The 70,750-nt window shown below is 43.8% G+C and overlaps 5 protein-coding genes and 1 long non-coding RNA gene across 10 annotated transcripts; 4 read left to right on the forward strand and 2 right to left on the reverse strand.

Annotated features, from left to right (window-relative positions):
- Positions 1–4,303: 4,303 nt before the first annotated feature.
- LOC139573693 (soluble guanylate cyclase 88E-like) lies at positions 4,304–22,475 on the forward strand. The gene is made up of 17 exons (XM_071397450.1): positions 4,304–4,403; positions 5,014–5,190; positions 5,497–5,629; positions 5,760–5,934; positions 6,080–6,171; positions 6,401–6,658; positions 12,586–12,733; positions 13,457–13,579; positions 13,896–14,016; positions 16,199–16,328; positions 16,667–16,813; positions 17,104–17,250; positions 17,477–17,633; positions 18,378–18,487; positions 20,389–20,478; positions 20,730–20,848; positions 21,091–22,475. The coding sequence occupies exons 2-17, from the start codon at positions 5,063–5,065 to the stop codon at positions 21,491–21,493; spliced, it is 2,481 nt and encodes an 826-aa protein (XP_071253551.1). The 5' UTR covers positions 4,304–4,403; positions 5,014–5,062; the 3' UTR covers positions 21,494–22,475.
- LOC139573694 (uncharacterized) lies at positions 6,686–12,579 on the forward strand. Its single transcript, XR_011674642.1, has 3 exons — positions 6,686–7,525; positions 7,633–7,741; positions 11,218–12,579. It is a non-coding gene; the product is annotated as an uncharacterized lncRNA (long non-coding RNA).
- Positions 22,476–32,011: 9,536 nt separating the features above from the next.
- tnfaip8l2b (tumor necrosis factor, alpha-induced protein 8-like 2b) lies at positions 32,012–38,127 on the forward strand. Its single transcript, XM_071397459.1, has 3 exons — positions 32,012–32,542; positions 36,657–36,980; positions 37,134–38,127. The coding sequence occupies exons 2-3, from the start codon at positions 36,663–36,665 to the stop codon at positions 37,374–37,376; spliced, it is 561 nt and encodes a 186-aa protein (XP_071253560.1). The 5' UTR covers positions 32,012–32,542; positions 36,657–36,662; the 3' UTR covers positions 37,377–38,127.
- A 3,248-nt stretch (positions 38,128–41,375) lies between these two features.
- Positions 41,376–43,867, reverse strand: LOC139573697 (lysM and putative peptidoglycan-binding domain-containing protein 1-like). The gene is made up of 3 exons (XM_071397457.1): positions 43,685–43,867; positions 43,171–43,487; positions 41,376–42,071 (listed from the first exon to the last, which is right to left on the reverse strand). Exons 1-3 carry the CDS (start codon positions 43,865–43,867, stop codon positions 41,885–41,887), a joined length of 687 nt encoding a protein of 228 aa, XP_071253558.1. The 3' UTR covers positions 41,376–41,884.
- On the forward strand, positions 43,765–47,583 carry scnm1 (sodium channel modifier 1). Of its 2 annotated transcripts, none has more exons than XM_071397456.1 (8): positions 43,765–43,883; positions 44,503–44,574; positions 44,698–44,786; positions 44,886–44,980; positions 45,104–45,204; positions 45,299–45,450; positions 45,549–45,681; positions 45,884–47,583. In XM_071397456.1, the coding sequence occupies exons 2-8, from the start codon at positions 44,561–44,563 to the stop codon at positions 46,005–46,007; spliced, it is 708 nt and encodes a 235-aa protein (XP_071253557.1). In that variant the 5' UTR covers positions 43,765–43,883; positions 44,503–44,560; the 3' UTR covers positions 46,008–47,583. The 2 variants fall into 2 exon arrangements, with proteins under 2 accessions (XP_071253557.1, XP_071253556.1); XM_071397455.1 differs by lacking the exon at positions 43,765–43,883 and adding an exon at positions 44,108–44,304 and having other exon boundaries at positions 44,504–44,574.
- LOC139573695 (tropomodulin-4-like) lies at positions 47,559–59,224 on the reverse strand. 4 transcript variants are annotated; one of them, XM_071397451.1, is made up of 10 exons: positions 59,097–59,224; positions 53,498–53,679; positions 52,836–52,992; positions 52,102–52,224; positions 49,432–49,524; positions 49,191–49,321; positions 48,930–49,037; positions 48,660–48,803; positions 48,283–48,427; positions 47,559–47,986 (listed from the first exon to the last, which is right to left on the reverse strand). In XM_071397451.1, the coding sequence occupies exons 2-10, from the start codon at positions 53,603–53,605 to the stop codon at positions 47,964–47,966; spliced, it is 1,032 nt and encodes a 343-aa protein (XP_071253552.1). In that variant the 5' UTR covers positions 53,606–53,679; positions 59,097–59,224; the 3' UTR covers positions 47,559–47,963. The 4 variants fall into 4 exon arrangements, with proteins under 4 accessions (XP_071253552.1, XP_071253553.1, XP_071253554.1 ...); XM_071397452.1 differs by having other exon boundaries at positions 53,498–53,675; positions 59,093–59,204; XM_071397453.1 differs by lacking the exon at positions 59,097–59,224 and adding an exon at positions 56,386–56,519.
- Positions 59,225–70,750: the final 11,526 nt, after the last annotated feature.

Genomic DNA, 70,750 nt, shown 5'->3' on the forward strand with positions numbered 1-70,750 from the left:
CTTTTTTGCTTACTACATGACTCCATGTGTTATTTCATCGTTTTATTTCATCGAATCTCAAATACTTTTCATGGTTACTATATGATTCCATATGTGTTATTTCATAGTTTTGATGTCTTCACTATTATTCTACAATGTAGAAAATAGAAAAAATAAAGAAAAACCCTGGAATGAGTAGGTATGTCAAAACTTTTGACTGGTACTGTATACTATATATAAATGAAAATAAAATGTCATTTATTAATTCAGTCATTCAGATAGCATTACGATTTCCCCATCGGCCTAACAATGCTGTGTGTGTGTGTGTGTGTGTGTGTGTGTGTGTGTGTGTGTGTGTGTGTGTGTGTGTGTGTGTGTGTGTGTGTGAGAGTGAGAGTGAACAGAATGAACAGGGAGGAGGAATCAGTATACAAAACCATGGTAGAGCTGTCACAAGCCAAGCCAAAATTGGATTAGTGTCACCCTTGATAAGGAGAAGGGCAAAAAAAGGAAGAGGGAAAAATTGGAAGAAGGAAACGGCTACTTTTTTTCTCCCCCTTGCAATAATTTAATTTCAAATTCAGGGCACTGAACGCATAAACACACTGTTATAGAGCCGGGTAAAGTTAATGGAATATTTATATGCAGACTCCAGAATATTTCTTTCTTTTTCTCAGCAGTCAGTTTTTTCCTTCGTTTTACAACTGCCTTTGTTAGGCTTTGACACCAATTCTGCACCTCCAAGAGGACTGTGGTTCCATTGGCGGCTGTTGAAAAGGCCTTGTAGAGGGCAAGGGAATGGGAGCTGTGATTTGTCAGGGACTATTAGCTTCTCACCACACCGACTCACATAGAAATCAATGCAAAGGAATAACGAACCGCCCCACACCATGCTTTCTAAACTGCCCTGGAAGATTCAATAAACTAATGCAGAGAGGGAGGGAAGATAAGAGTATTAGGTATTAGTGCGACCCATAACAATATAGCTAGCTACAGTACAGCATCTCTGCAGGGAGGAGAGAGAGAGAGAGAGAGGTGAATGTATGACAGATGAGTAAGTGAAAAAAAGAGTGTAGAAAGTGGGGACAAGGAGAGAGAAGAGCGAAAGAGGGAAAGACAGACAGACAGATGTAAGAAAGAAGAGAGCGAAAACTCAGAACTTAAAGGAGGGTGGAGAGAGGGGGAGAGAGTGATAGAGTGAGAGGAAGGGAGAATGGGAGGCCCTAGGAGGATAAAGCCACACAAGTCGCCCCATCGACATTGTTGTTAACATTCAGTTAGAGTAGCTGCTACCTCTGCCGCTGTGTATACAGTAAAACCAATAAGAGGCTGGTATCATGGGATTGAGGGAGAGAAATATGGCACATTGTTGTGCTGGGAAAGCGATGAGGGAGATTGAGAGATGGGAGCCGGATAGACTCCTATTAAGTATTCAACTACAGGGCACAAAAGTTACAGCACATACAGCACCGTTGCTGAGATTTCCATTTGCCCCATCCTGTGAATCATCCATAAAGCTTTTGCGCAGTCACGGCCCAGTTATACTACAGGATTTGCAATTTTATCAGGGGCCAGAGGCAGTGGCAGTATGGAACAGAATGTTAGGCTGTACTGTTACTGTCATGATGTGGCATCTGATAAGTTCAGGTTTAACACAGTGGAAATGTTTCAATAAGACCCCCACCTATAGCATTTGTGTTTCCATCTGCATGAAATTACAATAATGGCATCGAATGTTGATATATGGTCACTATTTCAATGGAGCAGACCATTTATGCAGCCAACTCAGGTGTGCTGAATCAGGTATGCACTATGCATGGTCTCTTCCACCTGGCACCCTTGTGATCAAATCATCCACCAGTTAAGCTGGTTGAGGCTGATAACTCCTAAGATAACAAGCAAGGAATGGGGTGGGAGGGCTGTGGAAAGTAGCACTGAGTGCAGATGACAGGATCAGCGTGTGGTGTTGCACACTACCATTTCAGATATCATTTGAATGGACTGGGCTGCTTTCAGAAACTACAGTCCCTTTACACAGGTACTACATGATGTAATATAGCTGAAATCAAAGCAAAATCACATGAGTCATTTCCCCTTTAAAATAATTGCCTTAGACATCTGTGTGGAGAGATACTTCTTGGCACCAACAGCACATTGTTATCTTCCTCCATTTCCCAGCTTAGAAGAAACAACAGACATCCTGGGTCGCTCCTGCACAGTTGTAGAGAGGCCATTAAATAAGACAGTAACACCTGGAATAAAGGGAGAGGCGGCGAGAGAGAGAAAGGGAGGAAATCCAGCTCTGGCAGGAAATGTGGTAGAGGATGCTTAATATCACACAAAATAAAATAACTACCTCTGGTTCACCACACACCTGTCGTATTGTTGTAGAGAGTGGGGGAGGAGGGGCCATTTGTGGTTGGAATAGGTGAAGTAATCTTGTTGAAGAAGTTTCACCGTGTACAGGAGTACCTGGCTGGCTAACGGCTAATTTCAGTCATTGATTCAGTAAACAATGTTAGCCTACATTTGGTTACAGTGCATGAATAATACATAAGATCCCTAATTAAAACGCGTTTGTCTTTGAGTTTCCTCTTTGTAACAACAGGTAGGCCTTGAAGAGGTGAACGTCGGGAGCCGACTCGAATCGCTTCGGAGAAAGAGCCTTTCGTTTGGCTCCCTGATTTGCATACTGCACTGCTTTTTGATTCTCTAAAGAGGGTGACTCCAGACGGCAGAAACACATAGTGGGGAGAGTGCGTCAATCTGGTCCACGCTTCGTTTGTTTGCAGGCTACATAATAATTTGGCCAAGTAAAAATGAATTTGAACGCGCATTTTACGATCTGACATTATGGTAGCCTACCTTTTGTGCTTTGTATTGGATATTTGCTATTTGTTTCATGGTTCTACGTAGATGTTAAGCATTTTAAACGAAGAGGCGTTTGGGAACCAAATGAGACGGCTCTTTTACGTGAACCAAAAATACTCACCGAAAATACTCGGAATGCCCATCACTAGTGGTAGTGTAGTTTCTCTCTCTGTTGACGTCCATTGATGTTTTCATTTGAATGGGGAGCGTTGTAACGGTGCCCCCTAGCGAATATTTAGAGAAAAGTAGATGAGCGCATGAAAACCTAATCAGTTGTCGGTCGAGCCTATTCACACAGACAGAATAAGCTCGACCGACAAGTGAGTGAGTTAGTGCGCTCATCTACTTTTCTCTAAATATTCGCAAAGGGGCAACGTCACACTGCTTTACAACGGAACTAAAGCTTCGAAAATTAAGTGTTTATATTTGTATAATTAGCTTGATTCTGCGCGCGGGATGCAGGAAGGCTGGTGGGGAGATCAGTCGGTCTTGGCCAAAAGTGGTATGGCTGGTGCACCATATTTGTGAATATTTGTAGTAGTTATTCAAACCAACCTGTTATCAATCCCAAAGGATTTGGTTTTTGGAAACTGGCTACGGGTAAATTTGGCCTACTTGGACAATAGGTATATAGCCTGCCCTACAGGCTAACAACATAGCTGATATATACTCTCCCTCCCCTTCAGAGTTTATAGAACGTGCAAAACCATTGCCTCAATAAGCACCATCAAGACAATGTTCACACTCCCAGGGCTTTCTCAATCCAACCGTACTTGCAACATGAGACACAATTTTCCCGCGGGTGCTGATAACGGGTGCGTTTAGCATAGCATTACAATAGAGCACTTCACGAGGATCTGTAGCCTAGGCTACACCAATGCTCCAACACATTATTTGTTTTTTTTTGGGGGGGGGGTTACAGGTTACACTTTAACTTCTAAAACCTGATAGATATATATTTATATCTTTAAATATCTTCCCTTTATCCGGACTGCAATTAATTTAATTTAATTTGAATGAACAAATCAAACCCCGAAAATCCATTGAAGGGCTGCTCCAGACGTTGCCCATCCCATAACCTAGGCTTAGAGAGCCTACTTATTTTTAAAATATATATATTTGTCACAATGCACTTCATAGTCCACAGCCCTATATGTACAATTATACAGTATATTGATTTATTTAAAACATTTAGACTTATATCACAGGGGGGGCATGCCCCTCTTGAGAGATTCCCCACAATAAGCCCACACACTTTTACTTTTGGCATTCATAACCAAGATCCAAACACAGACTTACAGTACACACACACATTGGCCTGATATGTCTTCAGCGAGCTAGAAAGTCACCACTATTACCTTTTCTTTGGTACCTGCCAGAAACATGCCTTGGCACTCTTATTTTAGGCCCTGCCACCCATTGACTTGATAGAGAAGTGTCTGAAGAGGGCCAGTGTCACGAGCAGGTGTTTGGCCAGTCAGATCAGGGAGCAGCATTTTGCCATTCGCTCCCGCAGTTGGACCAGCGAATTACATACCACTGAGGGACTGCAGGTAGGGGACCCATATTTTCACCCTCTTCTTCTGCTTTTTCTTTTGGAAAACTTTTGATATACTATGGGGAAACATTTGTGTTAGCGGGCTAAATGGTGTGGAACATAGATTCCGGACAATTTTAGGTCCGAGGTGCCATAGACTAAAGGCAGTACTGTGCAGTGTAGTGTCTTATTTAAAGATGAGTCTTTAAAGGATAATCTTGTGCTATTGTAAAAGTCTTCTGATCAACACTGACAAAAGAGTATTGTGTAACAGTGTGCAGAGGTAGGGAGGTGTTTGAGGAGGTTACCTGACACTCAAACCTCAGGGTAAGAGTGTAAAGTAACTCATTGTGCCTGTATATGTACACATGATTTGTGTCCATGTGAAAATGTATTTGTGATACATGTGTGAGATTGATTTTCAGTTAAATACTACATGTGAAGTGCAAGTACTGCACATGTGCTAGTACTAGAGTACCCAAAAGGGATGATTTATTGATTTTGGAAAATATTTCTGGCAATGAATAATGAGGGACTTCATAGTTTTTAACATCTAGTTCATCCTATATGCAAAATGACTCAGACTGCAGGTGTTTTACACTTCTTCTTTCCTTACCGTTCCTCAGTAAAGCAGTTAAACTTGGCAGAAATCTGGAGGTTCCCAACCCCCTTAAGATGTACGGCCTGTACTTGGAAGCAGTGAATGATTATATCAACGAGTCGTACGGAGAGGATGTATGGAGACTGATAGAGGCCCGGGCAGAGATACCACATCTCAAGTTTGTCCGCCATCAGATGTACAAGTACGGCCATATCCCATCTAACTGTCGGGGCAAACTACATCTCTGTACCCATCATATGCGTCATATTTACTTTATATTCTAACTTTACCAGGAAAGGAAGTCACCTGAGGTTTCACTTGAATCTCTTTCCTGATAACTTGTTGTGCTTTTGCTAAGTCTAACATAGACCATCAATACATAACACACACACAGCCAACAGGTCAATGAATGCACTAACTGTAAGTCGCTCTGGATAAGAGCATCTGCTAAATGACTAAAATGTCAATGTAAATGTCATATCTAGGTATCTTCCTTCTTCCCCTGCAGTGACAACCTGATCCTGCGGCTAGCCAAGGCAGCTGGCGAGGTCCTGGGGAAGACCCATGATGAGCTCATGTATGCCTTCGGGGTTTACATGGTGAAGAGGATCGGGAACTACGGCTACGAGAGGATTCTCAAGGTGACCTGGTGCCTAGTGGCCCTCCTCAAGTGTCTTAGTTAACACTTGGCATAATTGGCCCTAATCAATGATCAATACACTGGTGTGTGTGTGTGTAATGTCATTATTTATCCCTTGTCCATTCATCCAGGTGTTGGGGCGTAATGTGCGTGACTTCATCAATGAGCTGGACAACCTGCACGAGTACTTCCGCTTCTCTTTCCCCAAGGTGCAGCCTCCCAGCTTCTGTGTGGAGGAGGAGTGTGAGACCAGCCTCACCCTGCACTACCGCAGCACCCGCAAGGGCTTCACCCAGTTTGTCAAAGGTAGGTAGGGAGCACCACAGAGGACAAACATAGCAAACACTCTTTTTCTGAAAGCACTATATTACATTTGGTAATACTATACATAGGATGCATGTCACACATCTCCAAACTGTAAAAATACTTGTTCTCTCTTCCCATACTGTAGGCCAGCTGTCTCAAGTGGGAAGGCAGTTCTACAATACAGACATTGAAGTTGAGATCCTGTCCAAAGAAGAGACTGAGAAGATGACATATGTGGTATGTACTGTACTGTGGGCATCTACCTATCTGAAGCTACTTCTTTTCAACAATCTTATGTACACCCCAGCGCACGCGCAAGTAACTCCTCCGACCTTGGAGTGCATCACTTTCCAAGTGCTACTGTTTGCCCCATTGTCAAACAACTTTAGTTTCTGGCCAGATTGTCATGATACTCACAACCTTAAGATCATCACAGTTGCGTTGCCGTGATGTCTCTTTGTCGCAGATCTACAAGATGAACTTTGACAACGCTGCCTTCAAGCACCGCATGCCCCAGCAGAAGACGGCCCCGGGGTACGAGAAGCTACCCATGAAGAGGGGCATCTTTTTCGACATGTTCCCCTTTAGTGTGATCTTCCGCCGGGACATGACCATGTACCGCATTGGGGACGGCCTAAAGGAGGTCTTCTCCGACCTGCAGGGCAAGAAGGTCAACGAAGAGTTCACCCTGGTGCGACCCATGCTGGAGTTCAGCTGGGACAACGTGAGTACAGGAGGGGAGAGAGAGGGGGATGAGGGTTCTGTTACATTTGGTATGGTTTTTCCACTTACCTAGGCTATTGTTGTCAATCCAGAGAGTTTTTTAGTGGATATTTGGGTTATTTAGTAACATTCAACAACCCCCTTTAATGGTCACAAACATTGAAAATCATGTTTTTCATCACATTGGATGATATTTGGATGAAATCAGTTCAAAGTAGGGTAACCCAAGTATGAAGAATGGCTGTACCTGGCACATTGATAATGTTTGATCATAAAGTTACTGGTCCCCTCCCCTTGTCAAACACTTGGATTCAGTCAGGCTTTATCCAACGTCACATAAAGCCGGAAATGTAATACACCAGTAGCGTCTTATCATCTTAAATAATTTAAATATGTACTGCCTTAAAACCATAATTGCATGTGTTCCTATGCCTTGCTTTGGCTTTGTTTACAAACCGTAGGCAAGCTACTAGTAGCTAGCTCAAGCAGAACGTACAACCAAATAATATATATATTTTTAAATATACTGGTAGCCTTTCATCTGTGGTGTGACTGTTAGCTAGCAAGCTACTTACCAGCATACCGGGAAAAAGCACATTGTGACTGGATGCCATAGTGTAAATTTAACGTTACACTATTTTCTGAAGAAAGAAGACATCCGACAGCAGTGTCTCATTTTTATTTTGGGTGGACAGGCTGCACCGAAAATTACAATTATGTCACGGGTGTGCAGTGCACATTTTGAGCGAAGTTGCTTTATCAAATGGGGAGAATATTCGATTGGTCTTGCCAGGAAGCTAATCCTAAAGACGGATGCAATACCATCATTGACATTGGAACAGTGGGTCTTGCAAGCGCTGACCATAATGTAAGTATCATTATGATTTTCACTTTATCTACTTTTGGTATTTTCACTATCATCAAGCTGTAATGATAGACATTTTAGAAAATTCAACATCTATTTTGTCTGCACAGATTCCCAGGCCACCACCACAGCAGGAATGCTGTGATACAAAATCTGCTTTCCAAAGGCAAAGAAGGGGGGGATATGCTGTGAAACATGTGAAGTCAGACCCAACATACTGTAAGCCATTTATTCATTTCCAGTGGTGGAAAAAGTACCCAATTGTCATACTTGAGTAAAAGTAAAGATATGTTAATAGAAAATTACTCAAGTAAAAGTGAAAGTCACCCAGTAAAATACTACTTGACTAAACGTCTAAAAGTATTTCGTTATAAACATACTTAAAACCTCTCTGGGATATGTGGGACGTCACCTGGCCAACATCCAGTGAAAATGCAGAGCGCCAAATTCAAATAAATTACTATAAAAATTAAACTTTCATGAAATCACACATTCAATATACCAAATTAAAGCTACACTTGTTGTGAATCCAGCCAACGTGTCAGATTTCAAAAATGCTTTACGGCGAAAGCAAACAATGCTATTATCTGAGGATAGCAACCAAGCAAACAAACACAGACCATCGTATTTCAACCCTCCCGGCGCGACACAAATGCAGAAATAAAGATATAATTCATGCCTTACCTTTGACGAGCTTCTTCTGTTGGCACTCCAATATGTCCCATAAACATCACAAATGGTCCTTTTGTTCGATTAATTCCGTCGATATACAGTGGGGCAAAAAAGTATTTAGTCAGCCACCAATTGTGCAAGTTCTCCCACTAAAAAAGATGAGAGAGGCCTGTAATTTTCATCATAGGTACATATCAACTATGACAGACAAAATGAGGAAAAAAAATCCAGAAAATCACATTGTAGGATTTTTAATGAATTTATTTGCAAATTATGGTGGAAAATAAGTATTTGGTCAATAAAAAAAGTTTATCTCAATACTTTGTTATATACCCTTTGTTGGCAATGACAGAGGTCAAACGTTTTCTGTAAGTCTTCACAAGGTTTTCACACACTGTTGCTGGTATTTTTGCCCATTCCTCCATGCAGATCTCCTCTAGAGCAGTGATGTTTGGGGGCTGTTGCTGGGCAACACGGACTTTCAACTCCCTCCAAAGATTTTCTATGGGGTTGAGATCTGGAGACTGGCTAGGCCACTCCAGGACCTTGAAATGCTTCTTACGAAGCCACTCTTTCGTTGCCCGGGCGGTGTGTTTGGGATCATTGTCATGCTGAAAGACCCAGCCACGTTTCATCTTCAATGCCCTTGCTGATGGAAGGAGGTTTTCACTCAAAATCTCACGATACATGGCCCTATTCATTCTTTCCTTTACACGGATCAGTCGTCCTGGTCCCTTTGCAGAAAAACTGCCCCAAAGCATGATGTTTCCACCCCCATGCTTCACAGTAGGTATGGTGTTCTTTGGATGCGACTCAGCATTCTTTGTCCTCTAAACACAACGAGTTGAGTTTTTACCAAAAAGTTATATTTTGGTTTCATCTGACCATATGACATTCTCCCAATCTTCTTCTGGATCATCCAAATGCTCTCTAGCAAACTTCGGACGGGCCTGGACATGTACTGGCTTAAGCAGGGGGACACGTCTGGCACTGCAGGATTTGAGTCCCTGGCGGCGTAGTGTGTTACTGATGGTAGGCTTTGTTACTTTGGTCCCAGCTCTCTGCAGGTCATTCACTAGGTCCCCCCGTGTGGTTCTGGGATTTTTGCTCACCGTTCTTGTGATCATTTTGACCCCACGGGGTGAGATCTTGCGTGGAGCCCCAGATCGAGGGAGATTATCAGTGGTCTTGTATGTCTTCCATTTCCTAATAATTGCTCCCACAGTTGATTTCTTCAAACCAAGCTGCTTACCTATTGCAGATTCAGTCTTCCAAGCCTGGTGCAGGTCTACAATTTTGTTTCTGGTGTCCTTTGACAGCTCTTTGGTCTTGGCCATAGTGGAGTTTGGAGTGTGACTGTTTGAGGTTGTGGACAGGTGTCTTTTATACTGATAACAAGTTCAAACAGGTGCCATTAATACAGGTAACGAGTGGAGGACAGAGGAGCCTCTTAAAGAAGAAGTTACAGGTCTGTGAGAGACAGAAATCTTGCTTGTTTGTAGGTGACCAAATACTTATTTTCCACCATAATTTGCAAATAAATTCATTAAAAATCCTACAATGTGATTTTCTGGATTTTTTTTTCTCATTTTGTCTGTCATAGTTGAAGTGTACATATGATGAAAATTACAGGCCTCTCTCATCTTTTGAAGTGGGAGAACTTGCACAATTGGTGGCTGACTAAATACTTTTTTGCCCCACTGTATATCCAAAATGTCCATTTATTTGGCTCGTTTGATCCAGAAAAACACCGGTTCCAACTTGCACAACGTGACTACAAAATATCTCAAAAGTTACCTGTAAGCTTTGTCCAAATATTTCAAACTACTTTTGTAACACAACTTTAGGTATTTTTTTACGTAAATAATCGATAAAATAGAAGATGGGATGATCTGTGTTCAATACCGGAGGAAAACAATGTGTAGCATGCTTTCTGGTCACGCGCCTCTAACAAACAGTACACTTCACTGGAGCCTCATTCTGAACATGGCTACGTCTTCATTTCTCAAAGGCAAAACCTCAACCAATTTCTAAAGACTGTTGACATCCAGTGGAAGCGATAGGAACTGCAGGAAGGTCCCTTAGAAATCTGGATTCCCAATGAAAAGTCATTGAAAAGAATAAAAGTCTGAATGGTTTGTCCTCTGGGTTTTGCCTGCCAAAAAAGTTGTTATAGTCACAGACATGATTCAAACAGTTTTAGAAACTTCAGAGTGTTTTCTATCCAATACTAATAATAATATGCATATATTAGCATCTGGGACTAAGTAGGAGGCAGTTTACTCTGGGCACGCTTTTCATCCAAATGTGAAATTGCTGCCCCCTATCCACAAGAAGTTTTAAGTATCAAAAGTAAATATAATTGCTAAAACATTTAAGTATCAAAAGTAAAAGTATAAATCATTTCAAATGACTTATTAAGCAAACCAGATGGCACAGTTTTCTTTAGATTTTATTTACTGATAGCTAGGGACACACTCCAACACTTCAGACATCATTTTCAAACGAAGCATTTGTGTTTAGTGAGTCCGCCAGATCAGAGGCAGTAGAGATGACCAGGGATGTTCTCTTGATAAGTTTGTGAAAATTACCATTTTCCTGTCCTTCTAAGCATTCAAAATGTAAAGACAACTTTTGGGTGTCAGGGAAAATGTATGGAGTAAAAAGTACATTATTTTCTTTAGGAATGTAGTGAAATAAAAATGTTCACAAATATAAAAAGTGTAACTACAGATACACCAAAAAACGAATTAAGTACTACTCTTCATTTCAAATCTGCACCAATTAAGCATTTCAGGCACACAAAAATTCAAAATACAAACATTGAAACGTTTCACAAAAAAGTGCACAACCAAATATTGCATATTTCAAATTGAGTACTTCAAAAACACCAGAAAACACATTGTAAAATGAATAGATCACTACATCAACGAATCAATAGCATCATAACTCGGAACAGTAAATAAAGGAAAATAAATTCACTACCCATTTAACAAACATTTCCCTTTTCATAAACATTACAGGCTATGTAGACAGCTTCCTGGATCTCCTCTTCAACAAGGCCACGCTTGATCCAGCATGTTACAGTATGTGGGGAAGCTGGGGAAGCTGTGTGAGCTGTCCATCCCAGCACCCCTGTTTACCCAGTGTGAGAGTTCTGACAAGGAGGAGGCCATAGTGTCCCGCTTCAATCTTGGGGGTGACTGAAGCCAAGTGGGTGACTGAAGTCTGCTTGATTGAAGCGGGGTACATGGGTCCCCCTCCCCTCCCCATCAATCTCTGTGGTTGGTTGCATTACCTAAAGCCTAAGTAATTAACTTTTACATGATATGATATCACATTTTGTTCATTTCTATGTTTTTTTCTAGCATTTGGATGGGAGATTAGTGTTACAAATTGTACGACTCAATTTGACTCATGTCCAATGATGTCTCACCATTATTTCTCACCATTATTTCTCATGAGTGTTCATGTTGATCAATATTTTGGGCTGTGCTGTCCTATTGTAAATTATCAAATAAATGTCTGATCAATACATATAATTCTGAACATATTGTTATTTATAATGCAAGCATTTCACTACACCCGCAATAACATCTGCTAAATATGTGTATGTGACCAATAAAATGTTATTTGATTTAATGCAGAGGCACCAATAAATTGTCCAGTACACTTATTGTATGCTGTTTGTATATTCTCTTATGTGTAAGCTTCTAAGATCACTCAGGCTTTACTATTCTTGTGAAGAAGTGTATCAGTGAGCTGTATTCTGTAATTAGTTAAAAAATAAAACAAATGCAATTGCTGCTGTTTGTCTGATATCCAACAGTTCTGTTGACTATGAGAGCATTTTGCAGAGAAAATGGGTTGAGCCAAAAATTTAGGCTAGGAATGACATGTGGCCCATTGTTTACCTGTTCATCAATGACATGTGGCCCATTGTTTACCTTGTTACAACGACCACAAGAGCGTTTCAAAGAGCTGTCAGTCAAGGCGAGCTCATGAATATAAGCTCCCTGCCCACTCAGCCTGCTCTTTCAGGCTTCCTGATAGTTAGAAATTAGAATTTCTTCAATTCTGAGCATTTTAATAGTGTACAAATATTATGGGTGATGTTTTTGTCATTCAAAGGCATTTTTACTTGGGAAATAGGATACCTGTGCGGGACCTTTAAGCATCACTATGTCTGCATGTATCAGGGCCAGTCTCAGAATAAAGAATCTCAGAGTAAGAGTGCTGATATAGGATCAACATTGCCTTCACAATCACAATAAATAAGGTTACACGGACAGTGTGGACCTGATCCTAGATCAGCACTCCTACTCTGAGACGCTTTGTGAATACGGGCCCTGGATTTGACTGAAGTCATCTGTTTCCATGCTTCCCCTCAGATCTACACCCACCTTAACAATGTGTTTGAGCTACTGTCCAAAGCTGTGGTGGAGAGCAAGCAGAAGGTGAATGTCCCTAAACTGAGCAAGGAAAAGGAAGATGAGGGAAAAGAGGAGAGCGAGAAACCCAAGAGAGAGGAAGAGAGAGGTACAGAGAAGTCAAGGGTCCGCCCGTCGCCACAGTCAACCGACAGGAGAGGGGAGTACTTTGTCCCTAACAATCTCTAGCACATGTCTAATGTTTAAGTGATTTTGATTAATTAAGGTCCAATGCAGCTGTTTTTATCTCAATATCAAATCATTTCTGGGTAACAATTAAGTAAGTTACTGTGATTGTTTCAACTAAAATTATCAAAAAGAAAGAAAAAATTGCTTCTTAGTAAAGAGCAATTTCTTAAACAAGAATTTTGCTAGGACTGTCTGGGACTGGGGAGGGGAAAACTAGCTGTTATTTGCAGAGAGGTTTGGAACTCTCTTTCGTATTGGTCTACTCACTTAACTTACTGCCTGGTGATGTCAACAGGCAGGCTAAATCTCCATCCCACCAAAAAGGCTGACATTTCAAGCAGTCCTTTCAAACAGCTCTTACACTAAAAGGGTATTATAATAATTTTCATAATTTCACAGTATTATTCCAACCTCATAGTGTGTAAAATATATATAAAACACAGGAAAATCTAATTTTTGACTGCACTGGGCTTTGAAAGTCTTCCAATATGTGTAACAATAAAAAATCTCACTGTCAGTGCTGTTATAAGCATGAGTGAAATGCATTAAATAAATGTCACTCACTCAGCCACCCATCCTCCCTCCCTATCTCAGTCCCTCCCTCCCTCCGTCATTCATCCCCTCCTTTCCTCTGGCCCATTAGATGTGAAGTCTGTGGAGGAGATGAAGGGAGACCAGGAGTTCAGCAGTGCTCTGACTCAGTACAACAGCTCAGCCAACTCAGGGGGAGAGGACATCGAGCTGCTCGCCTTCCAGACTGTCACCGGTGAGAACCCCTTCTTCCTCGCCCTCCACACTTCTTTTTATCTATCTTCCCACCTGTTCAGCTCACCAAAATAAGCGTACATGCTACATAGCTTTGTTCTCCTAAATTTGAAAGGGGTACAGAAATCCAACACACGGCCAGAATCAAAACAGTCAGTGTTTGCCCTGTCTATTTTGAATTAAGTATTAACTATACCATTTTGAATAACGAGAGTGTAAATGGTCTTGGAATTGTTGGTGACAATTCTAAATTTCAAACCAATGTTTCCAAGTTCTATGTCTGTGGATGACCCCACCCTGCTCTTCGTCATCCCCAGGGAAGTGCAGTGAAACCATCTTCGAGGATATGAGGGAACCTCCCAAGAAGCCCCTCCACCTGAAGGGTCAAATGAAGTACGTCCCCCAGTGGGACTCGCTCATCTTCCTCAGTACGCCCATGTAAGACCACCCACAACATCCTTACAGTACCTAGTCCTTATCTGACTATAAAAAGGCAATACGTAATCCAATTCAAAACTTGCCTTGAGGCTACAGCTATGTGATGCCACGGTCAGACACGCTTACAAAGCAACCAAAAAAGGAGCATCAAAAGCTTCGATAGTATAAAAACAAACAAAAAGGTATTTTACAAACAAAGATAATTTCATGGACTATAGTCCATCCAGGCCTACCTGAGCCATAATACCAAACCACAAATTAGGTATAGGGAAGGGGAACATGGGAAGAAGGGGGTTTGCCCAGGTAAGGCTCCATTTGTCAAATCTGACCTGATCTGGCTGTAGTGGAGCGGGTCGAGAGTTTCAAGTTCCTTGGTGTCCACATCACCAACGAACTATCATGGTCCAAACACACGAAGACAGTAGTGAAGAGGGCACGACAAAACCTTTTCCCCCTCAGGAGATTTGGCATGGGTCCCCAGATCCTCAAAAAGTTCTACAGCTGCACCATCGAGAGCATCCTGACCGGTTGCTTCACCGCCTGGTGTGGCAACTGCTCGGCATCTGACCTTAAGGCGCAACAGAGGGTAGTGCGTACGGCCCAGTGCATCACTGGGACAAAGCTTCCTGCCATCCAGGACCTATATACTAGGCGGTGTCAGAGGAAAGCCCAGAAAATTGTATAAGACTCCAGTCACCCAAGTCATAGACTGTTCTCTCTTCTACCGCACGGCAAGCGGTGCCGGAGCGCCAAGTAGTTCGCTACCGCACGGCAAGCGGTGCCGGAGCGGCAAGTCTAGGACCAAAAGGCTCCTTTACAGCTTCTACCCCCAAGCCATAAGACTGCTGAACAATTAATCAAATGGCCACCCGGACTATTTACATTGACCTCCCCCACCCCATTTGATTTTACACTGCTGCTACTCGCTGTCTATTATCTATGCATATTTACTTTACCCCTATCTACATGTACAAATGACCTCAACTAACCCGGAACCCCTGCATACCGGTACCTCGTTATTGTTTCTTTATTGTGTTACTTTTTATTATTTTATACTTTAGTTTATTTGGTAAATATTTTCTTAACTCTTTCTTGAACTGCATTGTTGGTTAAGGGCTTGTAAGTAAGCATTTCACTGTAAGCATTTCACTGTTATATTCGGCGCATGTGACAAATAAAGTTTGATTTGATTGCTTTCAAATACCCATAATTACCATAATAGAAAACCCAAAACATGATTTCTGTAAGGACAGACACTGGACCCGGACCCGATGTCACCAACAAAAACAAAAAAACTCCATGATGCTTCAAATTGTGTTGTCAGCATTCTGTAAGGACAGACGCTGGGAGATGAGAAGCAAGTACAGGGACTGAATATTAAATAAATAACCGACATGAAACAAAACACAGACAACGTCTGGACAAGGGAAACATAACGACATTAATGCTGACTCGGGAAAGAAACTGAGGAAGTGACAGATATAGGGGAGGTAATTAATAATGTGATGAATCCAGGTGAGTCCAATGAAGCGCTGATGCGAGTAGCGATGGTGACATGTGTGCGTAATGATAAGCAGCCTGGCGACCTCGAGCACCAGAGAGGGGGAGCGGGAGCAGACTTGAAAGATTTCAATAAATCAATGTTTTACGATTCTAATAAGACAAACCATAAATGTTCATAATGAGACTGAACGTAAGGGAATTTGGCTCCAACACTTACCTTAGATAGTCCTTACCTTATGGTGTGTCTGTGTTTATTAGCATATGAAAATAATAAAAACAATGATAAGCTATATTTATAATATTACTATATGCCTATAAATATGTTCAGTATGCATAATATATATTTGGTCCCATGTTTCATGAGCTGAAATAAAAGATCCCATAAATGTTCTGTACGCACAAAAAACATATTTCTCTCCAAATTTGTGGAGAAATTTGTTTACATCCCTGTTAGTGAGTATTCCTCCTTTTTTGTGGGGAAAAACGAATTATGATTGGCTGGGCCTGGCTTCCAATTGGGTGGGCCTATGAACTGTAACTCAGTAAGATCGCTGAAAACGCATGCTGCGTTTATCCGCTTCCCTCTACCTTTCCAATCCCTTCTTATCTCCCTTTCTGCCACTCACCCCATCCTTGCTGTCTCTCTCATTCCTCTTCCACTGTTTTCTTCCTCTTCCAGTATAGAGACAGTGGAGGACATGATTAAAATGGGCGTCTATGTGAACGATCTGAACCTACACGACTCCAGCCGAGAGCTCATCTTAGCCGGAACACAGCAGTCGGCTGAACTTCAGCTGGCTCTTGACCAGGTAAGTCATACACGTTTCATATATACCACATACCACCCTTTAGAATAGGAATAGCACACAACCGTACTTTGGCACATTGTTAACATCATCAGATAACTCCTCTACTAACTGGGCCAAGTTTTCCTCATCTAAGAATGCAAGACATACTACTATACCCACACACAGTCCTGCTCATAGGCAGCTTCATTTTCAAAGTTACAAATAAAGACCTATGCAGTGTATAGGTCACACTGAAAGGGAGAGGCAAAGACCATCTCAAGGGCCGGGCTGGATTTGAAGAAGGATGAGGAGTTAGTTGACTGACAGCTCTCTCTCTCTGGTGGCTCCTCCCACTCCAGGAGCAGCAGAAGTATGCCCAGCTCCAGGAGATCATCAAGAAGCTGGACGAGGAGAAGAAGAGAGGAGATTCCCTCCTCTACGCCATGATCCCCAAAGCTGTGGCTGACCGGCTCAGGAAGGGTATCACGGCCCTGGAGACATGCCAGGTACTAACCCACAGCCATAAATTTACAGATACATATACAGATATACAGGGTGCATCCAAAATGGCACCCCATTCCCTATATATGGCACTATATAGGGCCCAGGCTCTGGCCAAAAGTAATGCACTATACAGGCAATAGGGTGCCATTTCAGACACAGCAATAGAATTTGTAGAGGAAACTATCCTCCATATTGGCTCAAAACATTCAATGACAATAAGGCTCAATTGTATTCCAACTAGCCACAATGTCAAGCATTTAAGTGTGCTGGTATTTCCTTTCCGTTTCCCCAGGTGTTCCCGGACGTGACCATCCTATTCAGCGACGTGGTGAAGTTCAACGAGATCTGCATCCACATCACGCCCATGCAGGTGGTGGACATGCTCAACGAGATCTACATCGTCTTCGACACGCTCAGCGAGAAGCACAACGTCTACAAGGTGAATGACTGGGACAATACAAAACAAGGGCCTCTGTGGGAACAATATGCCTGAATACTCAACCAAGGTTGGCTCAACCAAAAAGGAGAACACAGACTTATCATGCATTGAGTGGCTGTAGCAATGTTTTACAGAGTGGAATATTTAGTCTGTTTCATTGGTATGATATAATTTATACAGTAATGCTTCTAAACATACTACTTGACTCTTATTCCCATGGATTCAGGTGGAGACCATCCGAGATGCCTACATGGTGGTGGCAGGCGTGCCCAATAAGACAACCTTCCATGCCCACCACATATGTGACATGGCCCTGGACATGCTGAGCTCCATCGACCACCTCAAAGACCCCTCCACTGGAGACAACATCCAGATCAGAGTCGGTGAGCAGAGACCATTGAAATACAATCTAGTCACTCTATTTCTATGGCACAGAAAGTGTAGACAGGAGTGGGCCTTACCATAGAAGTATAATTACTACATGTTATCTGATTACAAAAAAACTGTACCTGTAATACGTTACTAGCAAAAATATTGTAATCCGATTACAGATACTTTGGAAAAACTAGATGATTACTTCTTGGATTACTTTTAAATTCATAAAGGACGATTGCGGAACAAAATACATGATGACACCTTTCTGTTTTCTCAATGACATTCAATTCAGCATTGAAAAAAAGGTGCACGTTTAAGTTTGTTCCACCTGAGCGAGTCTGACCACAAGTCAGAGACCACTATGTTTGATGGATCCTTTTTGTCTTCCTTTAATGCCTTTTAGGGGGAAAGTAATTCAAAAGTAACCAGATGACGTTACTGAGTTTGGGTAATCCAAAAGTTACATTACTGATTACAATTTTGGTCATGTAACTGTAATGGATTACATTTATATAGTAACCTACCCAACCCTGCATATGACAGACATAAAGCATACACATACTGTACTGTACGGTGTGTCTTTATAATCCGGTCAAAAGGAAGTCAAAGGCTTGATATTGTCTCGCCATGCCCTGACTGTGCTCCTCAGTTAATGCTGCCAGATTTATACTCCTTAAGGCACCCTGAATCTAGAGCCACTGATCCAGGTTCAGTAAAGCAGTTTAACGTCATTGTGTGTTGTTTCCCTTCAGGGATCCACTCAGGGATGGTGGTGGCTGGGGTGGTGGGGCTGAAGATGCCTCGCTACTGTCTGTTTGGAGACACCGTCAACACTGCCTCCCGCATGGAGAGCAATGGGGTGGTGAGTGCTGACATTACAACATAACTTCACTATAGGGTAAATCCATGTGAATTCAATCACTTTTTGACATCATTCCTTTTGATTTAAACAAAAGGTTCCATACATGTTCTATTTCTTTGATTGACACCCACTCTGTATTCAAGAGCATGTTGTGTCTCAACCAATGGCAGTCACAACTAATGTTCCCTCAAAAGAATGTAGGCACTGAGCAAATTTCAGGTCTGCTGAGTGCAAACATGAACGTTGTGAAGATTCTGTGCAACTTCCGGCGCACATTTACTGTGAACACTGATGCTGTACCCGGTCTAAGTTAGTTTTAACAGTGGTCAAGTAGGCTACTGTGGCTATTTGATCATAACGTAAGTCTACCAGAGTGGCCGACCATCAAAAACAGAGAAAATGCATCCCATAAAATGTTTACATGGAAATAGCTGTTCTATCATTGAGCCTACAGTAGGAGCCAATGTGTGGTGTTCAAAGTAGGCCTACATTCCATGAGACTTTTGAAAAAAACATGCAGGGCTTGACATGAACCTGTTAATCCACTTGTCCTTCAGACAAGGAGGTGACTGAAAATGATGTGTTGTTTGATGCAAGAAACCACTTTACAAAATAAAACCCATAATTATTCCCATGCCATTATTACAGAGAGTCAGACAAATTATGCTACCCTCTGCCTATTGACTACTTAGCTTATTCATGCCTAATCTCAAAATACAAAACTGCACCTTTAAGACAAAAAAATCTCTTTACCTGACTCGTTTTTCAAAGATGTCTTGAAATGCACACGTTTTGTGCTCTTGTAGGAAGCAATCACTCCCCCATTGCTGAATACAAAATGATCTATAATTGGTCTAATAACTTACTAACTAGCAAAGGATATGAACAAATGTACAAATGTGCACACATTGCTACATGTAGCTCTTGCTTTGATCTCAAAACAAGCACATCTACTCATGACCGCTCATGCTGTAAAAACAGTCCAGTTCAAAGTGAATGGCACAGATCCATATCTGGCAATGGCCTATTTGCATATAGGCCTACTGCAGCTCTGATTGGTTATGGTCTGTGTAGAGTAAGGGCCTGAGTTGTGCCTGTCATTGCAATAGAAACCTACTCCGATGTGTTCTGCCTACAACAAAATCTCCTGCATATTTAGTTTTGTTTCGGTGTATTGCCTTGAATGTGGCTAATATTGCGTTGATTCAATCACAATTCCCACAGTAAAGGGAAACGTTGATAGTGTTAACTAACGGGGAAATCTCTTGCTTCTCTGCGCAGGCTGGTATTTGTTCTGAGTGGCAGTCCCGGGGAGCTGCTTGCCCACGCACAGCTTAGAGGGAACATTGGTCACAACACAAAACCCTCTGATGATGTCAAATAGGGTCTAAGCTACAGTGTATGTGAATATTTTTTTTAAATCTGAGTTTACGCATTTTTTGATAATTGACATTTAAGGTTAAAACAATACATACTTAAAAAAGAAATGATCAAATAGTTTGACAACCCTGTTTGTAAGCTTTTAAATGATACTAATTATCAACCGTTTATATTTTCCAGTGATGAAGACATGGATGTCTCATGGTATGGTGGGGTATGCAAAATAGGTCAACTTTGAGCAACTTTATCTCTTGAAAGTTTTGCCATTCAGGTCCAAAGGTCACGTTCTGAGCACTTCTACAATAGACACATTTTTTATGGAAGGATTTGTTCAAATGAAAAGGGGTGCTGTCAAAAAGTGATTGAATTGAAATGGATTTACCCAATAGACGCAATCAATTAGCACTGTATAGCAAATCATTTATTTCGTAAGTAGGCCGCAAGTAGGTTAATGCGACATTGAGTGAGCTGAATAGTTAGCACCATGTCAGCCATCAGCCTCTGTGTGTCTGTCTGTACAGGGCATGCAGATCCACATCAGCCAGACCACCAAGGACCACTTGGAACATGAGCCCTACATAATTGAGGAGAGAGGAAAGATCTTTGTGAAGGTATGTGTACGATGTTCCATCATGACACTGTGATGCTCCACCTGCCAAACAGACAAAAATGTACCACACTAAATCCATTTTTTAAATCTTTTTCTATTAAAATATATTTTGATCTCTTCAGGAGTTTTATCAAAGTTCAAAAGTCCTGAAATTGTCATTTGCGGCCCATCCATTGGCTGAGTTATGACAGGTATTGAACATAAGGATCATGAACACGGTACTATTGCTGCCTAAATTCTGTCCATTCACAGGGTAAAGGCTACATGAAGACATATTGGCTGAAGGGGAAGAAGGACCTGTCGTTTAAGACTCCAGCAGAGCTCCGCTACAGCAGTGAACAGAAGGACTCGGAGGACAGGAGCTCCAATGGGTAAGTGGAGCAGGGGAGGAGGCAACACCAATCTCTTCTGTAGGGATATACTGCAAGATGCCCTATATCATATGACTGTGAACTGTTCATTGAATTGCACTTCTGTATAGTTAGTAAGGTTCCAACACCAGCCTGTTTGTGGAGCGAAGGGCTTGCATAAGAAAAACACACCTGCTACTAATTTGCTTTGCTTTTGTACATACTTTATGAGGTCTTTTTTTTTAATATGTTCCAACACACAGGTCCACCTGCACCAACACCAAGCGCTCCACCTCCAACCTGAACATTCCCAACGAGGAGCAGGCAGAGGGCAAGCCCACCCCCACAGAGCTGCCTGCAGAGCCCTTACCTTCACTAGAGGGCGCCCCCGAGGACCCCACAGACCCCACCGAGCCCCAGGAGAAGAAAGTAAAAAAGAACACTAAGAACAACAACAAAGGGGTCGTGGCCAAGCCCGAAGCTCCTCCCCAGCAGGTCAATGTAGTGCAGGAGAGTGCAGTGCTTCCTGCTGCTGCCCAGGAGACCCCCACGGCCCCCCTGGCCACCGCCGCCCCAGTGCTCAACAACAAGAAAAACAGCTTCAGGCAGCACACCAAGCTGCCCGCCCACCTTCCCATGCGCAGCACTTCCTGCTGCCTACTGTGAGAGGAGAGGCTAAAATAATGTGACTGGCCTGCATCTTATTGAGAGTCCTGTGAAGGCAACCCTGAAACTGTATCTAACCTTGAACCTCAACCAATCAGAAAATTCAACTTGGTTTCGCTGGTCAGTCACGTCCCTTTTAGTTTTTCCCTACTGTGAGATGGACCAGGCCAGAGTTCAAGACCTCTCAGATCATGGGCCAGCATTCATGTTCGATATATTGTATGATGCCCTGGTGTCTATCCTATGTTTTTCCTTAGGCAGGACCTGAGGGTCCCCACAACAATATTCAGGGCAGCCCACACCTAATGTAATGTATTAATCCATTTATTCAAGGTAGAGTAACAGAGGTAGACAGGGCGGACCACCTCACCTAAGTAATAATAGTGGAAACATTGATGCTCCTAAAATTAAACAAATGTGACATTGCTGAAAAGGGAAAAACGTTTCTCTTCCAACAAATATATACCGATACTCATGTCTTGATGACGTGTTAAACAGTGGGCCTTTTTTGGTAATACAAGCACCTGGCTAATGTCATGGATTTCTGCATGTTGTTGAAAGGAAACAGGTCAATACATGTACAGTTCATGTACTATTTATTAAGTTATTACCGTCGGTGAAAACACCTTTTCTAATTACAGGATCACAATGGATTGGTATACAGAGTAAGATGAGATGTCAAGAGATGGTTGTATTTTATTTGCAAAAAACTAGTTCTGAGAAGTCTGACACAAGTTAGAGTACTGATACTGTATTTAATGATGGAATAATATTGACTTTAATAATCATTTATATAATAGCGCTTTTCCTAATGCTGTAAGTGCTTTACTTTCTGTTTTGTATTTGTAATTTGTTGCACGTTTACTGTATGTTAGCACTTCTTTGTCCATAAGTACTGTACAGACAAACACGTCACGTGTTCATTTCCTTGTTGATATCTTTAAATGTTTTGCTTGACAATAAACACACAAAAAAATTGTGATTCGCTCACAATGTCAGAGGGACAGATGAAGGCAAAGAAAAAAGGGAAGCTATAGCTCTATAAAACTGGGGATTGTACATTTTTTTCTATAACATGCTCATCAGTCATCAGTGCACATGATGGGGAAAAGGCTAGTCGCAGTCAGCTGCAGAATTAAGATTAAATCAATGACTTTCTCTGAACTGACACTGTAACGACTCTCCTCCTCCTCTTCATCCGAAGAGGAGGAGCAGGGATTAAACCAAGGTGCAGCGGGTTGTGAATACATATAGATTTATTTGCTGACGAAGACGAACACAAAAACTTATACTTGCATAAACTACAAAACAACGTTAAACAGACCTGAACTGGTGAACATAAAAAACAATGCACTCATGAACAGGAAAGAACGAACGAGAGACGAGACAGTACCGTGTGGTGCAATAAACACAGACACAGCGACAACCACCCACGACAAACAATGTGAAACAACCTCCCTATGTATGTCTCTCAATCAGAGGAAAACGAAAACACCTGCCTCTGATTGAGAGCCATACAAGGTCAATTAAACCTGACACTTAACATAGAACAAACACAGACTGCCCACCCATCTCACGTCCTGACCCACTAAACACAACAATACAAAAGGAAAACAAGGTCAGGAACGTGACAGAACCCCCCCCTTAAGGTGCGAACTCCGGACGCACCATAAAAAAAAGTCTAGGGGAGGGTCTGGGTGGGCATCTGTCCGCGGCGGCGGCTCTGGCGCAGGACGTGGATCCCATCCCACCATAATAAATCCCCGCTTCTGTGGCCTCCTCAAGGTGGCGACCCTCGCCACCGACCTTGGACTGGGAACCCTAGACATGGGTCCCGCTGGATTTAGGGGCAGCCCCGGACTGAGGGACGGCAGCTCCGGACTGAGGGACAACACCGGACTGGCTGGCGGATCCTGGCTGGCTGGCTCTGGCGGATCCTGGCTAGCTGGCTCTGGCTGGTCCTGGCTGGACGGCTCTGGCTGGTCCTGGCTGGACGGCTCTGGCTGGTCCTGGCTGGACGGCTCTGGCTGGTCCTGGCTGGACGGCTCTGGCTGGTCCTGGCTGGCGGAAAGCTCTGGCTGGTCCTGGCTGGCGGAAGGCTCTGGCTGATCCGGTCTGGCGGAAGGCTCTGGCTGATCCGGTCTGGCGGAAGGCTCTGGCTGATCCGGTCTGGCGGAAGGCTCTGGCTGATCCGGTCTGGCGGAAGGCTCTGGCTGATCCGGTCTGGCGGAAGGCTCTGGCTGATCCGGTCTGGCGGAAGGCTCTGGCTGATCCGGTCTGGCGGAAGGCTCTGGCTGATCCGGTCTGGCGGAAGGCTCTGGCTGATCCGGTCTGGCGGAAGGCTCTGGCTGATCCGGTCTGGCGGAAGGCTCTAGCGGCTCCTGTCTGGCGGACGGCTCTGTAGGCTCTTGGCAGACGGGCGGCTTTGCAGGCTCATGGCAGACGGGCGGCTTTGCAGGCTCATGACAGACGGGCAGTTCAGGCGCCGTTGGGCAGACGGACAGTTCAGGCGCCGCTGGGCAGACGGACAGTTCAGGCGCCGCTGGGCAGACGGGCAGTTCAGGCGCCGCTGGGCAGACGGGCAGTTCAGGCGCCGCTGGGCAGACGGGCAGTTCAGGCGCCGCTGGGCAGACGGGCAGTTCAGGCGCCGCTGGGCAGACGGGCAGTTCAGGCGCCGCTGGGCAGATGGGCACACCTGTAGGGAGGAGACGGAGAGACAGCCTGGTGCGTGGGGCTGCCACAGGACCCACCAGGCTGGAGAGACCTACAGGAGGCTTGATGTTACGAGGCACCTGAAGGACCGGGCTGTGGGGGAGTACTGGAGCTCTGGTGCGCAGCCTTGGCACCACTCCCCCAGGCTGGAATACTACACCAGCCCGTACCCTCCAGAGTGCAGGCACAGGTTGAACCGGGCTGTGGATGAGCACTGGAGATCTAGTGCCTACTACGCGCACTTCTCTCTTAGGCTCCACTACCACATTTGCCCGGTACGAGCGGAGCGTAGGCATAGGACGCACTGCACCCTCCCAGCGCTCCGGAGACACAGCACGCAGAGCCGGCACAGGATACCCTGGACCGAAACTGCGTACCGGAGACCAGATGCGCTGAGCAGGCACAATACGCCCCGGCTGGATGCCCACACTCACATGACACTTTCGGGGGGCTGCTCTATAGCGCACCGGGCTATGGGCACGCACTGGCTACACCGTGCGCTTAACCGCATAACACGGTGCCTGACCAGTGACGCGATGCTTATAATAAGCACGAGGAGTGCGCTCAGGTCTGCTACCTGGCTTAGCCACACTCCTCTCTAGCCCTCCCCCCAAAAAATTTCTGGGGTTGCCTCTCGTACCTGTCCCGCTGCCGTGCTGCCTCCTCATATCGCCGCCGCTCAGCTTTCGCTTCCTCCAGCTCAGCTTTGGGGCGGCGATACTCCCCAGCCTGTGCCCAGGGTCCTTCTCCGTTCAACTCGTCCTCCCAAGTCCACAAGTCCTGGGATTTCTGCGGTTGCTGTCCTTTTCCCCGCTGCTTGGTTCTGGTAATTTGGTGGGTGGTTCTGTAACGACTCTCCTCCTCCTCTTCGGATGAAGAGGAGGAGGAGAGTCGTTACAGACACACTCTTATCTAGATATTACCTGGCACCGTATCAGATTACACAGCTAGCGGAGATTGTGTGTGCTCAGAGAACAGCTAAGCACCAGTCAGAAAATACTAAATGTCCTAAAGGTGGAATGAAAAGACAGTAAAGCGGACAAAGACTTTAGGCCTACACTGAGCTCAATTAATGTCCAAATAGAAATCCCAGCATGACAATTATTTAATATACTTATTCTAGATTAAGAATTTCTTCACTAAGGTGGGAGGCCCAATGTCCTTGATCTTTTAACTAAGGAGATAACACATTATACATAAGCTGTGCTCAAAGAAAAGGTACAGTGCCTTCAGAAAGTATTCATACCCCTTGACTTATTCCACATTTTGTAGTGGTAGCCTGAATTCGAAATGGATTCAAAAATATATAAACTCAGCAAAAAAAAGAGAGGTCCTCTCACTGTCAACTGCGTTTTTTTTCGGCAAACTTAACATGTGTAAATATTTGTATGAACATAACAAGATTCAACAACTGAGACATAAATTGAACAAGTTCCACAGACATGTGACTAACAGAAATGGAATAATGTGTCCCTGAACAAAGGGGGGGGGTAAAAATCAAAAGTAACAGTCAATGCAGCTGGTGGCCACACCAGATACTAAGTACTGCAGTGCATCTCCTCCACATGGACTGCACCAGATTTGCCAGTTGTTGCTGTGAGATGTTACCCCAGTCTTCCACTAAGGCACCTGCAAGTTCCCTGACATTTCTGGGGGGAATGGCCCTCACCCTCACGCTCCAATCCAACAGGTCTCAGACATGCTCAACGGGATTGAGATCCGGGCTCTTCGCTGGCCATGGCAGAACACTGACATTCCTGTCTTGCAGGAAATCACGCACAGAACAGGCAGTATGGCTGGTGGCATTGTTATGCTGGAGGGTCATGTCAGGATGAGCCTGCAGGAAGGGTACCACATCAGGGAGGAGGATGTCTTCCCTGTAACGCACAGCGTTGAGATTGCCTGTAATGACAACATGCTCAGTCCGATGATGCTGTGACACACCGCCCCAGACCATGACGGACCCTCCACCTCCAAATCGATCCCGCTCCAGAGTACAGGCCTCGGTGTAACGCTCATTCCTTCGACGATAAACGCAAATCCGACCATCACCCCTGGTGAGACAAAACCGTGACTCGTCAGTGAAGAGCACTTTTTGCCAACAATGTCTGGTCCAGCGACAGTTGGTTTGTGCCCATAGGCGACGGTGATGTCTGGTGAGGACCTGCCTTTACAACAGGCATACAAGCCCTCAGTCCAGCCTCTCTCAGCCTATTGCTGACCGTCTGAGCACTGATGGAGGGATTGTGCGTTCCTGGTGTAACTCGGGCAGTTGTTGTTGCCATCCCGTACTGTCCCGTAGGTGTGATGTTCGGATGTACCGATCCTGTGCAGGTGTTGCTACACGTGGTCTGCCACTGCGAGGACGATCAGCTGTCCGTCCTGTCTCCCTGTAGCGCTGTCTTAGGTGTCTCACAGTACGGACATTGCAATTTATTGCCTGGCCACATCTGCAGTCCTCATGCCTCCTTGCAGCATGCCTAAGGCACGTTCACGCAGATGAGCAGGCACCCTGGGCATCTTTCTTTTGGTGTTTTTCAGTCAGTAGAAAGGCCTCTTTAGTGTCCTAAGTTTTCATAACTGTGACGTTAATTGCCTACCATCTGTAAACTGTTAGTGTCTTAACAACTGTTCCAAAGGTGCATGTTCATTAATTGTTTATGTTTCATTGAACAAGCATGGGAAACAGTGTTTAAACCCTTTACAATGAAGATCTGTGAAGTTATTTGAATTTTTACGAATTATATTCGAAAGACAGGGTCGTGAAAAAGAAGGCCAGCATATCCTGGAGTCGCCTCTTCAATGTTGACGTTGAGACTGGTGTTGTGCGGGTTCGATTTAATGAAGCTGCCAGTTGAGGACTTGTGAGGCGTCCGTTTCTCAAACTATACACTCTAATGTACTTGTCCTCTTGTTCAGTTGTGCACCGGGGCCTCCCACTCCTCTTTCTATTCTAGTTAGAACCAGTTTGAGCTGTTCTGTGACGGGAGTAGTATACAGCGTTGAATGAGATCTTCAGTTTCTTGGCAACTTCTCGCATGGAATAGCCTTTATTTCTCAGAACAAGAATAGACTGATGAGTTTCTGAAGAAAGTTCTTTATTTCTGGCCATTTTGAGCCTGTAATCGAACCCACAAATGCTGACCATAATTATATCCTCCTGATTCCTGCTTACAAGCAAAAACTAAAGCAGGAAGTACCAGTGACTCGCTCAATATGGAAGTGGTCAGATGACACGGATGCCACACTACAGGACTGTTTTGCTAGCACAGACTGGAATAAGTTCTGGGATTCATCCAATGGCATTGAGGAATACACCACCTCAGTCATCGGCTTCATCAATAAGCGCATCGATGACGTCATCTCAACAGTGACCGTACGTACATATACCAACCAGAAGTGATGGATTACAGGCAACATCCGCATTAAGCTAAAGGCTAGAGCTGCCGCTTTCAAGGAGAGGGAGACTAATCCGGACGCTTATAAGAAATCCCGCTATGCCCTCAGACGAACCATTAAACAAGCAAAGCGTCAATAAAGGATTAAGATTGAATCCTACTACACCGGCTCTGACGCTCGTCGGATGTGGCAGGGCTTGAAAACTATTACGGACTACAAAGGGAAACCCAGACGCGAGCTGCCCAGTGACGCAAGCCTACCAGACGAGCTAAATGCCTTTTATGCTCGCTTCAAGGCAAGGAACACTGAAGCATGCACGAGAGCACCAGCTGTTCTGGACGACTGTGTGGTAACACTCTCGGTAGCCGATGTGAGCAAGACCTTTAAAACAGGTCAACATTCACATTCAAGCAGACCACCATAGTCCCTGTGCCCAAGGAAGCGAAGGTAACCTGCCTAAATGATTATCGCCCCGTGGCACTCACGTCGGTAGCCATGAAGTGCTTTGAAAGGTTGGCCATGGCTCACATCAACAGCATCCTCCCGGACACCCTAGACCCACTCCAATTCGCATACCGCCCCAACAGATCCACAGATGACGCAATCTCAATCGCACTCCACACTGCCCTTTCTCACCCAGACAAAAGGAACACCTATGTGAGAATGATGTTCAATGACTACAGCTCAGCGTTCAACACCATAGTGCCCACGAAGCTCATCACTAAGCTAAGGACTCTGGGAATAAACACCTCCCTTTGCAACTGGATCCTGGACTTCCTGACGGGTCGCCCCCAGGTGGTAAGAGTAGGCAACAACACGTCTGCCACGCTGATCCTTAACACTGGGGCCCCTCAGGGGTGTGTACTTAGTCCCCTCCTGTATTCCCTGTTCATCCACGACTGCGTGGCCAAACACGACTCCAACACCATCATTAAGTTTGCTGACGACACAACAGTGGTAGGCCTGATCACCAACAACGACGGCCTATAGTGAGGAGGTCAGAGAACTGGCAGTGTGGTGCCAAGACAACAACCTCTCCCTCTATGTGAGCAAGACAAAGGAGCTGATCGTGGACTACAGGAAAAGGCGGGCCGAACAGGCCCCCATTAACATTGACGTGCTTGTACTGGAGTGGGTCGAGAGTTTCAAGTTCCTTGGTTTCCACTTCACCAACAAACTATCATGGTCCAAACATACCAAGATAGTCGTGAAGAGGGCACAACAAAACCTTTTCCCCCTCAGGAGACTGAAAAGACTTGGCATGGGTCCCCAGATCCTCAAAAGGTTCTACAGCTGCACCATCAAGAGCATCCTGACCGGTTGCATCATCGCCTGGTATGGCAACTGCTCGGCATCTGACCGTAAGGTGCTACAGAGGGTAGTGGGAATGGCCCAGTACATCACTGGGGCCAAGCCTCCTGCCATCCAGGACCTATATAAAAGGCGCTGTCAGATGAAAGCCCATAAAATTGTCAGGGACTCCAGTCACCCAAGTTATAGACTGTTTCTCTGCTACCGTACGGCAAGGTACCAGAGCGCCAAGTCTAGGACCAAAAGGCTCCTCAACAGCTTCTACTCCAAAGCCATAAGACTGCTGAACAATTCATAAAATCACCACCGGACAATTTACATTGACAGCCCCCCCCTCCCTCCCTTTTGTACACTGCGGCTACTCGCTGTTTGTTTGTTACCTATGCATAGTAACTTCGCCCCAACCTACATGTACAGATTACCTAAACTAGCCTGTACCCCCGCACACTGACTCAGTACTGGTGCCCCCTGTATATAGCCTCGTTATTCTTATTGTGTTACTTTTTATTTGAGTCTACTTGGTAAATATTTTCTTCTTCTTGAACTGCACTGTTGGTTAAGGGCTTGTAAGTAAGCATTTCACGGTAAAGTCTAAACTTGTTGTATTCGGTGCATGTGACAAATAAAGTTTGATTTGATTTGATACTCCAGATACTCAACTAGTCTAAAGAAGGCACGTTTTATTGCTTCTTTAATCAGAACAGCAGTTTTCTAACATAATTGCAAAATGTTTTTTTAATGATCAATTAGTCTTTTAAAATGATAATTAGGATTAGCTAACACAACGTGACATTGGAACACAGGAGTGATGGTTGCTGATAATGGGCCTCTGTACGCCTATGTAGATATTCCATAAAATAATCTGCTGTTTCCAGCTACAATAGTCATTTACAACATTAACAATGTCTACACTGTATTTCTGATCAATTTGATGTTACTTTAATAGACACATTTCTTTGCTTTTCTTTCAAAAACAATAACATTTCTCAGTGACCCCAAACTTTTGATCGGTAGTCTATGTAAATGAGATATTTCTGTATTTCATTTTCAATAAATGTGCTAACATTTCTAAAAACATGTTTTCACTTTGTCAAATTTCTAAAAACATGTTTTCGCTTTGTCAAATTTCTAAAAACATGTTTTCACTTTGTCATTATGCGGTATTGTGTGTAGAAGGGTAAAAAAATGTAATCCATTTTGAATTCAGGCTGTAACAACAAAATGTGGAACAAGTCAAGGAATATGAATACTTAAGGGTTAGTGAGTGCTACATACCTACCTACCACACACACATCTTAACTCTCCTTGTAGACATTTCTGAGGGAGATGTCATTACATGATTAAGAGGAAGCCGTCAGGAAACCGCTTAAGCCCTATTTCCTGTCTGTTGCCATGGTGACAGGCCCACTTTTGCAGTTGCAGTTCACTATCTCTAGTCAGTTAATTTCTTGCCGGAGGAAAGAGAAAATAAACACAAAGGTGCAGGTGTCTTTGAATCCCCACTGCACACTCTGTAGGCTTGTATCCGTTCAGACTCTCCCTTCAGTTCAACTGGGCCTTGGTGTGACCTCTCACCCTGACACATGAAAACAATCATTGGCTCAAAGGCCTTAGCCCCATTGGATGGAGATGTTTTTATGGGTTGAGCCTCAGCAGGCTGTTTGGTCCAGCTGGATGTCATTCACATAAACCTACAGATAAACAGAGTACTTTTGAATCAGGGAATGGCCAGGCCTGTATGAATCAGAGCATTCATGAATTGTGGTCAGTGTAAACACAAAACACACTTCCCTGAGTAGGAATTGTTGAGATTGATAAAATTCACCCCCTTTATAACTAAAGATCCAAGACTAGGATATCTGTAATATACATTTGCTAGTGGCCGGGGGGGGGCTTTACTTGGCTCATTGTGCTCTAGGGACTCCTTGTGGCGGGCCTGGGCGCCTGCAGGCTGACTTCAGTCATCAGTTGAATGGCGTTTCCTCTGAAACGAGGGTGTTAAGAAGTGCAGTTTGGCGGGTCATGTTTCGGAGGACGCATGACTCGACCTTCGCCTCCCGAGCCCGTTGGGGAGTTGCAGTGATGAAACAAGATCAATATTTGAGGAAAACCTGCCTCACTCTTATAGAAACCTAACCCTGGGATAGAGTTTTACTTTTCAGAGGAACAATTACACAAATGTTAATGACAAAATGTTGAGTGTTTCTAAGTGGTCCAATGTCAGTTCTGACTTAAATATGCTTGTCCATCAATGATTCCAAAACAAATTTACTGAGCTTGAGCAATTGTGACAAAAACAATGGATATACCTTGCCCTAAGAGTTGTGCAAGGTTGGTAGACTGCTATGATTCACAGCTGTAATGACTGCCAAAGATGCTTCCACCAAGTGTTAACTCTGGGGTGTGAAGACACACAATCAAGACATCTTTTTTTCGTCTTTAAAAAAAGAATTCATTTGGAAATATCTTATAATTTTATTTCACTTAAATCTAATTGAATGCCTTTTTAGATTGTATGTTAAGGCAGCAACATGTAAAGAATGTGCAAGGAATGTGTAGACTTTCACCATGCACTGTCTGTACTATTACCCCAGTCTACCTGTCTATGTATTTGCTTTTCACAAATTCAACATCATTTGAAACTAAGCCAACACGAGGAGAGATAAAATCTATGGCAACCAATGCAAACAAAACTGGTAAACAGGTCTTATATAGTCATCAGTTTTTACTGACTTCCCTCCATTTCAAACCAATGTGAGCTCAGTATTTTCAAATACTGTTCATTCATGCCAATGTAGTTATAATACAGTATACACTCCATACGGTATAATCCCTTAACACTCTACTATGTCACCAGGGTCAAAATTACAATGACAAAAGTAAAGCAGTGAAAATGTTAAAGGTTTAGAATTAACAGATGAACTATATGAATTTATACATTGCTGGAGAGCAGATGTGACATGGAGTCCATTGCTGACAGAAGCTGCATTCCTGTAATGGTGAACACAAAAAGGGTTAAGCCGCTCCCCTTTCAAACGCGGGATTATTGCTAAATTCTTTCTGGGGTTTTCACTTGTCAGGACAAGCAGAGGCCCACTGTCAGCAGATAGAGAGAGAGAAAGAGAGATAAAGTGAGAGAGAGAGAGACAGACAAAGACAGAGAGAGAGCGAGAGAGAAACAGAGACAGAGACAGAGAGCGAAAGAGAGAGCGAGAGAGGAACAGAGTGGATGAGAGAGAGAAACAAAAAGAAACAGGGAGACTGATAAAGTATGAAGAGGAAGGAAAGCAAGAGAGAGATACTGTAGTTTGAAGAGGAACAAAAGTTTTAATTTGAATTTCAGAGGGAAATACAAGAGAGAGAGAGAGAGAGAAGGAAAGAGAGAGAAACACACTAAGGGGTGTGTCATAGCAATTTAGTTCCTCAAGGAAGTACAACTGACATTTATCTTGAGACGGTGGCGAGCAGCACTGATAGATGAGACACAGAGGGATTTTATTTTATTTTCACCTGGTAAGATGAAGGGATTCCATTAACGAGTGCTCAATGCTGACAACCTGAGCCACGTGCCGTAGGGACTGAGACGTTTGACACGAAGGAGGGGGGGACTCTCTCAGGCACACACAGGTAAGAAGACTCTCAGGGCTTTCTCTATCTGATAACTCAACCATGTCTTTTCTATGCACAGATAGCTCTACCTTTAACAGAAATAACGTACACTCTTGCAAATATAACACTTGTGTTATTATTATAGCGAGCTTGTCGTTTTTTGTTATATCTTTCAATACAGTTTAAGCCTATGTGGATAAAGTGAGAAGGAAGGTGGTACTGAAGGACCAAATAAGATCATGTGTGAATTCCTCTTCGATACTTTTCTAACTTACACTCGACTTGGGAGACGTGTACTGTATGTACACTCAGAGTCATGCTGGAACAGGTACAAACGGAACCCAGTCCTGACAGACAGCTGTATAACTGAGGAGAGAAACCATCTGTGCCTGGTGGAGCTTGCACAATCAAACGAGTTGTGGACTTTCTTTTAGTCTACTAGCCTACACGGATTGAGGGTGCCAGAGAGTCAGTCAGAGTGAAAGACAAAGACATGGAAATGACACAGCAATGTGTTGGACAGACAGTAAGGGGTAAAAACAAAATTGGTCACCACAAACCAACTGCTGTTTCACTTCCTTAATAAGCCAGCAGAGTTGTGTGTCAGTCTTGAACAACAACTCTTCAAAGACTTTGAGAAACGTTACAATACTGACAAAACGTGCAAAAATCATACTGTATGAACACTTTTGAATGAAAAACTGCCAGCATCAAACAGCAAGCATTCAGTCCAACACCATTGTTAATGAAGCAATACTGTTGTGATGCCAGTTTTTGGGCCATTATTGTGCCACATGCTGAACCTGCACACACACGGGACATATCCTGATTTAGAAACCCATACCAACTAAATGCTGAGAGAAAAACTGGAAAGTTCCGCACTTTGTGAGGTCCTCTACTGAAAAGAAAGGCCTGGACCTGAGCTCAGGATAATGCCACCAGGAGTGTGTTCAATGAGGTGGTAGAACTGCATATATTCTCTGTTTGTATGATTAAAAGTCATGCCCATCCTATATGATATATTTCTACCTGAAATAGCCTGAACATTTTTCCCTTCTGAATAGACACTTTAAGAACTGGGAGGCCTCATTGCCCCATAATACCACTCAAGTCTGGTGACAGGCAGCGGGTGACATAAGCCTTTAGGGCTAGTGTTAGTGGAACATGTCTGCTTGACCTGGTGCTTTGTAATAGCAGCAGTAGAAGTCACATTCTGTCTAGGGAAGTCGAAGGGACTCCACAATTGCCCTGCTAAGCCCTGTGGGAGTCCAGAGGATTTACCTGGGCGTACACACACAAACACACACACACACAGCAGTCATCTACGGAATGCTAAATATTTACCTCTCCCACCCCGCCCCCCTGCGCATAATCTTCCAATCAGCGATCACTATCTCTCCAAGTCAGTCAGCACAGCTCTTCTTGATCCACACAACCTGCCCTCCTAACACTGGAGTCATGGAAGACCCACATTGCTTGGTTTTTCCCATTCCCGAAAGTGTAATAATGTCTGGTTTCATAAAATTGGTTCCTATTGTTAATGGAGAAGTTAGTGCTCTTCCATCCATAGCCTAATGGACAGCAACTCAAATTGACCTTCTTGAGTGCTCTCTAAATGTGTACATGGTCATTGTTGCTGTACTCCACATGAACTGTGTAAACATAAAAAGCATTATCAGCCCGCCCTGTGCTGTCCATTACAGGAGAGTGGTTTTTCATTGTACTCTTGGCTGTCGCATGAAGACAACCCAAAAATGATATTTCTACTTTAAACAATTGACCCTTAGCAGACTAGTCAAATAAACAGAGTGAACTTTCCTTTAAGCCCAGCCAAAAAGCCAGCTGTCTCCAGCTGCGGCTCCATATTTCTGTAGGGTGGATACATGGCTGATGGGTGCGCACGTCTCTCAATCCCCACTGGGCTTTTCTGCATTGGAATGAGACTGAGAGTGAATCTGAAATAGCTATCATGCTGTTCCACTTTCATTATCATCGTTAAGGGAAATTAATCTAATGAATGTTCCCACAGAGAGCGGAGGCTTTGTGCTGGAGCGTACCATTAGAAATGTGACACTGGATATGCATGTAATAAAAACCCAGTGGGATGTCATATGGGAGATGTGTGTTTGCTGATTATAGAACATAGGCTATTAGTATGTCAGGATCATTTGATTTATTGGCAAAAAAGTAATTTGCATTTATTGCTTACTGCATCAATTGTGAGTCAGATAGACGACTGTCATTAGGATCACGCACGCATGTACGAGTACACACACACCTGGACCCGTATTCATAAAGCCTTTCAGAATAGGAGTGCTGACGTAGGACCATTTCCTGTCAGTCAATATAATCTGTTTCATTATTATCTAAAAGCTTAAACAGATCCTAGATCAGGACTCTGAGACTCTTTGTGAATACGGGCCCTGAAGCGATTTAAAAAAGACCCATATGTGTGAAAGCCTTGTTGCCACTTAAAGGATGCCTCAATGTAAGACCTTTTGCCTAAGGGAGGATTCCAAGACAGTAAATATATACTCTTAGGGAAAAAAAGTGCTTTCTATAACCTAAAAAGGGCTCTTCGAATGTCCCTATAGGAGAACCATTTTTGTTTCCAGGTAGACCCCTTTTGGGTTCCATGTAGAATAATTTCCACAGAGGGTTCTACCAGTAACCAAAAAATCGTTTTTCCTATGGGGATAGCTGAATAACCATTTTTTTCTAAGAGTGAAGGATGGCCATTGGGTCTAGGACCATGACTTGCTCCATTCCCCCTGTTCTGATGCAATCTAGGAGCACTTGTAGAAACCTGCCTGAGCTATTCAGCCTACCTGCCTCTCTCACATACTTGTCCGCACAGGCCTTAAGTGGAGATTCAGCCCTGAAATTATCACCACAGGATGATTGTGTATGCTCTCAACATGTAACAGAAACCAATGGTAGGAATTGTGTAACCTTTTATACATAGTTCATACCCATTTTTACAATGTTGAAAATGATGTCGAAATGATGTGGCCGCAATGTAAAGATACACAAATAATTATCTATTTCATCCATGTATAAAGGCTTATACTAGAAAGTGGTACATTCTGAGCATTAGACTGTGTGTTACATTTAGGTTAGGCCCAATTCCATAGGTGTACCATGGAACCTACTGTGTTAATTTGATATTGAATACATCAAATGAACCTGCAACACAGCTGCAGGACAAAGGTGCAATGACACTAGTCCTGTTAAACGGTATGTGGTGCAACAGTTTTGTGTGTTTACGTGATGTAAGTGCACTCATGTCCTCCCATGAGGGGTAGCTCTCTGTATCTTCACTCCCCTGACAGGGACACGGTGTGGGGTGAGGCTGTAGCCTCGGTGGGTATTACCCAGTGGTGTAAAGTACTTAAGTAGTACTTCAAGTAATTTTACTTAAGTAGTTTTTTGGGGTATCTGTACTTGACTATTAATATTTGGCAACTTCTATTTTACTATATTCCTAAAGATGTACGCTTTACTCCATATATTTTCCCTGACAACCAAAAGTACTCGTTACATTTTGAATGCTTAGCAGGGCAGGAAAATTGTCTAATTCACACACTTATCAAGCGAACATCTCTGGTAATCCCTACCGCCTCCGAGTTGGCGGACTCACTAAACACATGGTTTGTTTGTAAATTATGTCTGAGTGTTGGACCATGCCCCTGGCTATCCGTAAATTTAAAAAACAAGAAAATTATGCCATCTGGTTTGCTTTATATAAGGAATTTAAAATGATTTATACTTTTACTTTTGATACTTAAGTATATTTTAGCAATTACATTTACTTTTGATACTTAAGTACATTTAAAACCAAATACTTTTAGACTTTTACTCAAGTGGTATTTTACTGGGTGACTTACACTTCTACTTGAGTAATTTTCTATTAAGGTGTCTTTACTTTTACTCAAGTATGACAATTGGGTACTTTTTCCACCACTGGTATTACCCATGGAACATCCCCTGGATGTCTCAGTTGGATTCTCTGTGATGCGAAAACAAAAAGCCCAGAAAACTGAATTGAGGGAGATCCTGTGGCACGGCTGAGCTAGGAGTTAGAAATAACATAATAAGACATCTTTGCTCACTTTTCTCTCCCAACCCCCAGGTAAGGATGGAGTCGTTCAGCTCCAAGGATATGGCCATGCAGGCCCAGAAGAAGATCCTCAGCCACATGGCCAACAAGTCTGTGGTCCATATGTTCATAGACGACACCAGCAGTGAGATCCTGGACGAGCTCTACCGTGTTTCCAAAGAGTATTCAGGCAACCGCTCAGAGGCCCAGAAGGTGGTGAAGGACCTGATCAAGATAGCAGTGAAGATTGGCGTGCTGTTCAGACACAACCGTTTCAGCCCAGAGGAGCTGAGTCTGGCCCAGGACTTCAAGAAGAAGCTGCATCAAGGAGCCATGACAGCCATCAGCTTCTATGAGGTAAACATGCCGGCACCTTGCATAACACTATGTTACAGTGAGTTAATCGATCATAGACCTGTATGCATTAACGGCTAATCATTCTGTATGAAAACAGATAAGAAAATGACAACATTATTATCCTATCTCTATTTCCCACTTCTTCTTGTTCAGGTGGAGTTCACCTTTGACAAGACAGTAATGTCGGAGATCCTGACAGGATGCAGAGATCTGCTGTTGAAGCTAGTCGACTCCCACCTCACATCCAAATCCCATGGTCGCATCAACCACGTATTCAACCATTACTCCGATCCAGAGCTTCTGACCAAGCTGTACAACCCCGATGGACCCTTTAAACCCAACCTCACCAAAATCTGCACCGGCCTCAACCGTCTGCTGGAGGAGGGAACGTTATGAGAGTGTGAGCAAGTCTATGATTGTGAGAGAGACACTGGAAGATCTGCTTGATGGGGTCTGCTTAGAACTCGAGAGAAGACTGTGTGTAAGGACAGGAAGTGTCCATGCTCTAAATGAGAACTGGCAAGATTTGTGACTCAAGTTTGACTTGATGTTGTCACTCACTGATCTGTTATTTTCCAAAAAGGGTACTGTCCAAAGTGGAAAAAATATGAGAATACGCAGGATGATGTAAAGTTAATGTCTCCTGATGAATTGTGTCTCAACGAATGGAGTTCCTGGAAAGTCAGGATTAGGTTAAGATTGTGTCAACCACCTGATTTTTATACAGTGGAATTTCCGTCCATGGTTTCACATTCTCATTTACTACTATTCTATTTTTTTCTGGGTTTTTTTCTCTCTCTTGACATATTATGTACTGTATAGGGAAAGAGAAACCTCAAGGATTGCACAATACTGACTGACAGAATGAAAACAAGGGTTAAAAGCAAGCGGTGAAATATAAGAATAGAGTACTACAATCTAGTGGTCCAGCTGGCAATGACTCAGTACTGCATGTATCGAAGAAAATATAAAAGCTTATTTACAAAAACAGTGCACATCTATTGTGGAGATACAAGACAGTCATTTTATAAGACCCAAAGAGAAACTGGATTGGAATATTTAAGAACTGGCTATAAAATAATTCAGCTTTATTTGGGCCTTGTACATCATAGGATTGGAAAAAAATAAAATGCCTTGTAAATTGGTGCCTTATTGTCTATTTGTGAATTTATTGACTTCACATCTTTAGTTAAAATGTACAATATGTGCAATTTATCAATAAATTGACAACAATGTGTATACATACAGTATCAGTCAAAAGTCTGGACACATCTACTCATTCAAGGGTTTTTCTTTATTTTTACTATTTTCTACATTGCAAAATAATATTGAAGAGATCAAAACTATGAAATAAAACATATGGAATCATGTAGTAACCAAAAAAGTGTTAAACAAATCAAAATATATCATATATTTTAGATTCTTCAAAGTAGCCACCCTTTGCCTTGATGGTATGTTTTGGCTCATTGTCCTGTTGAAAAACAAATGATAGTCCCACTAAGCACAAACCAAATGGGATGGCGTATCGCTGCAGAATGCTGTGTTTGCCATGCTGGTTAAGTATGCCTTGAATTGTAAATAATAGAGTACTACAATCTAGTGGTCCAGCTGGCAATGACTCAGTACTGTATGTATCAAATCAAAAAATAGAAGCTTATTTACCAAAACAGTGCACATCTATTGTGGAGATACAAGGCAGTCATTTTATAAGACCCAAAGAGAAACTGATTACCTGTTAGATATTACTGCATGGTCGGAACTAGAAGCACAAGCATTTCGCTACACTCGCATTAACATCTGCCAACCATGTGTATGTGACAAATAACATTTGATTTGTATTGATTTGTTATCACAACAGTGTCACCAGCAAAGCACCGTCACACCACCTCCTCTATGCTTCACGGCGGGAACCACATATGCAGAGATCATCCGTTCACATACTCTGCACATACTCTGTCTCACAAAGAATGGGGGTAGGAAGCAAATTTGGACTCATCAGACCAAAGGACAGATTTCCACCGGTCTATGTCCATTGATTGGCTCAAACGCATTAAGAAGGAAATAAATACCACAAATGAACTTTTAACGAGGCACACCTGTTAATTGAAATGCATTCTAGGTGACTACCTCATGAAGCTGGTTGAGAGAATGCCAAGTGTGCAATGCTATCATCAAGTGTAAGGGTGGCTACTTTGAAGAATATCAAATATATTTTGATTTGTTTAACACTTTTTTGGTTACTACATGTTTCCATATGTGTTATTTCATAGTTTTTATGTCAACACTATTATTCTACAATGTAAAAAATAGTAAAAAAGAAAGAAAAAAACATGGAATGAGTAGGTGTGTCCAAACGTTTGACTGGTACAGTAGGTAGTGAGCAAAATGGAAATACCTGGGTAAAAAAGGGACAAACTGGTGAATCAACGGTAACATCACATATCAAAAAGAGTAACCAGGTCAGATGCTTCTGAAATAACTAAAGGCAACATAAAATATATCTTGTACTTCTAAACTACACGTCTAGATTTACTTAAACAGCAGAAAAGCAACAAATAGCAAGGAGATCCAACAAGTTCCTCACTTTCATTGAGTATGGCCAATTCAGTGTTAACAATAGATCCGTAAATCATGGTTGCCAAAATTCAATTAAATACCAAGGCAACCTTACCACTGACTACAACCTAGTGCCAAGATTAGAAAAAGAAAGTGCAATGCTCAGTATTCTTCTAAAAATAAATATGTACATCATTGCATAATTGTAACAAACACCCAGTGAAGACTAGGCTATACCAACTCACATTGGTTTCAATTATAAATACATGTTTTAGAGTCAACTTCTATTGTTCTCCAAGACTTGCATATTTTTCACATTTCTGACATTGCATAAGACACTACGAGGTAGCATAACTCACATGATCTAGCTAGCGCCTGTGGCCAAACATAACTTGGAGAGTTACAAGATCACACTAACATACAAACACAACTCACAAAGTGCCACATTCTGACTCTCGTTTTGTGTAGTAAACGGACAACCAGACAGTGCTGTTCTGGATATGGCTAATATATAATACGTAGTCAATGTACTACAACGTGAAATAACTTGGAAATAGTTAATTGCTTAATAAGAAGTCTTTTAAAACTTTTGACCGGTAGTGTATAAGAACACCTACTCATTCAAGGGTTTCTTTACTTTTACTATTTTCTACATTGTAGAATAATAGTGAAGACATCAAAATTATGAAATAACATATATAATTTAGTAATCAAACAAATTGTGAAAGAAATCAAAATATATTTTATATTTGAGATTCTTCAAATAGCCACCCTTTGCCTTGATGACAGCTTTGCACACTCTTGGCATTCTCTCAACCAGCGTCATAAGGTAGTCACCTAGAATGCATTTCAATTAACAGGTGTCTTCTTAAAAGTTAATTTGTGGAATTTATTTCCTTCTTGATGCGTTTGAGCCAATCAGTTGTGTATTAACAAGGTAGGGGTGGTATACAGAAGATAGCCTTATTTGGTAAAATACCAAGTCTATATTATGGCAAGAACAATTCAAATAGCAAAGACAAATGTCAGTCCATCATTACTGTAAGACATTAAGGTCAGTCAATACGGAACATTTCAAGAACTTTGAAAGTTTCTTCAAGTGCAGTCGCAAAAACCATAAAGCACTATGATGAACCTGGCTCTCATGAGGACCGTCACAGGAATGAAAGACTCAGAGTTACCTCTGCTGCAGAGGATAAGTTCATTTGAGTAACCAGCCTCAGAAATTGCAGCCCAAATAAATGCTTCACAGAGTTCAAGTAACAGACACATCTCAACATCAACTGTTCAGAGGAGACTGCATGAATCAGGCCTTCATGGTTGAATTGCTACATAGAAACCACTACTAAAGTACACCAATAAGAAGAAGAGATTTGCTGGGGCCAAGAAACACGAGCAATGGACATTAGACAGGTGGAAATCTGTCCTTTGGTCTGGAGTCCAAATTGGACATTTTTGGTTCCAACCGCCGTGTCTTTGTGAGACACGGTGTGGGTGAACGGATGATCTCCGCATGTGCATTTCCACCGTAAAGAATGGAGGAGGTGCTATGGTGCTTTGCTGGTGGTACTGTGATTTATTTAGATTTCAAGGCACCCTTAACCAGCATGGCTACCACAGCATTCTGCAGCGATATGGCAACCCATCTGGATTGGGCTAAGTGGGACTATCATTTGTTTTTCAACAGAACAATGACCCAACACACCTCCAGGCTGAGTAAGGGCTATTTTACCAAGGAGTGATGGAGTGCAGATGACCTGGCCTCCACAATGCCCCGACATCAACCAAATTGAGATGGTTTGGGATGAGTCGGACTGCAGAGTGAAGGAAAAGCAGCAAACAAGTGCTCAGCGTATGTGGGAACTCCTTCAAGACTGTTGGAAAAGCATTCCTCATGAAGCTGGTTGAGAGAATGCCATGAGTGTGCAAAGCTGTCATCAAGGAAAAGGGTGGCTACTTTGAAGAATCTAAAATATATCATATATTTTGATTTGTTTTTGGTTACTACATGATTCCATATGTTTTATTTCATAGTTTTGATGTCTTCACTATTAATCTACAAATGGAGAAAACAGTAAAAATAAAGAAAACAATTGATTGAGTAGGTGTTCTAAAACTTTTGACCAGTAGTGTATTGTCAAAATGAAACTCATCCTCCCAGAAAAACAATTATATCAACAGTGCTAACGACCAACTTTCAAATACCAAGTCCATAGAGCAGCAGGTTACTCGTCAGTGAAAATAAGAACTCTCCTAAATCTGTATTGGCAGATTAGCTTGGAGGCCAATCTCTTTGATTCTTGCATTAGTACATGTGTCCCACGATCTGCCTGACAGAGGCAATGAAATCACAACTCAAAGATCTCATCCTCTCTTTCTCTCAGTTTCTTGGTGCATTTGGTGATGGTGAGGGGCACTGCACCAAGTATGGCTTGCTGATGCATTCTGGGAGAGGTGACGACCGTGGCACTGTTTGACCTTGTAAATCGACGGTCTGTTGTCTTACTGGTACAAGCTGCTTCCAAAGACGTCAATCTGTGATGGAAAACCCCAACAAGAAATAAACAGAAGCTTGACAAAATCATTATATGGAGAGCTAAGCACATCATACAGTGTTTCCCAAACCATGGGGTCGCGAGAAAAACGTAAATACATTTGTTTTAACTTGCTGTTGCCGCTAGATCCAATAAACAGAACGATTTCTATTTTCTTCCTACAAATATGTCTCCATCTTTTGAACCGTTTAAGCTTCAAAATATTATGACCCCATCACTCAAATATAAGACTTTGTTTCGTCCTACAATGACCACCAATGAATCATTAAAAGTGGACAAGACAAGGAACTAAATCACTCTTTTTTTTTTTAACACAGAAGATATATATTTTAAAAAATTGCCTGATCATCTTCTGAACTTCCCAATACCTTTCTGTTGAATGTCACTTCAAACCATACTTCCTTCAGATTGAAATACTGTCAAAAGTACTGATTTGCAATAGACTGTCTTAGCCCCAATTAAAAAATGGAAACATTGGCCGTTGATTACATACCTTTTTTACATGGTGGGGTGGCACATTTTTTTTAAATATCATAATGGGGTCACGGGCCAAAAAAGTTTGGGAACCCCTGATAATAACATGCTATTGATGTCATGACATCATCACATTGACACCCTACATGTTTAAATGGATATTAGCATTTCATCAAAGTTAAAGCTGCAAACTTTTAGGGCGACTGACCAAATTCAAATAGAAATGTGTTATAGATCTGTCATTCTCATTGAAAGCAAATCTAAGAAGCTGTAAATCTGTTCTTTGTGAAGTATTTCTATGCTTCCTTTTCTTAAATTTCGTTTTTGCATATTTTCTCTTTCGGTTTTGTACACCATATTCAAACAGCTAAATACAATATTTTTGGTTATGGAAAAGGCATTTCACAGCAGTTAAGATGGTACAATGATTCTCCACACTATATTTGCTTGTTTTGTCACAAACTGAAATTAGGCAAACTATTGGATTTTAGTGGAGCGATTTCTGCATAGTGCATCTTTAAGAACTTTAACGTAAACTCTCAGACTGACCACTAGTTTATGACAGGACAGAATAGTACGATATGAAGTTATCTGGGTGAATTTACCGTTTTTCTCCCTCTTGGCATCTTTTCACAGCTTGCTTGGACTGGCTGATCATACGATCCATCCTTTTTAAGAAATTCATTGGAGAAAGTTCTGATATGCCTTCTTGTGTCTTTTCAGAGTTGTTCACTGGCTTCCCATTTTGAGTAGAGCCTTCTTTACTTGTACTGTCCTGTACCTGGCCTGAGTCATCCTCAGTCACATCTACCCCACTATTAGCATCACTGTTGTAGTCTGACAGCACAGGTATGGAAAGAGACTTCTTTATGAATATTGAGTCATTCGTGTACAGTCTATTTGCTCTTTTGATTTGTTCCATCTGTTAAAAAGAGAAAATTGCAGAAGATGTGGGTTTATGAAGGTAAACAAAGTTATCACCATAGCAAAAGCCTACAAATTGCCAATTTTGAGTTGTCATGCAATAAAAACTCCTCATTGACAAACTGTCTGCTGCGGAAACATTTAAAATAGTCAAACAATTAGGAAGAATGTCAATGCCATTGTCTAGCTACTCACAGATACTCCATATTTCAACGCGAGTCCTTGCAACGTCTCTCCTGGTTGAACCTGGTGTTCAATTCGTCTTTGTCGTACCGGAGAAAGGTTGGATTGTACAAGACTGCCATATGACCTCGTGCGGTTACCGCGGAGTAGACCGCGTCCACTGGTTGAAAGAGGAGCCCGTTCCCCGTGGAACATGGTGGAGCTTGTAACTCTTAAGCTAACTATCAATAGTTTGCCAGCTAACTTTAGCTAAATCGCCTACCATACGAGTATACAGCTAGGAAACCCGTATAATCGTTATTGTAGGGAGGTGCTAGCTAATAACATGAGTGTTAAAGTGCATGTAGCTAGTTTACCTTATCCAGTCGACTAGTTAGCTTCTAAACAAAAACTTGCCATAAAGATTTATTCAGGCAGCTGTCAGTTTCCATGGTTGCCGTGGTATGACCAACTCCCATAATTCATCACTGAAAGCAGGAAGTAACGTTAGCTAAATTACAAACGGTTTTGAAGATGTTTGGAGTAGCTAGCTATTAGCAAATAAAGACATTCAACTACCAAATATATTTAGCTAAACCTAAATGTCGTTTAAAAGAGATGGCAATGATCAGAGTCAATTGAATATCCTCAAGGTAAGCCATCTTACTAGTTGTTGTTTACATAAATCAGTTTGGACGCATGGAGCAGCTTGTGACCATACATAACTGATTCTAACGTTACTTTAGCTAGCTACATGCTAACGTTTGTCATTTGTACTGTTTCATATTAGCTAACAACGTATTTAGCTAGTTAGATAACGTAGCTTGCTAACGTTAATTATTTATTTCCCAGAAACGGCGTGTTGCAGATCTCCTGTCCAATTTCATTCCAGAGGATGAGGCAGCCTTGATGAAAAATGGAAGGTGAAGCACCGGCATCATTGCTATCAACTGGAATGAATCCTTACCCAGATCTTACTGTTGTTTTAATTTGGCAGAGCAAGCACTTATCATGAGCATCTGCATTTTTTCCTAATTCCCTTTCAGATACACCTGCCTTGTGTGTTCATACCGCCCTGTTTTTGATACAGTTGACATACTGACAGTACACAGAAAGGGGAAAAGACATCTCGAAGGTGGTACATATGAATGATCAATTGTTTTCCCAAGCAGGAAGCTATATCAAAACCATCTGTGAAAGCTGAATGAACCTACACTAATCCTTTCTTTGCCAGGGATGAAGTGGTTTTATGGAAAGAAAACTCAACTGAAAAATGAGATATCTAAACGAAAACATGAAAACTATGTTCAAGCTGAAGATAGCCAACAGGTAAAGCTATATAACTAGCTCGGTTACTCAGTGAAATATTTTGTCTTTGTAAACCTGAGGCTTTAGACTAGTGTAAACTGGAGTGTTGACTATGCGTCATGTTGTTTTTTGTTTTCCCCATAGGAACCCTCTAGTTCTGCCCCCCTGTTGACACAGACACGTAAACTCACCCACCACGCCTTACTGAAGACTGTGCCATACAACAGTTGTCACACAAAGACCAGGTACTCTATGCTGAAAGTGATATGTTATTGTGAGCAGTACCCTACACATTATTACAATCACATGTTCATAGACCCCTTTGAAATGTATTTCCAGTACAAAGTCTGAAAAAGGATCAACTAGTTCCATTCCAGACTGTGACATCAGCCCCTCCAGCACAAGACTATCATCACCACATCAAACGTCAGTGGAGACGATAAGAGATACAGACATAATGTCCTTACCCAGTTCCAACAGTAATACAGCAGGTAAAGTCTAGATGTATTGTTAACGTTATCATATTACAAATCTATAATGATTGGTCTCCCCTCTAACCCTTTTGTTCAATGCCGTTCATCCTCACTAGTCAATCAGGGATCGTGTTCAATCGGGAGAAATAATGAAGTGTGTAAGGAGTCTCAGCCAACAGCGACCCAGGAGTCGGAACCTATGACAGCTCAAAGGAGGAGAGCGATGGAGCATTACCTTAAATTGAAAAGGTACTGTGTACCTAGAAAGTGTTGACTCATTCAGCGTCACCACTAATCTGCATTTGTCATTTCATTCAAATTTCTCACTGGCTTCAAGCATATTTTAAGTGTCGCTTTTCAAATGTGAAGGCTGCAGTTATGTAAGTTCACCACCAGAGGTCAGTATGCCATCTTAACTTTTCTACCACCTCTCTTTCACTTTCTGCCTCAGTGCGGGATGGCTGCAGGACAGGAGTGGCCAGTGGGTAAAGGATGAGAATGTGGAGTTTGATTCAGATGAAGAGGAACCCTCATTGCTCCCATCCTCTCCCCCCACTGACTCAACAGAGGGCTGACCAGATGAGCAGCAGTGACCAGACCAACACCACCACCTTCCCACAATCCTTAGCCCTTTCCTCAAACCCTGCCGCTGACACAAAGGTCCCGTTTGGACATACATCTGTTGACTCAACAGTTATGAAGTGCACTCTGTTGCGGTAATGACAACACTATAAGAGCAGTACTAGATCATCTTGAACTGCCTCCATGCCTCCCTATCTCAGGGAAGATGCATTGGTGCTTGAGACAATGCTCTGACTGATTCTCAGCACCCTTTGTCTTATTCCGTTTGCCCATTTTATTTAGGTCCAACACCTCCCCTGTTAAGGCTAAGCTTCTGTGAGTTTACCATAAATCAACAGCAGATAGGACAATATTACTGCTAATCTTGGTAGTGGAGCCACCGGTTAACATTCTTCTGAAGGTTCTCATTTGTGACTCACCCCTAGACCACTTTATATATTGGATAACCTAGAGAAAGGGAGCGTATGGACTTACCGTGGGTTAGTTTTAAATGATGACGTTGAAGTGTGGCAAAAACTGAGTACCTGATCATTATTTTTGAGCTCAGTGCGTGACTTCCACAAGACGTTTGGAATGTTTGTTGACAGTTTTTAGCTCTTGTGTCGACGCAGTCTTGTGTTCAAGACTGATGATGTTATGGAGTTAAATTGTCAATGCAATAAGTCATGTTGATTCTATCATGTTACTTGTACTTTTAGATGACTAAACAAAAGTTGTCCTCCACTGCTAACTAGCCACAATGTTCAATGTCTGTTTGAATAACCCAGATACAAGGGAGTAAAATAAAGCACCACTTAACTTAGAACTGTATACCAGGTCAGTCACTAAATACTTTGCTTGGTACCCTACATAACTATAAATACACATTCATTTTACTGTGGCTGAATGATCAAAGGGGAATAAATAACCCCAGGAATAGCATCTGGTATGGCAATACTGACCGTAAATCATTACAAGCCTGATCCCTGTGCCAAATGTCACTCTTTATGGATGTAGCCGTACCACTGCAATCAAGGTTTCTAAACCCGTCTCCCATTTATTCAAAACCTGCTAGGTGACATTTCTTAACAATAAATTATAAATGTTGCTTAAATTGAGCATGATAATCAAAACATTGCTTTTAATACAGGTATAAAATGAATGTGTACATGGAGAATGGAGCCACTCCAATGCTATGAAAATCCTCAGAGGTTAGCAGCTGTTTGGTGAAGGTTCATGAATCTCCTTGGGTGCATATGGGTGCCCCCTCCCCTTCAGACCCTTTTAAAAGTTGTTATATTCTGGGAAGGGTAACTCAAGCCCAGAGGACTAGGTTACATTCCCAATGGGGGGAGTAAAAATAGGTCAGGAGGTTTGGGGATCCGGCAGGCTCAATGAGGTATTGAATTGTTCCGATTCTCAAGATCTCGGAGCACACGGTATACTCTTGTATCTGCTTGTACCTTGTGTCAGCTCTGAAGTTTGAACCATGGAAATGATGAATGTTGAATATTATGTATGTTCACATGAGGTGATGAAATGGCAAAAATATCACATTCAGCCCATTAAAACAATTATTTAAACATTTTATTTCAAGTATTTACAGATTTTCTTTTCCTAGATATAGCACCACCACCATGTAGGAGTTCAGTTATTTTCTGAGTGTGTTTTCATGGCATAATCTAGAAGCATAAACGACACTTTACAACGCTTTTTTACAATGCTTTTATGATGAATTCAATGGTCTACAAAAAGCTGTTTGTGGTTAATGAAATGGAAAGCTTGGACACAGACATAGAAATTAACACCCGGCCTTATGAGGAGCACAGAGAGGTTGTAAGGGTTTGTTGCGCCCCATTGACAAAGCTAGCGCAAAGCTGTCAATGGCAGTTGTTTGAGTTGTTAGGTCCAAGGGGCTGAATTGATAGGCTAGCGTCTTGTGAGCGCAATCTTGTTGCTCCACTCTCGTCTCATCTTACTCTCTGTTGACGAACTGGATAGAGAAAGAAAAGGAACCATATGAATCAGCCAGAGTGCATTGTCAAGGGTCATCCGAAAGCTGAAATACCTCAATAACAGGTTAGAACACCTAGGACAACTAAACATGAACTGAAAATAGCTCATCTGTCATTATGTCAGAATTATAGCCACTTTCTGAGGGTATTATGACAGCCTCGTCACAAAAACCCTAACAGGAAGAATGTCAAGCACTTAAAAATTGACCATGTTCAACGAAGCACAACTGAAATACAATAATTGACAGTACGCATGCATTCTCAAGACACTCACTCATGTCATTGTTCTTGGTGATGGCGATGGCTGCTCTAGCCCGAGGCCCCTGCTGGGTGAAGTGGTAGCCGATCTTTACGATGCTGGAGTTGTTCTCCAACATGGTGGCAATCTCCATCTCACAGGAGTCCCCCAGTTTCTGTCTCTAGGAGTGGGGTGGGTTAAAGGATGAAAAGGACTTCAATAACTACACAAAATCACAGCATTGTCTTGTTATAAGTTTATCATTGTTTTTTCTCTACAAAGTCTTTTAATGTTTCTTGAGGAACTCAGGGAATTTGTTTTATATTCAGTTGTTTATACAGCATACAGCGTATGTAGCACTATTCAAATGTATGTATTCATACTACAGCATACTTTCTGTATGGGTGTCTGACCTGGTTGTCAATCTTGATCTCGGTCAGTGTGGTGTTGCTGGCCATGGCCTTGACGATGGCATTCATGCCCTCGCAGGTGATGAAGTTGGACTCGATGTTAAGACTCTGCAGAGTGGTGTTCTCCTGGAGCATCTCAGCAACAGCCTGATTCACACACAAACACACTTATGTTACTAGAGTCACATTCATTAGTAGCACGGGGAAAATTACAATAAAGATGTGAAAATTAAGATTCTTTGTTGCTAGTCTGGGGGAGAAAGATGTACTCACATAGGCCACGGGGTCATTGCTACGGGTAGCGGCAATGCTCAGATACTCCACGTGAGTGTTGCCCTTCATCGCCTCAAAGATCTCTTTCAGCGTTGGGATGGGAATGTCCTACAGGACGGACAGATGTCAATCACTTTATGCTGATTCAGTACGCCATAACACACGAGGCTACACGCTACCATCAAGTGATCTCATCCTCCATTGTAGAATTGGTCACTATGTACGTTCAGACCACAGGATCTAAAGCCCACTAGGCTTCACCTTGATGTTGTTGAGGTTGACATCAAACAGGCTGCTGTCGTTATTCTGGATCTGCTGAAGGGTCTCCTCCACGTTTGTGGGGTTGGGGGGCTCGTCTGGGAAGATCTTGAATGCATCTGGTTTTACTACACCTAAAAGCACAGGAGTATCACAGGTTAGTGTAAGACTTTCCTAAACATGTAATATACTGAATACCGTAGTAGGTGTGTTCTGCTCTGTTGGTCAACCTCTTCATACGTACTGTTGATGCCCTCTGTGTTGGCGATGGTACCAGTGGTGCCCAAGGCGTCGTAGTACTGCTTGTTGCTCATCAGTGTGTACATTCCCAGAATAGCTGCAAAGAAATGGGACTGATTTATATATCTGTAACTCTCATTCATCATTCAGTAATATTTCCTCAGTTCAACATAATTAATGGTAGCTGTCAGCTGAGACCTTTAGCATGTTATTGTCCCAGTAAGTAATCACAAGGCCTTCATTATAACTAAACTGAGAGTGTATGTGACTGCAATTATTTATGAGGGCATTGTTTTGATAGGCAGGTCTCCCAATCTCAATTATACTCTACATATCTTCATGTAGAGAGGTGTATCTATTTCAACAACTGAATTGTACATTTACAGTATACACCCAACACTGTGCAGTACATTGTATCATGAGGTACAGTATTTACCATGTTATGCACGTGCCTACTCTGTGTGTCTGCTTGACCAGATAAGGACATTGTAGCCTTTCCTCAGTTCTTACAGAGAGAGCTGCAGTCACTGTCTCTAATCTCAGTGCCTCCAGGCCCTAAGGACGTTATGAAACCAAACATTAATGCGAGCCATGCAGACACACCAAGCCCAATGTTATTCTAACTGAAAATGGGCCAACACATAATGAATGGTTATTTGGCCCCTAATTTAGATGCATACATAGACATAGAGGCCATTGTATTGTTCAGTTTGACACCATGCCCTGGGGACAAGTACTTTAAATTCCAAATATGTGGGTGAGTTAGCTCAGCTAAGCACTGCTAATTTTACAAGATGGGACGTAGAACAATGGGCTCCTAAAAATATTGGACTGGAGCTGCTGTTGCTTTGCTCAAATCCCCAGTAGAGGGCAGCACTTTGAATATCTCTCACAGTCTCATTACAGACGGCCCCTCGCCACCAAACTGTGTCACACACCAACTGCTGTGACAGCAATCCCCCACCGCCCCCCCGCCCACAGGCTCCGACCTGGGGCAGGCTGGGAATTATGGGAGGGAAGGCCTTGTGAGGAGACAGGGATCCAGAGACAGCTGGTCTGGTGCAAAATGTGCCAATGTCACCCGGCTTGACTCTACAGTAGCTTTACAGTACATCCCAGCCTCTCAATAATAACAACAATTCCCCAAATACCATCAGTATTATTAAGAGTGAATAAAAAGCATTAATTAAATCTCAACTGACTGAGGTCCCTCTCCCTCCCTTGCTGCTGGTGGAACCGGCCAGGCAGCTATGCTATTGTGGACTCAGATCCAGCCCCAAACAAAAGAGTGACAGAGGCTAACGAAAGTTTAATCCTCATCTGGACTCCCTCCAAGGTCAAAACTGTGTTCTCAATGAGGGGGTTAATGACAGGCTAATCTATGTGGACACACAGTTCCACTCCCCAAACTCCCCCACTGTCACTTTCCAGACGCCTTTGCTCTGTGGCGGTGGCTCTGCCGCTAAAGGAAAAGCAGTCAGGAGGCCTGCCTCCCCTGCACCGTGGCTGGATACGGAGTGGGATTTAACTATTGTGATAAACAGTATTTGTTCTGGGCCATACTCTGAATGATATGTGAATAAGGGTGTTATGGTCTCATATGGTTGTGCAGCTCAAAAGAGGCCGAGGCGTGAATTCTCATCGAATTAGATATCATTTGGAAACAGAAAATGTACTATGTGTTTTTTTGGGTGGAAATCACCTATATCAAATTGAACCATAAATAATTGAGTTGTTTTGAAACAATGTCAGAAAGCACATTTTGCAGATGCAGTAAATTATGAAGTCCTTGTTATGCGTTGATATGAAGTAAGCACAGTGTGAGTGTAAAAACAACCAACAAATCGGGTTGGCACTGTAAGTGATGACCGCATTATGAGACCAACATATCTGTTCAAGCATTTGACATCTCCATTGGGGTAAACATGAAAAAAATTAAAACATGTTGATTCAATTAATTACGTTTAAAACAAGGTTGCCTCTTGTTTGGTGTAAATTGATATAGTACCTTTACCCAACAGACAAGTCTTTGACTCCCTCCCCATCCCTCTTTCCATTCCTCCCTTCTTTTGGTGGCTCTTGGCCAGCTTATTTTCGTGTTGCTGCTGAGCGCAGGAAATTGGAGCCCCCCCCATGCCATGTCCCACATCCCATGTCTCTGCATGTCTGTATGTGTGGGATTGGGTCTGTGAAGCACTGGAACAATAATATTATGGACCAATGAGCAATGGAATAATATGGGCTTATGACAAAATAATAAAATAGGCCAGGGTCACTGTAAACAATTGGGTCACAATACACAGGACCAGCCCCAGGCATAAGATTTTGAAAAAGGTCAAGTTTTTGCTGTGAGCCAATGGGGTAACCAAGGATAACCATGGGCTGTTTTCTCCCAAAGCGGGCGGGGCCACAATGTTCTATTTAATACCAGCTGGGAGTATTGGGCAACATCACATTGAAACAATGTAAGGACAGAGAGGGATAGGGCGGCAGGTAGCCTAGCGGTTGGGCCAGGTAACCGAAAGGTCGCTGGTTTGAGTCCCCGAACCAACTCGGTGAAAAATCCTTTGATGTACCCTTGAGCAAGGAACTTAACCCTAATTGCTCCTGTAAGTCGCTCTGGATAAGAGCGTCTGCTAAATGACAAAAATGTAAAAAATTGATAGGTTCTCACCTGCGATGTCACACATCTCAGCGTCTGTGGCATTCTTCAGAGCCTCCTCCAGCTCAGGCTCCAGGGTGATCTGCTCATGGTCGGGGATCTTTCCATGGCCCTCCTTAGGAACAAACGCTCTCCCTGGAGAGGGACAGAGAGAGAGAGAGAGAGAGCGAGAGAGAGAGAAGAAGGAGAGAAGTAGAGAGAAAGACACACATACAGAGGGACTGTCAGGGCAACTAGTATCCAAGGGGTCATGAGCAGACTGTAAACAAACAGTACCTATAGCACCAGGGGAAAACCTTTGTTCTCTCAGTATGTATCTTGTATCATATAACTTTCTATTGAGATTCTAAAGAATGACATGATTGTAATATTCCCCTTACAGTGGATTTGTTTTTGTTTTAGTAAAACAATGATTTGGATTGTTTCTGAAAACACTAAGAAAGCCCTGGTTTATATGGGCTTTGTGAATAAACTCCAATAAACTACATTTTCTATTGTATAATTGTATGCATCTCATTTCCATTTCAATGTTACACAAACCGCTAAAATTACACTTTTAAGTCATCACTTATCATTACTTATTTATAAAGTTAAAAACATTGGATTGTTTTTCAGTTTAAAGCAGTGGTTCTGAAACTGTGGGTCGGGACCAAAAAGCCACTCATGTAAGAGCCCCCCCCCCCCCCCCCGGTGTAGTGTGGAGTAGTGGAGTCAATAGAGCTGTTCAGTAGTGTAGTGTACCGTACCTTTCTTCTCGCCAGTAAAGGGCACCAGGTCGTCTCTGTCCTCGTGCTCCAGAGCTGTTTTCTCTAAGTGATCCAGCAGGGCGTCACGGTCAAACGCCCCCGTTGAGCTCTTCTTGGTCTGGTCACGCTGGCGGTACCCGGCTGGCAGGATGGCATTCTGGGACAGAAACAGTAGGGGTCAGAGGCCATGTGGACATTGTACAAAGAGTTCTGAATCCTCTGGGGTTTTAGTAGCTGGTTGTGTGAGACTGTGGTTTTTGAGATGTTGGAAAATGGATTTATACGATTTGTAACTACAGTATAAAGCTGCGTAATCCCCAGGAAATTCCTAAGTAAGTCTTACAATGTCAGAGAACAAGATAACATGGGAATTATGTTATTGGCAGTGCCTCAGTTGTGTTAGTGTTCTGTGTGTATCAGTGAATCTGTTGTGTAAGGTATGCCAGGATTGTGGGTTCGGTTCGCAGGGACACCCACACGTAAAATGTATGCATATATGAATGTAAGTCGCGTTTGGATAAAAAGCGTCTGCTAAATGGCACATTATTATTATTATTATACTATGAGCCTTGTGGATACCTCAGTCTTTGAGTCCCTGGAGTTATCCTTTCTACAATTAACTCCCTTATTTGCCACAAGGGGCCCTCTGGGGCCCTCAGTACCTCGGGGTCCATCTCCAGCAGCTCACACTCCAGCGCCTCTATCTCCTCAGGGCTCATCCCTTTGAGGATGGCATCCTCGTCGATGTCCCGTGGGTCGCTTTTTGACATATCTGCAGGCTGGCTGGGCTCCTAGCTAGAGTCACAAACACACCACACACCCCTGGGGTAGAGCAGGGCACTTTCTGTGGGGAGAAGCAAGAGAAAGGAGAGGATGCACTTGTGAGACAGGGATACAGATTGGACAGATCTTGACAGATATGACCTCGCAGATAATAATAGCGAAGGATACTATGTGTTGGTGTCCTATTAGAACTAGCCAGTGTGAGAGAACCTGGGTAGCTAGGCCTTAAGCACACAAACTATTTTAATTTACTGTGTCTCGTGAGCAACTTATGTGTCACGACTTCCGCCGATGTCGATGCCTCTCCTTGTTCGGGCGGCGTTCGGTGGTCGGCGTCGCCGGTCTTCTAGCCATCATCGATCTACTTTTCATTTTCCATTTGTTTTGTTTTGTCTTCCCACACACCTGGTTTCAATTCCATCATTACATCTTGTGTATTTAACCCTCTGTTCCCCCCATGTCCTTGTCCGGAATTGTTTATTGTAAGTGCTTGTGCACGTATGCTGGTGTGTGACGGGTTTTGTTACCCATTGTTTGTTTGTTCTATTTTACGGTAGTTTTTATTATTAAACTGTTCCGTTGGAACACAGTTTTTGCTCTCCTGCGCCTGACTTCTCTGCCGCCAGTACGCACCCTTTTCATTATGATCTCTATTGAGTATTATTGTTGCCAGTCCGCAGTGTTGCCTCTGACGGTATGATGGTAATAATAACTGTATTTCCAGTGATAAACACACATTTCCCTGGAGAACCCTGCTGTCCACATTAATGCACAAATAAGCACTGCCATAACACACAAACACTGCAACATTTTAACTGAGCACACTTTTTTCTCCGGAAACTGAACTGAAATGAACACACTCCTATAGAACTGAAGCTATGGATTCAAAAGGGAGAGGGAGAGAGCGAGGGAGAAGGAAAGAAAACGTGAAAGCGAGGGAGAGAGAGTGCAGGTTCTTTGCTATTCTTAGTTCCAATGTGGTGAGCTAGGGGTTTAGAGTTACAGAGGCGAGGATAGCGGAGCAGAGGGATGCGTTCCCTTATTTATCACTGGCTGACACCCGCTAGCGGCCCCACCCATATTCCCTCTACACCCACCGGTGGACAAGCCCAGATAGAGACACAGATCTGAGGTCAGTTTCAAGCGAAAGATGAGCTCAACCATGAAACAAACACAAAGCTTAGCACTCAGTGGAGGAAATACCACAACAATATCATACTGTATATAACTCTGGCAAAACAGGTGACTCATAAGTATGAGTAATGCACCTATCAAGTGTAGGGTCAAATCCATCTACATTTTCAATTTTAAATCTGCATTCCATTTCATATTGGTCTTTTTAGGAAACACTTTCAGAATTGACCCTAATTATAGACCCTGACCACTTATATGTTATATTCACGTCACCCCGCTCCTCCGCTCTCTCCACTGGCTTCCAGTTGAAGCTCGCATCCGCTACAAGACCATGGTGCTTGCCTACGGAGCTGTGAGGGGAACGGCACCTCCGTACCTTCAGGCTCTGATCAGGCCCTACACCCAAACAAGGGCACTGCGTTCATCCACCTCTGGCCTGCTCGCCTCCCTACCTCTGAGGAAGTACAGTTCCCGCTCAGCCCAGTCAAAACTGTTCGCTGCTCTGGCACCCCAATGGTGGAACAAACTCCCTCACGACGCCAGGTCAGCGGAGTCAATCACCACCTTCCGGAGACACCTGAAACCCCACCTCTTTAAGGAATACCTAGGATAGGATAAAGTAATCCTTCTAACCCCCCCCCCCCCCCTTAAAAGAGTTAGATGCACTATTGTAAAGTGGTTGTTCCACTGGATATCATAAGGTGAATGCACCAATTTGTAAGTCGCTCTGGATAAGAGCGTCTGCTAAATGACTTAAATGTAAATGTAAATGATATGGTAAATCAAATAACAAAAGTTGAAAAAGTACGTCTACCATTGCAACCGAAACAGTTCTATGAGAGCTATTCAAGGGTTACTGAGCTCCCAAGTCAGTGATTGGCAATTAAACACCCCAAGTCAATAACAGAAAACCAAATGCATCCATCAATAGGAAATCAATGTCCTGAGTGTTGAACAAGTCCATTAGCAGCTTATTGTTGTGGTGTCTAACCTTGTTCCTTTCTGCAAAGGTAACAGTGGTGTGCTTTGTAGCCCTTGATCAAGTTACAATGTCAAATGTTATTAGAGTGGCCACGCACATCTTGTGACTTATTGCAAACAAACACCTACACACCTTGTGACTAACGAATAGACGGCTTTCACAGAATGCTTAGTCTACCTGTAAATAAGGCTCTGGTGATGACAATACACTTTGACAGAACATCTCAAATTGGTAAGTCTTCTGAGACACACTGTGATTGTGTGTGTGTGTGTGTGTGTGTGTGTGTGTGTGTGTGTGTGTGTGTGTGTGTGCGTGCGTGCGTGCGTGCGTGCGTGCGTGCGTGCGTGCGTGCGTGCGTGCGTGCGTGCGTGCGCCTGTGTCCCTGTGTGTACACGTGTGTGTTGCCATGTCGTAATTAGTGAGCTATCATAGAATTACAGTAAAACATACTCTTACCACAGAAATACTGTAAAGTGTGTGTATAATAACTTCAAGTGTGGCATGTGTCCATGTATGTTTGTGTTCAGTGGAGGGGACACCTCGTCAGCACAGTGCAGCTCTAATGTTTTAAGCCAATGACACGAACACTGGATCAAACAGCTGAGTGTGGAAAAAGATGGAGGTAATTATGGAGAAAACAACTGTATGAACCTTTTAGTTCACGTGTTTCCCTGATGAAGGCGTAGTGCCGAGAAGCATCGGCATTTTGTTTGTTCTCTTGTACATTGCAGGAACAACTTGGCCTTGACTGGATGCAAAAGCAGCACGGCTTTCTCCTTTTCTCATTTGTATGGACAGATGAGGACAAACTTACTCCTGAATGTAGCTCAATGAAGTAGTAACACAATGGGGCAACATCCAAACATGAATCTCCTGATTCAACTGCACCAAAGCCCTTGAGCCCATGAGGTTTGTTTGAATAATAGGCTGCATAAACTGTCGCTCTGAGTTTTACAACGTCCTGGCCTCAGAATACAACACTACCAAGGGCAGAGGTTTTACTGTGTATGAATGAGACTATACCGTTTCAGCACAACAAGTGTTCTATCAGAAACCTTAAAAAGCCTTCTGACAAATGTGCTTGATAAGTGTTCAAGAGGCAGAATGCCATGTTTTGATTCATTGTGTCATTTTAATGCTCTTTTAACCAATCAGAATTCAGGATTTAATGAGCATATTTAATATTCTGGGAGACGTCAGACTGGAAAGTAGTGTGCACACACCTGTCCCTAGTATTCCCATTGGGTTTATATGGGAACCAACCTAGTATCTGAGCGGAACAGTGTCACCTGTCAAAGCCAGCTGGCTCAGGACATTTCTTTCCATCCGGAACCCCAACCATTCCCTGCACCTGGGTTATGCCTGGCTAAGAGATTCTCTTGGGAAAGATAGTTATTTCATCACTACCCACTACTAAACAACATACCACTTCAAGCAGCTTTATCTTCGTTGTGGCCGCTAACCATCTGAGGAGTTGGTTAGCAAAATCCCAGCGACCTGTGCCGCTCCGTGGACCTCTGGTTTAGCCAATCAAAACTTCAGGAAATTGACACCTGGCTGCACAGATAGCCACACAGAGCACACCTGTTGAGAGGAGTGGGGACCACCAAACTGATGCATCCCCCTATATTCATCGTGGCTTTACGTTAATTTCCCATCAACTGCATGGCATGGTGGCCATGATGTCACATGCTGTTGTGTTGGAGAGGCTCTGCTTTTTCCACTGGTGGCATCTGGTTCTGACAACGCTCACTCTCACTTTGTAATCTCGGCTACTCTGTGTAGGTCCACTAAAAGCTTGTGGAGCCTTGGGACCAAATTAAGGGTCCACAAGCTGTATGGTGATGTCCATTCCAAGTTCATGATCCCACAAAGTCCAAGTCTCTGAGAGGTACAAAGTTACAACAACTCATACAAAACAACTGTCTTGTTGTACAGTCCAAAGTGACTACGTACAGACACGCCACATGACTTGGGTGAAACTGGAAAGATCATGAGAGAGAGGGCCCAAAGTGTCAAAGCAGTGAGTCACTCCTCCGGTTGACACATCAGAAGATTTCACACTATTTGCTGGTTGACTCCTCCAGGTCTTACTGCACAAGTGTAAAATTCCAAATCAACCACAACTTAATTTTAGCTTCACAGGTCAGCTACTTCCAACGGTGTAAATCTTCCCCGGCTTGTGTTGCGGCCTTCACCCCACATTGAAGCTCCACTTGGAGGACTAAAAGCAACATGTCTGAGAATATCTTCTACTGTCCAACATGGAAGGGTTGTTGTTCAAATGAATTGTGGGGGGAAAAAGAGGCAAAGTTACCTGAAAAATGTTAATGCTCATATTTTTATTTTGCTGAAGAAACTGGTATTTGCCATTCACCATAAATACACGTTTTGATGACAACACATCAATATGGAAGTTTTCATAGCCTGAAAGCAATGACATTGTTTTTCAAGTACAAACAACTGTTCAGAAAAGAGTAAGCACTATTGAATAGGTGGGAATTTATCTTTACAGCAATACAAGGACATTGTAATTCAGTTCCAATGCATCTCTAAGCTGCCGTAACTCCACATCGTTAGCCACGGTGAAGACACACATTTTGTGCCTGTTTTAAAGACTTTAGCACAAATCAGCCACAACTGGCCCCAGAGACGACTTGATCCAGCCAACACAGCTATTCAAACGCCATGTGTTGCAGTGAAGTTAGCTGGGAGTGGGGGGGGGGGGGGGGGGGGACACCCCTTTAAATCTACCATACCCTGAGACAACACCACAAAACTGTATAGTGATAGACAGCTATGAGATGACTTAACCACAGCATACAGCAAAAGATCTTCAATTGAGTGACAATACTTTAGCTTAGGGTTTCACTGGACTCCCATAGAAGAAACAGGAAAAAGTATCTGCATACTTCCAGTCAGATGAAAATGTATTTAATTGTGGCTGAGCTTTCGGTCAGTCGACCTTCATCAGGGCACTGGACTCCCATAGGAAATACCCAACTGTCAACTGTCAAAGTCGTGGCCAAAATAATCCAAGGCAATTAGAAGACCAACACACCAACTTCTACAGTCAAAGTTAAGTATCAAGCAATACCAACATAAACCCAATGTTGGATGAAACGAACCTGCTATAAAGTTGTTCAATTCTAATGCTGTCAAACTATATTCACATACTCGTCTCCCTAACTTTTCTGTCCCTGACACAGTCTCTCACACACAGACACATGCACATTGGGTTAAGCTTAGCCCCAAGCAGACACAGAGAGAGAGAAAGAGAGGGAGAGAGAGAGATTAAAGAAAGGGCCACCCTCATGCCAACGGTATCCCCACAGTTGAGAGAGAAGCAGCCTCCCACCTACCTTCACAGAGTTGCAGTGCTGGAGCCCTCTACAAGGCAAAGCCTGCTGTTGGAACCCGAGAATGGCGTTTCTCTTTTTTCTATCCCCTCCCACCGGTTTTCTTTTTTCTATACCCCCCTCCCCTCCTCTCCCCTCCACTCCCTTCTCCTATCTCCCCCTCCCCTCTCCTCTCTCGCTGTACAGCCTTCTATGCTGAGACAGGGATACTGGCAGCACTTTGAGAGGTCAGCATTTTATTATTCTGGCTTTGCAAGAGCGACTGTGAATCACTGAGTAGAGTGAGAGAGGGAGGGAGCGGGAGAGGAAGAGGGAGGGAGGGAGTTGAGCGATGCCAATGTGCTAATCAGTGCCTCAATTAATAGAGAGCGTGTGTAGTGTAGTAGGTAACAGGGACATCTACTGGTGCTTTCTGAATTTCCGACAAAAGTTGTAACTACAGCTTATCAAGTTAAGACAGTATACAGTGGTACTCTGTGGTATTCATAATTCCTATCGTACATTTACTCAACATCTCCATCCCAGACTCCACTTTAATAATACCGCTAGGCTAGGCTAGGCTAGGCTACCGCATTTAGAGACAACATGTGATTTGAGTATGAGAGGGGCCTCCTTGTCCAATAGGGTCATCAGATTAATCCATGTTACTGACCAACACTGGGGTGGCCTAAACTGTGAACTTCCAGTGACCTGAAACAAACAGAACATGACATGGAGGAGAGTTCCAAGGGGTTGGCTACCTAAGCGTTAGTGAACAGGTTACATGTTTGGGTTAATGCAAGCTTCACAAAGTAGCTCTAGGGGTCAGTGTTATGGTCAGTTGATATTTTTAGGAAGAGATTAAGGGACAGGATAAGGATTTTAGACCTGGGTTCTAATAACTGTCACTACAGTCTTTATCTCTTCCCTTATGTAGATATATTCCTTGCCATCGTTTCAAGTTCTTTGATTCGTTCTCTTTGTCGATGCATGTTTTCTTCACTGTGAAGAACTGTGGGCTAAGCACCAAGAACTGTACTGGGCCTATCTGTAAGATGTAATTGCGCCTCTATAAGCTATATTCAGTTGGTTTTGTAGTCTTGCTTGCCAGATTCATGGCGCTCCTTTGCAGCAGGTTTAATATCAGGTGCAAGGGCAGTCTAACAAATGCCCACATGGTGGCAGCACATACTCAAAGTTGAGTGTGTCCTAATTATTCATGAGTTATAAGAGTTAATATGATGCTTCCGGTAGTTTCTGGTATTTGCGGGTTGTTTCTGACAGTATGATGTTTTTTGGGGTTGAAGTTGGTTGCTAGGATCCCAACCCAGTTAAGAAAACAACAACATATATGGCATGCTTGACATATTTGTATTGTACGTGTGTATCCTACAGCGCACATATGAAAGGGAAAATGTTACCAGACTGCATTCTTCTGTTCCTTATGATTAGTTCTCATAGTTCTCTGCCTTTTTGAGTGAACAATAGATACAGTATGAAAAAGGTTGGTTTACTGTTGAATTAAATCAATCATAAATGTAGGGAAACTGCCTGCTCCAAGGTGAGGTGCCATGTCTTCAAGGTTGTTTTCCCAAGCATTTTCTTTGTTGACTTACAGCAGTTTAATCAAGAAACCTGCTACTAAGATATGTGTCTCATCAAAGTATTGGTCTGATGTTGTTTGACTTGAAGGTTGTGTTTTTCGTCCCTCTGGTTTCATTTGGACTTTTTTTTAATCACATACTGTTTTGATAATTCAAAGTAAAACTCAACTAAACCTCATGATGTGTTTTGTTTTTGTCTGCTATATGTGTAACCACCCCAACCAGAGAGAGACACCCACCCAACCCCCTGGGGTATTATCAGTCAACAGGAAAGTACACTAGAGTAGGTAGAATGGGGCTCTCCCCTGACGTTCAAGCACTCACACCGCACCCGATCCCCAGGGACAAGCAAATTAAGTGGCTTCTGAAAATCTGTTTTATTATATATATATATATATATATATATATATATATATATATATATATATATTACAGAAGAAACCCCTCCTGTTTTATAGTAACCAATGGCTGCTAACTAGAAAAGAGAACTCACATACACAGCAACGTACACACTTCCCCGTTCAAGCCTGTGAATTGAATGCAGAAACCTTTTTCGATGTCACAGAAATAGGACTGAGCTGAAAGGATGCAAACTGTAATTCACTGTGTGGCCAACAGCAGCCTCTGCCTTGCAGAATGAGGATGGAACATGATGAGCCCATAACTGACAATAGGCCTTTGTCCCAAGGGATGTTCCCACAGAGTTTGTGTAGCAGCCTACATAGAATGATCAGAGTAGTTGGTGCTGTGTTTACAGTAAACAAGCTCTGTCCTTCTTGGATTTGACTGTATGTTCCTCCGCCTTTGTTATGGTTGAAGAACACCTTCACCCATAGATTACATGGGATATAAAACCACAAGCACATACTGTACCATTCCAACACCACCTTAATATGGATCATCTGCTAGACCTACTAAGTCAATTCAAACCTGCCTGTGTGACTCCTGAAAGTATGTGCTCTGTGGTATTGGAAAATGTGTGTCTCGTAATGTTGGCTGTGGTTTGTCTAATGAATTGTGACCACAACATTCAATGTGTGTGTACTGTATAAGCTGTATCCTTGGTGATAGAGCAGGCAGCGTTTTTGATAGGTCAGTTCATGGTGGTAACTCAGTTAAAGTACCAGATCATTGACTAGGGATCACAGGTAGATTCTGAATGGCCGCTCCCTTTGACTCACCTAAATGCCTATACAAAGTCCAGTGACTATCAGGTACATTGGAACTACAGTATCACATTGTAGATCTGGGTGGTGTTCAGGGTGGAATTATTATATATAAATATTTTTATTGAACCTTTATTTAACTAGGCAAGTCAGTTAAGAACTAATTGTTATTTACAATGATGGCCTACACCGGTCAAACCCGGACGAATTGCGCGCCGCACTATGGGACTCCCAGTCACGGCCGGTTGTGATACAGCCTGGAATCGAACCAGGGTGTTTGCAGTGACACCTCTAGCACTGAGATGCAGTGCCTTAGACCACTGCGCCACATTACATTACTGGAATGCATTTGTGTTGTCTGAGTAGTCAGCATACCAGCCGAGACTACGATCGTGTGTAAATGACCTTCAAAAGATTATTGATAGCTCAAGAAATAGTTAAGTTCAGTCAAAGATTTAATTTCTGTCCTTGTCTGCATGATTATGATAAGATATCACCTGTCCATAGGGCGGGGTTATTGCATTTGTGTCTGCCATATAGCGAGGTAAGTAATCTGGGATTGATAAAGACTGCATGTTATGGTTATGAGTACGAAGTAAGGTCCCACCTTGAGTTGCATGTTTGAAACATGTAAAGAGTCAGCTTTTAGAACTGAGATTAACCAATTCATTTTAAACCTCTCCCTGTCACCTACCTTTCTCTTCTTCTGAGCACCTGAGGGACTTAAACATCAAGATGGGGTTTAATTTATGCATAGAATACAAATATTGACCTCCTAAATTAATGTACATTCCATGAATTAAGACATTTGGAAATTGGAACCTGAAATGCTCATAAAATGTAATTTGTTCATAAATAAATAAATACATGTATAAATAAATAAAAGTGAATGGGGAAAAGCTGAATGGAGACGGGTATGTGATCTATGAGTAAGGCCATAGCGTTCATGGTCACATGGCTGATCGTATATCCTTTGTCCCTGAACCTCACAGGGTGCTTTGTCTGTGAGAGGGGATCCGATTTCCCCTCTTGTTTGATGTCTCTTCCTCCCACACTGCTCCCCCTATTTCCCTTACCCCCCTCCTTCCACCCTCTGTTCAACAAATACAGAGAAACTTGATATAAAACAGCATCTGCCATGGCTCTAAATGCTACTGAATTAGCAGTATGTTTGAATTTACCACGAAACACAGAGAGAGAACCTCTTTAGGACAAAATGTCTAGGCACAAGTATTTGTGCTATTGAGTATTTGTGCTATTCCTAGAGTTTTCCTAGCAGGGTTTGGTATGTATCATGTTTATATAAAAAAAAGACATGACCTGAATTTCTATACCCACCCCAGACTATAGGATTATCCATCTTAACGATCGAGACGATCTCACCCAATTTATACTGGAAAACAACATGTGGTATGTAAAGCATCCCTTTGAATGTATTGTGAGTGGGCTCTTCTTTCAGGCTGGTGGGCTGCCTGAGAGGCTCCTGCAGACTAACAGGGTCTGCCTGGGTCAGGGGCCTCTTCCCGTAACACAGGCGTCATTGAGCGGCATAACAAGAACCCCCTCAGCGTCCTTCCTCCAGCCAGACTGATGTCAGGGCTGTGGAATGTGGAAAACAGATCGTACGGGGGCCTTGTTTTCCCTACTGAATAGTCCTTGGGCAGGAATCCAGACCACATGCCACACAGAAGGGGAGGGGGATAGGAAAGAGGCCAAGAAGGCAGAGAAAAAAGCACTTTACTGGAAACTCACAGTGTGAAAGTAGTCAGAGAGAAAGCTAAATTGTGATCAAGGGAGAAAGAGAGAATAAATTGGTACACTAAAAGAAAGAGAAAGATAGAAGGAGCGAGGACAAAGTGAAATAAGTAGTTTGTCAGTAGAAAGGATGTGGATGAGGAGTGGAGGGAGAAAAAAAGAAACACTATATCAATCAAAATGGAGAGGGGAAATCCAAAAACCCAAAATGAAATAGAGCTAGAGACATAACAGAAGAAAACGTTGAGCAAAGTAAAAACACATATGTAACACACTAGGCGTAGTGGGTTTGGAGTCAGGTGCAGGAGGCAGAAAGTTCAGAATAGCGCTTTATTACGCACAGGGAAAAGTAGTACTCTCCACGAAACTGGGCATAATCAAACAAATGCCCAAAACAGGTAACTACCGGCACAAAGACGGCACAACACGCACTACCACACGTCAACACAGTGGGAAAAATAATCAAGCCCGCACAAAGATCAGGCGGGCCTACCGGCTTAAATAGCCCAACTCAAAATCTAAACAAGAAACAGGTGAAACAAATCAGACAAAACCAACAGAAAAGGGAAAAGGGATCGATGGCAGCTAGTAGGCCGGTGACGACGACCGCCGACCGCCACCCGAACAGGAAGAGGAGCCACCTTCGGTAGAAGTCGTGACAGTACCCCCGCCTGACGCGCGGTTCCCGCAGCGCGCCGACACCGGCCTTGAGGAAGACCCGGAGGGCGAGGCGCAGGGCGATCCGGATGGAGGCGATGGAAATCCCTCAACAGTGACGGATCCAAGATGTCCCCCACCGGTACCCAGCACCTCTCCTCCGGACCGTACCCCTCCCAGTCCACGAGGTACTGCAGGCCCCTCACCCGGCGTCTCGAGTCCAGAATAGCACGTACTGTGTACGCCGGGGACCCCTCGATGTCCAGAGGGGGCGGAGGGACCTCCGGCACCTCACCTTCTTGCAGGGGACCAGCTACCACCGGCCTGAGGAGAGACACATGAAAGGAGGGGTAAATACGATAATAGGAAGGGAGTTGTAATCTATAACACACCTTGTTTATCCTCCTCAGGACTTTGAATGGCCCCACACACTGCGGCCCCAGCTTCCGGCAGGGCAAGCGGAGGGGTAGGTTTCGGGTCGAGAGCCAGACCCTGTCCCCCGGTACGAACATGGGGGCCTCACTGCGGTGGCTGTCAGCGCTCCTCTTCTGCCGTCCACCTGCTTGCTTAAGGGATTCCTGGACGGCCCTCCAGGTCTCCTTGGAGCGCTGCACCCACTCCTTCACCGCAGGAGCTTCGGTCTGACTCTGATGCCACGGTGCCAGGACCGGCTGGTAGCCCAACACGCATTGAAATGGAGACATGTTTGTGGAGGAGTGGTGGAGTGAGTTCTGGGCCAACTCCGCCCATGGTACGTACCTTGACCACTCCCCTGGCCGGTCCTGGCAATACGACCGCAGAAACCTACCCACCTCCTGGTTCACTCTCTCCACCTGCCCATTACTCTCGGGGTGATAACCAGAGGTCAAGCTGACCGAGACCCCCAGATGCTCCATAAACGCCCTCCACACTCGGGACGTGAATTGGGGACCCCGATCAGAGACGATGTCCCCCGGCACCCCGTAGTGCCGGAAGACGTGGGTAAATAGAGCCTCCGCAGTCTGTAAGGCCGTAGGGAGACCGGGCAACGGGAGGAGACGGCAGGACTTAGAAAACCGATCCACAACAACCAGAACCCTGGTGTTCCCCTGAGACGGAGGAAGATAGGTAAGGAAGTCCACCGACAGGTGAGACCACGGCCGTTGTGGAACGGTGAGGGGCTGTAACTTCCCTCTAGGAAGGTGCCTAGGAGCCTTACTCTGGGCGCACACCGAACAGGAAGAGACATAGAACCTCACGTTCCTAGCCAAGGTGGGCCAACAGTACTTCCCCCTAAGACCCTGCACTGTCCTCGCCACACCAGGATGACCCGAAGAGTCATCGGAGTTTCGGTGGCGTACCCGAACGCTGTGATAGCACGGCATCCACCCCAGCCTCGGACGCGTCCACCTCCACTATGAACGCTAAAGAGGGGTCCGGGTGCGCCAACACGGGCGCATCTGTGAACAGCGCCTTCAAGCGATTGAAGGCTCTGTCAGCCTCTGCCAACCACCGCAAACGCACCGGCCCCCCCTTCAGCAGTGAGGTAATGGGGGCCGCTACCTTACCAAAACCCCGGATAAACCTCTGGTAGTAATTGGCAAACCCTAAAAACCGCTGCACTTCCTTCACCGTGGTTGGAGTCGGCCAATTACGCACGGCCTTAACGCGGTCACACTCCATCACCACCCCCGAGGTGGAAATGCGATAACCCAGGAAGGAGACGGCTCGTTTGGAGAACACACACTTCTCAGCCTTGACGTATAGGTCATGCTCCAGCAGTCTCCCAAGCACCTAGCGCACCAGAGACACATGCGCGGCGCGCGTGGCGGAATAGATCAGGATATCATCGATATATACAACCACGCCCTGCCCGTGCAGGTCCCTGAGAATCTCGCCTACAAAGGATTGAAAGACGGCTGGAGCATTCTTTAACCCATGCGGCATGACGAGGTACTCATAATGACCCGATGTGGTACTAAACACGGTTTTCCACTCGTCTCCCTCCCGAATACGCACCAGATTATAGGCGCTCCTGAGGTCCAGTTTCGTGAAAAAACGCGCTCAGTGAAATGATTCCACCGCCGTAGCGATGAGAGGTAGCGGGTAACTAAACCCCACCGTGATGGAATTTAGACCTCTATAATCAATGCACGGACTCAGACCTCCCTCCTTTTTTTTCACAAAAAATAAACTCAAGGAGACAGGTGAAATGGAGGGCCGAATGTACCCCTGTCCCAGAGATTCCGTGACATATGTCTCCATAGCTAACGTCTCCTCCTGTGACAATGGGTACACGTGACTCCTGGGAAGCGCAGCGTTAACCTGGAGGTTTATCGCACAATCCCCCTGTCGATGAGGTGGTAATTTAGTCGCCTTCTTCTTACAGAAGACGATAGCCAAATCAGCATACTCAAGGGGGAATGCGCACAGTGGACACCTGGTCTGGACTCTCCACCGACGTGGCACCAATGGAAACTCCCAAACACCTACCTGAACACTCCTCTGACCACCCCTGGAGAACCCCCTGTCTCCATGAAATCCTGGGATTGTGACTGGCTAGCCAGGGAACCCCCAGCACCACTGGAAATGCAGGTGAATCGATAAGGAAGAGACTAATCCGCTCCCTATGACCCCCATGCGTCACCATGTCCAGTGGAACCGTGGCCTCCCTGACCAGCCCTGACCCTAATGGCCGACTATCTAAGGAGTGCACGTGACCAACAGGGGGCTCTGGGTGCGTTTGATGCTGACTCACCTGGGGTGACCGAGAAGTGTTCTGCCTGCCCTCTCGACTCCCAGAGGGACTCCTCCAGCACTGGTCGGCCGTGTGTCCTCTCCACAGCTGGTGCAGGAGGAGCCTCCTCCTCCGGTACCTCTCGAAGCAGCCCCCCCTAACTATAGGAATGGGAGCGGGAGGGCTAGGAGGTGGAACTGACAGGACCCTATCTGAACGCCCGCGGGCAGCTAGCAGATTGTCCAGCCGGATAGACATGTCTATAAGTTTGTCTAGGGAGAGAGTGGTGTTCCGACACGCTAGCTCCCTGCGGACGTCCTCCCGGAGGCTGCACCGGTAGTGGTCCATCAGGGCCCTGTCGTTCCACCCGGCCCCAGCGGCCAAGGTCCGGAACTCCAACGTGAAGTCCTGCGCACTCCACGTCTCCTGCCTAAGGTGAAATAGTCGCTCACCCGCCGCTCGGCCCTCCGGAGGGTGGTCGAATACAGCCCGGAAACGGCGGGTGAACTCCTGATAGTGATCCCTCGCCGAGTCTGGGCCATTCCAGACCGCGTTGGCCCACTCCAGAGCTCGGCCCGTCAGGCAGGAGACGAGGACGCTCACACTCTCCTCCCCCGAGGGAGTCGGCCTCACGGTAGCCAGGTATAACTCAAGCTGGAGGAGAAACCCCTGGCACCCAGCCGCCGTTCCATCGTACTCCCTCGGAGGCGCAATACGCAGTGCGCTGGAGCCGGACGCCGGGGGTGGAGTAGGTGGACTCGTCGGAGGTGCCGGAGGTGAAGTGGGGAGACCACTCCTCTCCCATCGGTCCATTCTCTCCATCATCTGGTCTATCGCAGACCCTATCCGATGGAGGATGGTGGTATGATGGAGAACGCGTTCCTCCATCAATGGAAGAGGGGTGGCCGCTGCTCCTGCTGACTCCATTAGACGGTGCGGGCTTCTGTAACACACTAGGCGTAGTGGGTGTGGAGTCAGGTGCAGGAGGCAGAAAGTTCAGAATAGCGCTTTATTACGCACAGGGAAAAGTAGTACTCTCCACGAAACTGGGAGTAATCAAACAAATGCCCAAAACAGGTAACTAAACAACAAGCACTACCACACGTCAACACAGTGGGAAAAATAATCAAGCCCGCACAAGAGCAGGCGGGCCTACCGGCTTAAATAGCCCAACTCAAAATCTAAACAAGAAACAGGTGAAACAAATCAGACAAAACCAACAGAAAAGGGAAAAGGGATCGATGGCAGCTAGTAGGCCGGTGACGACGACCGCCGAGCGCCACCCGAACAGGAAGAGGAGCCACCTTCGGTAGAAGTCGTGACAACCTAAAAGTCTAGACGAGCCTAAAGTAGCTGAAAGCAAAATATCAAAAATGTGTTGGATGGGCATCAATTTTGTTCACTTTACTTTGAATTCAATAATCTCACATTCTCAAGCACTTTAATTAAAAGACAATAGTATTTGGACAATAGTCAACAGGTGAGAGGGAGCGCGAGAGACAGGCAGAAAGATAAAAGGCAAAAAGGACAAAGAAAATATGAAGATGGAAGTCATGATGTCATACAGTTGGAGATCAGATGCGTTATCAAGGACGGTGACGCAAAGCACCAGTAGGTTATATGCACAAAAACAGATGATATCATAAAATGAAAAATAAATCAACAAAAGCAACATAACAGACAAGAGACAAGTCTATACAGAATATGATTAAAGAATGAAACACAGAAAGTGAAAGTGAAAGGGTGACATCATGATTGAGAAAACAACAACGAAACAAAACAGAAAATGCAAAAGTTGGCTAATGAATGTATGGAGTGCAATCCTCCTCAAATTCCGTCACCTAATTATCTCATCATGGTGAGCTGTTACGGCATGTTTCGAAACTAACGCACATCATCTTCTGTCTGGAACAAACTGTCCGCTTTACCACTTTACATTTAGTTCCATAATACTGTCCTCATTCTGTAACAGCATGACATATGACCCCTGAAATGGAATGAAGTAGGATTACAGTGTCTGAATAAGTACATTAAACAAGTTGATGGGTTACAAAATAATGATTTGCTCTAATAATAGCCGTGTTTGTTTTGCTTCAGTGGTATGCCATCATAGGTGACATACCACTGCCTAACGTTGGAGTCACGCCAACGTTTGACCCCTTCTCTGTGTTGTTCTGAGGATAAACTGACCATGTCATTTCAGCATTGCGTAATGTCTGTTAAAGGGGACGACGCCTCTCTGTTATGTAAGATTTCTCCTGCAAGCCGGGGCATGCTCCCCATGCAGGCACAGCCTAAAGTTGGATTCCTAACTGCTGTTCGCGACATGGTGTTCCTCCCTTGGCCAGTGATGCAAACGTTCCATTAGGCATCCATTAGTCTGAAGACAAGCTGAAACAAGTTCCTTTTCTATAATATTTGTCTATGTCACACTCACACAGCTGGTCTCGTGGTCACTCCTTGGTGCAGGACAATGCACAGTAACAGTGCTGTCATATTAAGATTTACTTTATTTATCAATTGCACACAAGGTCCAACCCAAATTTGGTTGTTTTGCAGAGGTGTGGAGGGCTGCCACACTGGGCGCCCAAGGAGCCAAAATGACAGGTTTTGGAGAGGTGTGGAGGGCTGCCACACTGGGCGCCCAAGGAGCCAAAATGACAGGTTTTGGAGAGGTGTGGAGGGCTGCCACACTGGGCGCCCAGGGAGCCAAAATTACAGGTTTTGGAGAGGTGTGGAGGGCTGCCACACTGGGCGCCCAAGGAGCCAAAATTACAGGTTTTGGAGAGGTGTGGAGGGCTGCCACACTGGGCGCCCAGGGAGCCAAAATTACAGGTTTTGGAGAGGTGTGGAGGGCTGCCACACTGGGCGCCCAGGGAGCCAAAATTACAGGTTTTGGAGAGGTGTGGAGGGCTGCCACACTGGGCGCCCAGGGAGCCAAAATTACAGGTTTTGGAGAGGTGTGGAGGGCTGCCACACTGGGCGCCCAGGGAGCTGTTGTTGTTGGGGGGTTAAGAGCCTTGCTCAAGGGCACATATGGTACAGTGACAGTGCAGGCATAGACTAGGAGGAAAGATGGATTGTGTAATAACATTGTATGTTTACTGTAGCTACATCTGATAGTCTATGTAGGTCATAGATATTAGACCCTGACCTGACCAATGAAATGACATTTTCGGCTCATGTCGTGTTCCTTTTTAGAGGGTTAATACTGGAGAATTGGGTAAACATAATTCCATGGGTTTGTGTCTGGTTTGAGGGCTGTGTGACTTGTGAATGTAGGGAGGTAGATCTTCCAAAGCAACACAATCTGTGGAACCTTGCCAAAATACCACAGAAATCTACCCATAATCCACCAGATGCACCAGATAAATCCCATGTAACTCCCAGCTGCAGCCTTGGGCACAATTGAAAAAGCATCACTAATAAAAACAATGAATCAAGTGAAGTGCTGGATGGATGGATTTCAGGCAGAGCTCGTTAGTCAAAATTGCACAAGATTAGCCATAAAAAAATTATGAGTATATTCAACACTGCACAAAATGAACAATTTCATTGCAATTAAGAAACCAGGAAAACATCCTGGTCCATCAATCTAAAAACAAAAAATCATGCCTCTGCAGGTGATTTGAAGGAACTGTGAGCTGCATGACTGCCACATGACTAAGAAGGTGTGTGCTCCATTCATTGTTCAATCTTTCACTTAAGAACATTTCAACCATTCCTGGACAGCCAATCCTTAGTTTGTTTTAATGGGTGCGGCGTGGCATAATAGCTCGG

The sequence above is a fragment of the Salvelinus alpinus genome, chromosome 4 (assembly GCF_045679555.1).
Source record: "Salvelinus alpinus chromosome 4, SLU_Salpinus.1, whole genome shotgun sequence".
NCBI classification, from domain to species: Eukaryota; Metazoa; Chordata; class Actinopteri; order Salmoniformes; family Salmonidae; genus Salvelinus; species Salvelinus alpinus.

Coding starts and splice junctions, on each gene's coding strand:
- LOC139573697 (XM_071397457.1), bottom strand. CDS start 43,867: ATGTTCCACGGGGAACGGGCTCCTCTTTCAACCAGTGGACGCGGTCTA. Junction 43,488..43,684: donor CGTTGAAATATGGAGTATCT/GTGAGTAGCTAG, acceptor TCTTTTTAACAG/ATGGAACAAATCAAAAGAGC. Junction 42,072..43,170: donor TGCCAAGAGGGAGAAAAACG/GTAAATTCACCC, acceptor TTTCCATCACAG/ATTGACGTCTTTGGAAGCAG.
- tnfaip8l2b (XM_071397459.1), top strand. CDS start 36,663: ATGGAGTCGTTCAGCTCCAAGGATATGGCCATGCAGGCCCAGAAGAAG. Junction 36,981..37,133: donor CAGCCATCAGCTTCTATGAG/GTAAACATGCCG, acceptor CTTCTTGTTCAG/GTGGAGTTCACCTTTGACAA.
- scnm1 (XM_071397455.1), top strand. CDS start 44,254: ATGTCGTTTAAAAGAGATGGCAATGATCAGAGTCAATTGAATATCCTC. Junction 44,575..44,697: donor GCCTTGATGAAAAATGGAAG/GTGAAGCACCGG, acceptor ATTCCCTTTCAG/ATACACCTGCCTTGTGTGTT. Junction 44,787..44,885: donor GGGGAAAAGACATCTCGAAG/GTGGTACATATG, acceptor TTTCTTTGCCAG/GGATGAAGTGGTTTTATGGA.
- LOC139573695 (XM_071397451.1), bottom strand. CDS start 53,605: ATGTCAAAAAGCGACCCACGGGACATCGACGAGGATGCCATCCTCAAA. Junction 49,322..49,431: donor CAACACAGAGGGCATCAACA/GTACGTATGAAG, acceptor CTGTGCTTTTAG/GTGTAGTAAAACCAGATGCA. Junction 49,038..49,190: donor TCAACCTCAACAACATCAAG/GTGAAGCCTAGT, acceptor TCCGTCCTGTAG/GACATTCCCATCCCAACGCT.
- LOC139573693 (XM_071397450.1), top strand. CDS start 5,063: ATGTACGGCCTGTACTTGGAAGCAGTGAATGATTATATCAACGAGTCG. Junction 16,814..17,103: donor CGGCCCTGGAGACATGCCAG/GTACTAACCCAC, acceptor CCGTTTCCCCAG/GTGTTCCCGGACGTGACCAT. Junction 18,488..20,388: donor GCATGGAGAGCAATGGGGTG/GTGAGTGCTGAC, acceptor CTGTCTGTACAG/GGCATGCAGATCCACATCAG.